The sequence below is a fragment of the Pseudorca crassidens genome, chromosome 3 (assembly GCF_039906515.1).
Source record: "Pseudorca crassidens isolate mPseCra1 chromosome 3, mPseCra1.hap1, whole genome shotgun sequence".
Lineage (NCBI taxonomy): Eukaryota > Metazoa > Chordata > Mammalia > Artiodactyla > Delphinidae > Pseudorca > Pseudorca crassidens.
Genome location: NC_090298.1, coordinates 39067656 through 39139744, shown reverse-complemented (window position 1 = coordinate 39139744; position 72089 = coordinate 39067656). Strand labels below are relative to the sequence as shown.

At 36.9% G+C, this 72089-nt stretch overlaps 1 non-coding gene across 1 annotated transcript; it reads left to right on the top strand.

Annotated features, from left to right (window-relative positions):
* The first annotated feature begins 764 nt into the window (after positions 1 to 764).
* On the top strand, positions 765 to 871 carry LOC137222842 (U6 spliceosomal RNA). The gene has a single exon (XR_010942630.1). It is a non-coding gene; the product is annotated as a U6 spliceosomal RNA (small nuclear RNA).
* The last annotated feature ends 71218 nt before the right edge of the window (positions 872 to 72089 follow it).

Sequence of the window (72089 nt, the reverse complement as noted above, 5' to 3'; positions counted from 1 at the left end):
GCGGCACGTGGGATCCTCCCGGACCGGGGCACGAACCCGCGTCCCCTGCATCAGCAGGCGGACTCTCAACCACTGCGCCACCAGGGAAGCCCTGTCTGACAATCTTGATATGCCCTCTATTAATCTTTTTCCCAGAATATCTTCTTCCTCTAAAACATGGGAAGAGGAAAAGGAGAGAGAGATCAGTGAGCAGAAACATGCTTTCCTTGATTAAAATATGAATTTAGACTTTGACTTTGGCTTGTCTGGATTCTTTGCTAAAATACAAAATTTTCTAAAATGTCAAAAGTTTTCCTCTAAGCATGGAGAGGAAGATTGGACACTAGATCCACAGTGCAGACACCTATTTCCTCATGAGCTACAATTCTGAATACCCAACTCTAACACTCTAGTGATTTGCAAAAATAGAAAAGGGAAACTTTACCGACATTGTTGTCACTGCCTTCTAACTGGTCTTTCTGTTTCAAATTTTATCCTCTTCCAGGCCTCTCTTTTTTCCTGGAATTAATTTTTTTTAAATACGAATTTTACTTCCCTGTTCCGGTCTCACTGTATGTAAGTGCAGGCTCTTAAAAGGGGCTTACAAAGCCCTTTGGCATCTGGTTCCTTCCTGTCTCTTTAACCTCATCTCTTTCAGCCTCCCTCCACACCTCAGTCTTCAGCAGCACAGAAAACAATTTTAGACCACTCTGCCTTCATACGGGAGCTGTTACCCCCATTTTAAGTCTGATGAGTTCCTGTTCTCCCCTCAAAAACCAGCTAAAGTGCTCACTTCAGCAGCACATAGACTAAAATCAGAACCACGCAGAGAAGATTAGCATGGACCCCGGGCAGAGATGGCATGCAAATTTGTGAAGCGTTCCATGTTTTCAAACTGTATGATTCCACTTTCAGGAGGAACATGGAGTAGTCAGATTCATAGGGACAGAAAGTAGAATGGTGGTTAGGCTGGAGGGGGGATGGGTAGTTATTGTTTAATAGAGTATCAGTTTTGCAAGATGAAGCATCCTGTGAAGGGATGGTGGTAATGGTAGCATCACAATGTGAATATACTTAATGCCACTAAACTGTATACTTTATATTGGTTAAGAAGGTAAATTTTATCTTAACTTTATATTGGTTAAGAAGGTAAATTTTATCTTATCTTATTTGGTTAAGAAGGTAAATTTGCCACAATTTTTATAAAACAGCTAAAATTCCAGGCTCCTTTTCTCTGCACCCATCCCATTCCCAGGGGGAGTTAGGCATTTTCATTATTTAACCAGTAGACTGAAATAGCTGCACCTAAGTGATTGTCAAGAACACTAACCTTGAACTCACTGCTGCTTAATACTCATCAAATACATGGTTGAACAACATAAATTTGCAAAGGATTGCCTTTGTGAAATACAGTGCACATATTTCTACAGACACAAAAAAATTCATCCTTGGAATAAACCGCACAAGCCGGTCTCTACACATCTGGACCATACAGTCTATTCTCTTGTAAAACTGCTTTTATGAAACATAATTTGGTATTATGTCATCATTGGCCTATGTTTAGAGTCACTGTAGGAAACAGTCAGCCCATGAAATCCATTTAGTGTATAGGTGTGTTTAGGGTGGTATACTGTTCTTTTTCTTTTATTTTTCTTTCTTTCTTTTTTTTTTTTTTTACTATCTATGAGGAAAAACTCTTTAGTTTTGGCACCAGAAATAGGTTTTCTTTGTAGGTAATACGAATAGAGTGATTGATTTTCTCATTTTTGTCTCCTTTCCAGAAAGTCTAGAGGCCAACCCGTGGCTTGTTCTAGCATTTTCTAGACCTTAACTATGCTATTCTGTGTAGCGATTTGCTGTAGACTTCAAATTATCCATTAAAATTTATTTTTTTCTCTGAATCCACTTCATTATTCGTGTTGCCTTTTATCTCATGTTGTTTTGAACTTTAAATCCATTCTTAAATAAATGAGGAATAAATGAACAATTAATAAATTCACCCTCTCCTCTAATTCCTACTGGATATTGCATATATTTTTATTATTGCTTGCATATATTCTATTATTTATTTGTATTTCATGTCTGCCATTTACAGTGGACAGTACACTCTTTTAATGCATGATACATATCTTAATATTATTTCAACACAATTAGAATATCTAGCTAATAATATGTGTATAAATAAGTCTACCAGATTAACTGAAAAGAAATGAGAAATTCAATAACTTTGGAAAACAGACTAATTTATTAATCTTTTTAACACACAACATGTCCTTTTTTTGTAAGCAAATTATAGTTTGGGGGAGTGCTAATAGTAAAAGCTAAAAACTCAGATAAATGGCTGAAAGAATTCCCAGTCTTAAATGAATTCTTGTTTATTTCTTGTGACTATTAACATTCAGCCAAGTATTCAACTCAGTTCTTTCTCTTTTGTCTGTGCATGCGTGTGTGTGCGCGCGTGCGCGCGTGTGTGTGTGTGTGTGTGTGTGTGTGTGGTGTAGCAGACTACAGGTATAGTAAGACTTATTGTTGGGTAAACATCTCTCTCTCTATATAGAGAGAGAGACATAACTAATAGCAATATATATTCATTATATGTGTATATACATATATATGTATATGTATTACATGCATGTGATACACAATAATAAATATATATACAATTTTGTTCTGTATAAATATATAGGCATATATACTAGTTTTATATATGCACATAATATAAAACCATAGAATATATACAAAACATAAGTCTATATATACAAACATGCATAGGTGAATACAAAAACATATGATGGATATGTGTATATATATATATATATATAGTCACAGTTATTTATGTAGATTCACAGGTATATTTAACCCCAAAACAGGTCTTACTAGTTCTATTTACTGAAATCAAATTCTCTACTCTTTTTCCACGACACAACGTTCTTTTGTTTTCTGACTTTTTGTAGTCCTATTTGTTCCTAATAGTGCTCCTTTCTTTTTTTTTTTTTTTTTTTTTTGCGGTACGCGGGCCTCTCACTGTTGTGGCCTCTCCCGTTGCGGAGCACAGGCTCCGGACGCGCAGGCCCAGCTGCCATGGCTCACGGGCCCGGCCGCTCCGCGGCATGTGGGATTTTCCCGTACCGGGGCACGAACCCGTGTCCCCTGCATCGGCAGGCGGACTCTCAACCACTTGCGCCACCAAGGAAGCCCTCCTTTCTTGACCTCCATAGTAAATGTGTTCCTGTGATCACTTTTCTGCTTACTCCACAGTCTACCTCTGATCAGTTGTATCCCTGTTGATGGTTTTATCTACAAAATTCCAGCATCAGGCACATATCCAACTCACCCTTGGACATGTCCACACAGGCAGCATGATTTCTCCACCTGAACTCATCATTTTCCACCCTTGGCACTCCATGGGATTGCTCCTCCTCTTAAGCCCCTGCTCTTCATGGTTGACATCTCCAGGTTCCTGTCACCCAAGCCTGACCACTGGAAGTGACTACTGTCTCATTCTCCTCTCTGACTGTTCTTCCCCACAACTAGCCTATCACCAGCTCCTTTTCATTTCACCTCCTAAAGATATCTCAAATCCTCTCTTCCAAGTCATTCCACCAATCTCATCTCCTGCAGAATTTTAGGTGAGAAACAGGATTATTTCAATAACCTCCGAAAATTCATCCTTTTTATTTTGACTGCTGAGATTTAAAAGGCAAATATTACCCTGCATCCTATCTGCTTAAATGTTTTCTTGACTCTGTACTGCTCACCGATTCATGGTTTCCTGTAGTTGCTGCCTGAGGGGTAAACCTCCAACTCTGCGTTAGCCATTTGCGTTTCTTCGCACACACTACAATGCTTCAAGTCTTCAAAACTTTGCTAGCACCATTCTCGTTACCTGAGGGATCACTTCTTTCCTTCTTCAACCTTCCAGGTAATAGAAAGAATATAGGTTTTAAGATCAAACAAATCCAGGTTTAGGTTTCAGCTCCACTACAGACGTTCCTGAAACTTAAATGACAGAGAACAAGTCAAAACACTACTGATACTTCTTTGCATGAGAATCATTCCCAAGCCAACTTGTTTAATTAATTTGTAAAAAATTTTTTTTTTCTTTAGCAGGAATTTTAAACTCCACTAAGTACCTGCTTATGGTTTTGAAACTTCATCGACTAATCTTTTACAGACAGTAACAGATTTATATTCTGAATGAATTGAAGGACTTGCAAAGTTTGTTAACATCAGCTATTACAGAAAATTCCACATAAATTATAAAGGATTAGACTTTTCTTTCATATTTTTAATAAACGTGATCAAAATAAACATTCTATCTTGGGTATTAAGTAAGCAAATATTTTTACCATTTGTCACATAGGTTAAAGTGCTGGCTCTCTGTGTGTGAGTGTGTGTGTATTTAGTTGAGTCTGATGGCAGATTTCCAAATTTATATCATGCTTGTAAATGTTTTCATTAGGGAATAGAAAAAGCAGTTTTATTCTTATTGGCAGGTGTATTCCACATATATGTTTATTCTAGAATTTGCAAACTGTGTTGCTGTCCTTTCAATCTGAAAATCGCAACCATATGTTTTAAAGGAATTCTGGCACTAGAGTGATCACTTCTAGTGAAATTTAGTAGGTAGAAAAACAGTGTAGATATCACTATGGCAATACAGGAATTGTTATCACAGACAATGCTACACAGATATGGAGGACCAGAAGAAGCAGTATAGCACAGTCCAAGAGATACTCATTACCCACCTGTTGCAGGAGCCCAGACTCTGAGAATTCTCCACCCATTTCAGTTGGAAAACTTGAACCTTATGAAGAGTAGCAGTTCTCTTGAAATCTACTTTTGAAATTCTTGTCTCCTCTCAGAACCAAGAAGAGAATGAGATAGACCCAGAAGGAGTTCTCATAGGTCAAAAGCAACCTTTGATAACACAAAGGTCATAGTCAACTAAAGTCTGGTGTTAACTCAAAGGGTTTGAACTGCGTGGGTTCACTTATATGCTAATTTTTTTCACTAAGTACGTACCGCAGTACTACATAATCTGTAGTTGGTTGAATCCAGGGCTGTGGAACCACATATAATGAGGGCCGACTGTAAAACCTAACTTGGATTTCCGACTGTGCAGAAGGTGGGCACCCCTAACCCCCTTGTTCAGAGGTCAACAATATAGCAAAAGTCTCTACACAAAGTAAAAATATTTTCTGTCACTTTTGACTATATATTGCTAGTGATTTTTACTTATTTATTTATTTGTTTTGGGGGGTAGATTTGATTTGTTTATCATTGAAGTATAACTGACCTACAACACCTGTGTTAGTTCCAGATGCACAACAAAGTGATTCAGTAGTTCTATACATTAAAAATGATCACTACAATAAGTGTAGTTGCCATGTGTCAGCATACAAAGTCATTACAGTGTCACTGACTACATTCCCCACACTGTACATTTCATCCCCACGACTCTTTATTTGTAATTGGAAGTTTGAACCTCTTAATCTCCCTCACCTATTTCACTCATTCCCCTACCTACCTTCCCTCTGTATCTATGAGTCTCTTCCTGTTTTGTTATGTTTGTTCATTTTTTTTTGTTTTTTAGATTCCACATATAAGTGAAATCACACAGTTTTTATCTTTTTCTGTGACTTATTTCACTTCACATAATACCCTCTAGGTCCATCCACGTTGTCGGAATGGCAAGATTTCATTCTTTTTCATGGCTGAGTGATATTTTATTGTACGTATGTGTGTGTGTGTGTGTGTGTGTGTGTGTGTGTGTGTGTGTGTACCACATCTTCCTTGTCCATTCATCTATCAGCAGACACTTAGGTTGCTTCCACGTCTTGGTGGTTGTAAATAATGCTGTAATGAACATGAACAACCTTAGGGATGTATTCAGAAAAAAATGTGTATACCATTTCACATTTCAAAAAAGGAACATGTTATCCTTAGTATATTATATTATATTATATCTAAAGTTGGAGCAATTACTCCACTTTTACTTGTAAGCAATTTTTCTCAAATTCCCCAGAAACATTTTACATAGATATAAAATAGTATCTTCTAAGCCACAAAACTAAGTTGACTTCAAGTTACAAAGATTTGAGGTACTCAGTAATTTTTGTTTTGGGGAAAGAAAGGGTAGTAAGAGCAAGTGGGGTGTTTTGGAAAGTACAAAATCAAAATATAAAATATAAATTCCTTATGTGACCTCTCACATCTTAACCTCCATGTTCTTTTGGTTTCTTTAAAGAAAAAAGGAGGGAGTGAATAGAGAGAGAGAGAGAGAAAGAGGGGGGCAGGAAGAAGAGGTGGATGAAGATGGAGAGGGAAAGAAAGAGAAAAAGAAGAGAGGAGAGAGAGAGAGAGAGAGAGAGAGAGAGAGAGAGACTGGACTAAAGCAAGAATTGTAGTGGCCTAGGGGCACCTCCAAATAGAAAAACTTCTTCTGTATGCAGCCTTTCAGGGTTTCATAAGTTTTTGTTTTGCTCTGCTGACCTCCCCTGGCCACGTGAAAATACACTTTCAAGTTCCACCTTATCCAGCCTCATTGCCCCCAGAACTCCTTGGCTGCAGCTCTGCCTCTGTGTCCTCAAGCACTTCCTCCAAGAAAACACTTGAGACTCTTAGAGCCAGGTGTTGACTGGCAGCACTGCTGGAACCTGACACCGCGATTTGACTTCCCCTTAAGAGGGCAGGTAAATTACCATTTTTTTTCTTTTTTTACATCTTTATTGGAGTATAATTGCTTTACAATGGTGTGTCAGTTTCTGCTTTATAACAAAGTGAATCAGTTATACATATGTTCCTATATCTCTTCCCTCTTGCGTTTCCCACCCTCCCACCCTCCCTATCCCACCCCTCTAGGTGGTGACAAAGCACTGAGCTGATCACCCTGTGCTATGCGGCTGCTTCCCACTAGCTATCTACCTTACGTTTGGTAGTGTATATATGTCCATGCCACTCTCTCGTTTTGTCACAGCTTACCCTTCTCCCTCCCTGTATCCTCAAGTCCATTCTCTAGTAGGTCTGTGTCTTTATTCCCGTCTTACCCCTAGGTTCTTCATGACATTTTTTTTTTCTTAGATTCCATATGTATGTGTTAGCATACGGTATTTGTCTTTCTCTTTCTGACTTACTTCACTCTGTATGACAGCCTCTAGGTCCATCCACCTCACTACAAATAACTCAATTTCATTTCTGGCTGAGTAATATTCCATTGTATATATGTGCCACATCTTCTTTATCCATGCATCCGATGATGGACACTTAGGTTGCTTCCATCTCCTGGCTATTGTAAATAGAGCTTCAATGAACATTTTGGTACATGACTCTTTTTGAATGATGGTTTTCTCAGGGTATATGCCCAGGAGTGGGATTGCTGGGTCATATGGTAGTTCTATTTGTAGTTTTTTAAGGAACGTCCATACTGTTCTCCATAGTGACTGTACCAATTCACATTCCCACCAGCAGTGCAAGAGTGTTCCCTTTTCTCCACACCCTCTCAGCATTTATTGTTTCTAGATTTTTTTGATGATTGCCATTCTGACCAGTGTGAGGTGATACCTCATCGTAGATTTGATTTGCATTTCTCTAATGATTAATGATGTTGATTTACCATTGCAACAAAAAGAATAAAATATCTAGGAATAAACCTACCTAAATTACCATTCTTGATGCATAATGTTTTGCAGGTTGCTTCTTAGGATTCTAATACCTCTGGCAGTCCTTTGGCCCCAAATTATCAGAATTCAGCATTGGAGTCGCAGTTGGGTTTTTCTTTTTTTAACATTACAAAGTAGAAAAATGTAAAATTTGATGTAAAAACACTGTCACTCAATATTGCAAATGTTAATTTTTGTCACTTTAAACTCTGATTATGGAGGCAGACACACACACACAGATGCATACACATGCACCCATATATACACTGAATGTTCTATTTTATATAAAACAATATAGTATAAATGAAGGTCCTCTTTGCTGCTTTCCTTAAATCCATTACTTACTCCTTCCCTCCCCTAACCAATGCCAAGATATTGATTAGATTTCTTGAGTCAATCTATGTTCTAATGTTTTTACAAACATATGTATCTCCACCATCAATATATTGTATTGTTTTGTGTGTTTTTAAGCTCTTTTTTTACATGAAAGTCTTTGTATAATTCAGCAAATTGCCTGATGGTATATACTTTTGTAACTCCCTTGATATATACAGATTAAGTTACCACTGCTGGGCATGATATGAATATATCACAATTTATTTAACCCATTTTCCTATTGACAGTCATTTATGTTGTCATTGTTCCTCCATTACAAACAATTTTGCACAGAATGTTCTGGTACACGGGATTAAGAGTATGTTTACTGGCTGGGCCATAGGATATGCACATACTCAGCTTCAATAGATAGTGTCAAGATATTTTCTAAAGTGGCTGTACCAATGTATAACCCATAGGCAGAGTATGCCTATTTCCATTGTTCCATACCCTTATCAGTGCTTGACTTTGTCAGGCTTAACTTTTCTTTTCACCAATATGATTGCTATGGAATGATATTGCAGTATAGTTTTACATTATTTATTTATTTATTTTTGGCTGTGTTGGGTCTTCGTTGCTGAGCACGGGCTTTCTCTAGTTGCAGCAAGGGGGGCTACTGTTCATTGCGGTGTGCGTGCTTCTCATTGCGGTGGCTTCTCTGATTGTGGAGCATGGGCTCTAGATGTGCAGGCTTCAGTAGTTGTGGCACGAGAGCTCAGTGGATGTGGCTCACAGGCTCTAGAGCACAGGCTCAGTAGTTGTGGCACATGGGCTTAGTTGCTCTGCGGCATGTGGGATCTTCCAGGACCAGGGCTTGAACCTGTGTCTCCTGCACTGACAAGCAGATTCTTAACAACTGTGCCACCAGAGAAGTCGCATAGTTTTATTATTTTTTTAATTATATTGAAGTATAGTTGATTTTCAATGTTGTGGTAATTTCTTCTGTACAGCAAAGTGACTCAGTCATATATATATATACGTATTATTTTTCATATTCTGTTTAATTTTAATTTGCAGTTCCCTGATTGTCATTAGTTAGATCCAGTGTCCTTCATTTCTTTTTTGCTCATTCAAATTTTTCTCCCTTAAATTAGAGGGTACTGTTCATGACCCTTGCTCATTCTTCTCTTAGGATGCTTTCTTTTTTTCATCCTTCCTCTCTCCCTACCCTCCCTCCCTTTTTCCTTTCTTTCTCCTTTTCCTTCCTTTCCTCCCTCTCTCCATCCCTCTGCCCCTTTCTCCCACACCCTCCTCTCTTTCTTTCTTTTTAATCATCAGGGATTTGTCATAATAGCCCTTATAAATTCTTCTCTCAGTATGAGACCTGTTTTAAATTTTATTTATAGTTTTATTTGTCATATAGAAGTTCAAATTTTGATATGAGCAAATATAATAACCTACTTATTTAGGAGTCATCCTCCTGTGTATTTCTTAAGAAATCCTTTCTTATCCCAAGTTTCAGAACATGTTCTTCCAAATATTTATCTAATATATTTTTAAGATTCTTTTCACATTTTGAAATTTAGTCCATCTGGAATTTATTTTATTTTATAATTTTATGTAAGGATCATATTTACTTCTTCTCATGTAGAAAGCCAGTTTTTCCAGCATTATTTATTGAGTCCATCTTTTCCCCACAGAGTTGTGTTTCTATTGTACTTCTATGGTATAAAATTTTGTATATATGTTTGAGTCTGTCCCTCAACTCTTTATTTTTTATATAGATCTTCTTATCTATCCCAGCATAAAACTCACATTGTTTTAATTAAGTATTTATTTATAACAGGCCTTAATATCTATATGACAGATCCCCTGTCTTTATTCCCTTTTTTTAGACTTTTCTTGGTTATCTTAGCTGTTTACCCTTTAATAGGAATATTAGACTCTGTTTGTTCAGTTTCAGTAAAAACCACATTGAAGTTTTGATTAAAATTGTATTGAACATTTGTAATAATGTTGGGAACTTCATCTATGAAAATAGTTTGTCTTTGTCTATTTATTCAGATCTATTTTATTTCCTTCAATAACATTTTGCCATTTTTTCAGTACAGGTCTTGGGCCTCTTTTCTTGTATTTATTCCAAGGGACCATACAGGTTTTGTTGCTATTCTGAATAGAAAGCCCTTTTTTATTGCATTTTTCTATTGGTTATCGCTTTATATAAGAACATTTTGGGTTCCCTTGATCTATGGTGATCTTGTTTTATTAGCTTATAGATTATTTTAGATGTTCTATGGTAGGAAATTATAACGCCAGCAAGTAATAACAGCTTTGTTTCTTCCTATTCAAATCTTACATATGTTATTTCTTTATCTTCTCTTCATCTTTGCTTAGAACCCTGTTTTAACAGTGAAGAGCAGCCATTTTGTAGCCATTCCCTTCTTGTTTCTGACTTTAATAGAGATATTTCCAATATTTTGCCAAACTTGGAAGTCAGATGAAGAATTTTTGTTAAATACCTTTTATCTAGTTAAAGACGTACTTCTGTTACTAATTTGATAGTAGATTAGTAATATTCTACAAAATCAATGTTGGATTTTATTAATTTCTTTGTTGGTGTCTAGCAAGAAGGTTTTATGATTTTTCTCCAATTTCTTCTTATGAAAATTTTCAAAGATACAGAAAAGGTGAAAGAATCTGTAGCATCTTCTATCAGAGCCTGCCTGTTTCCCTTTACCAGGCTGGAGCAACTGTACTCAACTTTTGAAATTCTCATAGATCAAGCCCTCACCCAGAAACCTGGGAAAATTTCTCTACTGCTCAGGAGATTGGTATTAACTCCACAATATGAACAAGTACTGAGTAAAATGGTAGTGGGTTTTTATTTTTCTTGTAAAATGGATCTAATACCTATTCATGAGTGTGTTGAGAGGATTAAATAAGACAATGCATATAAAGTTGGTACCATGCCTCTAGCATGAAGTAAAGTTTCAACAGGTAGCAGCCATTTTTTGCTGTTACTGTATTAATGTCCTTCAGAAGCTGCTGCCCCACCCTCAAGGTCACCTCACGACTAGATACTGGTTTGGAAAGCAAGTGTGAAACTTAAAATTTTAAATGTACATAGCAAGATTTTGTATTTACAAACAAGAAAATTATAAGAAGTAGTCAACAAATACAATTCAACTAGGAATGTTCCCCAATGGTAAAAGACAAGCATTATTAATGACCCTTTATATACTATCATCAGGCAGATGGAATGTTTAATATAAATGAATTTTCCAAATACAAAAATCCTACTGCTTAAATAACCATTTTGATGGATATATTTCTCAAATATATTTCAGTTTCCCTCCTTCCTAATCAGTATACCATATCTAAATCCTTTTTACTTGAATGATACCAAATTATCAGTAATTAGATTAGCCATTGTCCTCGATTTGTAGGTTTGTCCATAGGAATATAAAGGGTTTGGGAGCTATTTCCATTCACAAGATGACTTCTTGTTTTTTAAGACAATCTGTTAAAACTGTTTTGGGAAGTGGGGTGACAATAGAAATGAAATGTGTTGGAAAAATGTCCACTAGAGAGAGCATAATCACATTGCTTAAGATTGAGCATAATTAAATCTGACAAGTGTTCCATCTTGAAAACTGGACAACTCCTGGAATTTTCCAGTATTTCTTTCTTCTGGGTGCAATAACTAGGTCCCATTCCCAGAGATTTAGTATCAGTAGCTGCATCTGTAACAAGAAACCTAGGTGACTGATGTAGACGGTGTGACATTCTAAGCAGCACTCTCCATGATTTCTGGAAGAGTCACTGAAATGATCCAAGGCTGGCATCCTTCCTGTGATGCTATATTTAGGGAGGACCTTGTATCTATGGAGTGTGGCAGAACCAAGGGAGAAAGTGAGGCACTGTGGGAAGAACAATAGATAGGGAAACATGTTCTAATCCTGGTTCAGCTGGTAACTGATTGGATAACCTTAGGTATATTATTTCACAACTGGGACTTAACGTCTTCATCTGTAACACAAAGGAATTAAAGAAAGTGCTAGAGAGTCCTTAAAACCTCTTTCATCAAAATTCTAAACAGGCTACCAATAATTGAGCTTTTATGCATCTTGTAACCAGTAGTACTTAGTAATATGATCAAATTACATTATTTATTCTTCACACAGTATCCAGAAGATTTTGTAACATAGAAATCAGATCCTATTTCTGATTAACCCACAATGACTAACCATCAGTCTAAACTCTTCACCGTGGTCTGCAAGCCACCTGCCTAAGTTCCAGACTCACCTTGTTCCATTCTCCCTGGCCTTCACTTGCTATCCTGATCTTCAGCTACAACGGACCTTCCTTTCATGTTCTACTTTTCCACTTTAAGAAGGTGGAATTTGCTGAACTCTTAGAATACCATACTCTCAGTCTTCCCCATGGCTCTGTTTCATGCCAGTCAAGTCTCATCTCAAACGTCAAGCTGTCAAGAGGGTCTTCCTGACCCAGCTGACTACAGTAATGCAACCTGCCCCCTGGCACTCTACCACGTTTGTCAGCATTGCTTTTCTTAAGGCACTTGTCACTTATCACAATATGGCACTGTGCAGTTATTTATTTACTTCTGTCCCATCAGACTCCCTTGTTCAGATGTAAGCTCCATGACAAATCACTTTGCTGTACACCTGAAACTAACACAATATTGTAAATCAACTATACTCCAATATTAAAAAAAAATTAAAAATAAAAAAAGGAGTAAACTCCATGAGAGCAGTGGCTTTGTCCCCTTGGCCCAAAAGACAAGCTGAGTGAAGGCACCAAAACAGTGTTTTGTTTGAAGTGTGACACTTTCTAGGTCTCCTTTACCTTAAATCTTTATTTATTTTTAAATAAATAAAATTATTTAGCCCTTGATTTCTCAAACTTCTTTTGAGCAAAAACAATAACAATGATTCTGAGGTGGATATGAAATATAGCTACCAAGTATTTCTGTGCTTAATTCTGAGCAATGATCAAAAATGCAAAGATGACTGCTAGTAACTGGAAACATCAGCATCTATTCCTTCAAATATCCTTCAATAATCAACATTGCCTCATGGTATGTTTTAATAGAATTATCTCTTTTCCTGAGGAGAAATGCAGGTCTTAAAAATATCGGTCGTACTCATTTTAATCTGAACTTCCTGAAATCTAAAGGAAAGTTATCCTTCTAGTGATGAAGTTTGGGTACTAAGTCTAACACTCACTCTGGCATCTGGACCTTTCCAACCTCCCACTTGAGGTATGTTTCTCTTTCATCCTCACACTCTCCCTTGCCACCAATTTCTTTGCTGTCTCTTAATTTGAAAAACTTTCACTTGACTCTGCTGCCCCCTCTAGATATTACGTATTTCTCTCTTATCTTTCTTTGTCAAAGTGAGTGGTCTGCTTTTATAGCCTACAGTTACTTTTTAAGTCCTTGCAATCTGGCTTTGACCTTCACACCCTTATAGAACCACACTCTAGAAGGGCTGCTGTGATTGATCCTCTTCTGGCCACTCATTATTTTTTCTCAATCCTGATTCTCCGCCAAACTCTCTAGCATTCAACATTATCAAACTATAAAACTATATGTTATACAGTTGTCATTTCTTATAATCCTCACAATAACCTTTTTTTTCACAATAACCTTTTAAAGTTTGTGTTATTAATCCTGTTTATTCACTTCTGAAAAGTGTAGTTCAGAGGATTTAAATGACAGCCCAAAAGAAGCAGAGCCACATTTGAATTCAGCTTTTTCTACTAGGTCACATTAATTTTCAAAAGCAAAGAAGCATAGCTTCTCTACAAAAGCAAAGAGTAGGGGAGATTTGGTGTGTATATTACATTCTGATTATTTTATTTTTATACAGGTAGAAGTCAACCTAAACACGCACTGGATATAAGTACTGATGATAATCTTTGTTAACATGTATTAGACATATTAAATTATCTATGCTAGAAAACGATTGAAAAAAATATATACTAATAAATTTTTGAGTGGATAGATTTGGAGAAGGTAGGTCTATGGGTAGCCTTCTTTCAGACTTTCTACGTTTTCTAATTTTTATATCCTATTATTTTTAATAAGCACTTTATACTAATAAGGAAATGAGAAAATAAGACTCATTCTTTCATTCAAATATATTATTGAAATTTCACTTAAAAACTAGATTCTAGACTCTGGGGATACAATGATGAATAAGACACACCTAATCACAATCTTCATGGAGCTAGTGAAGGATCCAAAGTACTGTGGCACAGCAAGAGGAGAACCAAATCCAGCCTTCATTTATGTAGGAAGGCTTCCTGGAAGAAGTGCTATCTAAATTTAGACTTAACAACTTGGGGGAAGTTAACCAGGCAAAAGGAATACCTTAGGCATAGGAAACAAAAATAAGGCCAGGTCATATGGTGTTAAAAGTTTTGTTAAGAACTTGACTATTATTTTGAAGATTGATTTAATTGGGCATAGGGTTAGGGATGATTAAGGGTCATGATCAGATTTGATTTTAGAAAGATCACTCAGGTGCACAGAATTGACACTAACCTCAGTTGTACAAAGACTTGTGGAAGTCTTATATACGTCAGTATTGAGAGCTAAACTGATTCAATTCTCGAAACAAGGTCTGTGCATTTTGTGTGTGTTTATATACATACACATATATATATGTAAATACTGGATTATTTTAGTATGCACTCAGAATGGAGAAACACTTGATTAGAAAGAGTTCTGTGCTGGAATCAACTCATAAACTCAAGAGACTCAAAGATTAGTGTCACTTCTCAACTCAATATTCACTGGTATCACGTTGGTTGCTTAAAATTAGTCGTGCTGTGACTATTTACCTCATGGAAATTGACAAATACTTCAAATCAGGGATTTTATTCTTTCTTCAGAGAAGTGATTGCAAAACATTTACCTGCACACCACTGGTAGAAAATGGAGGAAAGACAAATGTAAAAAACCAGTTGGATCTGATGGTAAAAATTCAGACAAGAGATAGATTTGTGAAATATTTAGGTTGCAGAAACACAGAATTTGGTGATTGATGGGATATTGGATTAAGGGAATGGAAGAAGTTAAGAATTACTCTCACACTTCTGACTTGGATAACTGGATCCATGGTGTTATCATCATCACGATGGCAAACACATGAATGAAGTTTGTTTAGCTGGAAATAGAGGGACTAGAAAGAGAAATTTTAGCATATTATGTCCAAGGTGCCTGTGAGGTATCTACTTGGAAATGTTCACTAGCCAGTTCAGGAAAGAGAGATTGGGGCTAGAGGTCATGATCTGAGCCTCATCTTCTTACAAATTATGCTTGATGTGATGGCAGTATAAGAAATCACCTAGGAAGAATGCACAGAGTAAGAGAAAGAAGTGGCCCAGAAAGCCTTGGAGAACCAGCGTTAAAGGCCAATCATAGGAAGAGGAGGCAACAGAGACGATTAAGAGAGGTGGTTAGAAAGAGAGGAGGGAAGGCAGAATGGAGCAGTGTCACAAAAACTAGGGAAACAGTAATCCAAGAAGGAAGTGGGAGGTCTATAAATGCTGCTGCGATGCAAAGTAAGTTAAGGACTAGATGCTAGATTGCAGTGGGTTAGGAGTTGAAGGAATGATCAATTCTTTCAAGTCTAACTAAATGGAAATAGCACTGTACTGTAATAGGTTTATAATACTTTTCACACAACACATAAAAAACAAACACAAAAAATAAATAAAACATTTTTAATCTTACAGTACAGTGCCTTGAAAAGTACAGTACAACAGCTGGCATACAGGGGTTGGCATCGAGTGAACAGGCAAGAAGAGTTACTGACTGGAGGAGGGAGAGGAGGTGGGAGATGGTAGAGCTGAAGGACCGTCAGCAATAGGAGACAGAGGGTGAGCTGCAATTTCACTCCTTCCTGACGTTGATGGCACAGGTTCTGGTTCCTTGCTGTAACACAATTCTGTAAAATTAGCCTCACCTCTTACCTAAATTTTAACCTTCCATTTTGATTCAGGGTGCCAGTCCCTCAGCTTGAATACATTCTGGTGAGAGAAGAAAACCATGTTAGAAGAGTAACAAACTAGTCCTAGGGAGCAGATGAGACTAAAAAGTGACACAAGACTTAATTAAAGCAAGGGGATATGAGGTAGTATAATTGGGGTTAGGGGCGAATGAAGGTATCATGAAGGTGCTGTCAGGAGAAAGATAATACCAACACTGGGAGAAAAAGATGAAATAGGTTTTAAGTTAACTTAATAGTAGATTGGGAATAAATGTATCAACTAACAGCATAATTGTGTTCAAATTCTATGATCTAATCTTGTCTGATTTTTAAAACATAATAATGTTTATTTTTTTCATCTTTGGATACCTGTTCCTTTCTTCTGCTATTGAAATATCTTAGAGATTATACACTGTGGCTCTGATATTACATTTGCAGTTTACTTTATCACTCTAGATGTAAGGGTTTCAGTTTGCTTTTCAGAAAGAATTTAAGGGGGATGATTGCAATATATCTGAGAATTAACAATAATTTTAAAGGACTGGACATCCTCTTACTGCCTCATTATGTAGCTTAGACTTGACTCCATTTGTTCCAAAATATCTGTTCTATATTCACATCAATACATCATGGACAGGATTGGCTGTAGCACCCTACCTACTTTGTGATTTGAATAAATGTTCCCCTGAGTGCCATCAACAAACAATGTCTATAAAATATAATAAATATAAAATACTTTATAATTTGGTGAATTATATTGTGCCATGAAGAAAGAGATGCAGGCAAAGTAATGTTTCCAGGGACGAGGAATCCAGAAATGAAAGTGTTAGGGAGCACAAACGGTACATGTGAAAAATGATCTCAGATCTTAGGTTGAGTCATTTAAATAGCAAAATCCCCATAGTAAAGAAGGGCAGCAGATCACTGTGGCTTTATAAAAATTGACATTGAGATGACCCAACTTTCTTTGCCCTAATTCCAAATTCACAAACATGGCCAGAAACTATGACGTAGATTGTGGCATACACTCTGGCACAAGGAGGGATGCTCATTTTCTGAAAATAAGATAACTTTGGCCCCACTTGTAAATTAATACATTGGCACTGTGGTTTTATACGTTAACCTTCTATTATATTGGCTAATATACACTGTTGGTAAGAGCTGGAGTTAAAAAAAGAAGCAGATGGTTCTAATGAAAAGACTTAAATGGAGAAAAGTGAGCAGAGATTGTGAGCAGAGATTAGGGAAGACAAGAAACAGCAAGGTGCCCCAACTAACAACTATGTGAAACCCTCACCAGATCTAGTGTTGAAGGGGCCAGGAGAGGAGAGAGCATTGCAGGCCGTAGGGCCACTAGCAGGAGTTGTGCTCATTATGGCACCAGTTATTGCCAGCCCAGGGCACTGAAGCAGGGAGGAATGGGGAAGAAATGCCCCAACCTCAGTTTCCCCCACTCCTCCACTGCCTTTCCAAGGTGGAGCCAGCTGGGAAAGGAGGCTGTGGGAACAGGCTGTAGAGATGGATTACATTAAAAAAAAATCATTTGGACAGTGACTGGAAGGTGCCTCAGCACTCAAGCAGATTTTTGTGTGGACATAAGTTTTCAACTTATTTGAGTAAATACCAACAAGTGCAATTGCTGAATTGTATGGCCAATCTATAGTGAGAAGCCAGAATATAACCAAAACACTGCTAAGGAAGCTCGGAATCTAATAAGAGAAAATAGGTAAGCTGAGGAAGTGTCCTTGAACCATAAGCCGTGTGGCTGACAAGGTCTTGGTGCTCGGGCCGGGTGTGAGACATGAGCCTCTGAGGTGGGAGAGCTGAGTTCAGGACACTGGACCACCAGAGACCTCCAGGCCCCACATAATATCAATCGGTGAGCACTTTCCCAGAGATTTCTGTCTCAACAATAAGACCCAGTTCCACTCAATGACCAGCAAGCTCCAGGGCTGGACACCCTATGCCAAACAACTAGCAAGACAGTAACATGACTCCACCTATTAACAGAGACGCTGCCTAAGACCATACTAAGTTCACAGACACCCCAAAACACACCAATGGATGCAGTCCTGCCCACCAGAAAGACAAGATCCAGCCTCATCCACCGGAACACAGGCACCAGTACCTTCCACCAGGAAGCCTACACAAACAACTGAACCAAACTTACCCACTGGGTGCAGATACCAAAAACAACTGGAACTATGAACCTCCAGCCAGTGAAAAGGAGACCCCAAACACGGTAAGTTAAGCAAAACGAGAAGACAGAGAAAAACACAGCAGATGAAGGAGCAAGGCAAAAACCCACCAGACCAAATAAATGAAGAGGAAATATGCAGTCTACCTGAAAAAGAATTCAGAGTAATGATAGTAAAGGTGATCCAAAATCTTGGAAATAGAATGGAAACGTTTAACAAGGACCTAGAAGAACTAAACAGCAAACAAACAATGATGAACAACACAATAAATGAAATTAAAAATTCTCTAGAAGGAATCAGTACAAGAAAGACTGAGGCAAAAGAACGGATAAGTCACTGGGAAGATAAAATAGTGGAAATAACTACCGCAGAGCAGAATAAAGAAAAAAGAATGAAAAGAATTGAGGACTGGCTCAGAGACTTCTGGGACAACATTAAAGGCACAAACATTCGAATTATAGGGGTCCCAGAAGAAGAAAAGAAAAAGAAAGGGACTGAGAAAATATTTGAAGAGATTATAGTTGAAAAGTTCCCTAATATGGGAAAGGAAATAGTCAATCAAGTCCAGGAAGTGCAGAGAATCCCATACAGGGTAAATCCAAGGAGAAACATGCCAAGACACATATTTTTTTTTAATTTATTTATTCTTGGCTGCATTGGGTCTTCATTGCTACACGCAGGGGCTACTCTTAGTTGCAGTGAACAGGCTTCTCATTGCAGTGGTCTCTCCTGCTGTGGAGCATGGGCTCTAGGCACGCAGGCCTCAGCAGTTGTAGCATGTGGGCTCAGCAGTTGTGGCACACAGGCTCAGCTGCTCCGTGGCATGTGGGATCTTCCTGGACCAGGGCTTGAACCCATGTCCCCTGCATTGGCAGGTGGATTCCCAACCACTGTGCCACCAGGGAAGCCCCCAAGACACATATGAATCAAACTATCAAAACTTAAATACAAAGAAAAAATATTAAAAGCAGCAAGGGAAAAACAACAAATAACATACAAGGGAATCCCCATAAGATTAACAGCTGACCTTTCAGCAGAAACTCTGCAAGCCAGAAGGGAGAGGCAGGACATGTTTAAAGTGATGAAAGGGAAAAATCTACAATCAAGATTACTCTACACAGCATGGATCTCATTCAGATTTGACAGAGAAATTAAAACCTTTACAGGCAAGCAAAAGCTAAGAGAATTCAGCACCACTAAACCAGCTTTACAACAAATGTTAAAGGAACTTCTTTAGGCAGAAAACACAAGAGAAGGAACAGTACAATAACAACAGTACAATAACAAACCCAAAACAATTAAGAAAATGGTAATAGGAACATACACATCGATAATTACCTTAAATATAAATGGATTAAATGCTCCAACCAAAAGACATAGACTGGCTAAATGGATACAAAAACAAGACCCATATATATGCTGTCTACAAGAGACCCACTTCAGACATAGGGACACATACAGACTGAAAGTGAGGAGATGGAAAAAGATATTTCATGCAAATGGAAATCAAAAGAAAGCTGGAGTAGCAATTCTCATATCAGAAAAAATAGACTTTAAAATAAAGACTATTACAAGAGACAAAGAAGGACACTACATAATGATCAAGGGATCAATCCAAGAAGAAGATATAACAATTGTAAATATTTATGCACACAAAATAGGGGCACCTCAATACATAAGGCAAATGGTAACAGCCATAAAAAGGGAAATCAACAGTAAAACAATAATACTAGAGGACTTTAACACCCCACTTTCACCAATGAACAGGTCAACCAAAATTAAAATAAACAAGGAAACACAAGCTTTAAATAATACTTCAAACAAGATGAACTTAATTGACATTTATAGGACACCCCACCCCAAAACAACAGAATACACTTTCTTCGCAAGTGCTCATGGAACATTCCCTAGGATAGATCATATCTTGCATCACAAATCAAGCCTTGGTAAATTTAAGAAAACTGAAACCGTATCAAGTACCTTTTCTGACCACAATGCTATAAGACTAGATATCAATTACAGGAAAAAATCTGTAAAAATACAAACACATGGAGGCTAAACAATACGCTACTAAATAAGCAAGAGATCACTGAAGAAATCAAAGAGGAAAGCAAAAAATACCTAGAAACAAATGACAGTGAAAACATGACAGCCCAAAACGTATGGGATGCAGCAAAAGTAGTTCTAAGAGGGAAGTTTATAGCAATATCCTCCTACCTCAAGAAACATCACAAATAAACAACCTAACCTTACACCTAAAGCAATTAGAGAAAGAAGAACAAGAAAACCCAAAAGTTAGCAGAAGGAAAGAAATCATAAAGATCAGAGCAGAAATAAATGAAAAAGAAACGAAAGAAACAATAGCAAAGATCAATAAAACTAAAAGCTGGCTCTTTGAGAAGATAAACAAAACTGATAAACCATTAGCCAGACTCATCAAAAAAAAAAGGGAGAAAACTCAAATCAACTGAATTAGAAATGAAAAAGAAGTAACAACTGACACTACAGAAATACAAAGGATCATGAGCGATTACTACAAGCAATTATATGCCAGTAAAATGGACAACCAGGTAGAAATGGACAAATTCTTAGAAAAGCACAACCTTCTGAGACTGAACCAGGAAGAAATATAAACAGACAAATCACAAGCACTGAAATTGAAACTGTGAAAAAAATCTTCCAACACACAAAAGCCCAGGACCAGATGGCTTCACAGGCGAATTCTATCAAACATTTAGAAAAGAGCTAACACCTATCCTTCTCAAACTCTTCCAAAATATAGCAGAAGGAGGAACACTCCCAAAATCATTCTACGAGGTCACCATCACGCTGATAAGAAAACCCAAGAAAGATGTTACAAAAAAAGAAAACTACAGGTCAATATCACTGATAAACATAGATGCAAAAATCCTCAACAAAATACTAGCAAACAGAATCCAACAGCATATTAAAAGGATCATTGGGCTTCCCTGGTGGCTCAGTGGTTGAGAGTCTGCCTTCCGATAAAGGGGACACGGGTTTGTGCCCCAGTCCAGGAAGATCCCACATGCTGCAGAGCAGCTTGGCCCGTGAGCCATGGCTGCTGAGCCTGCGCGTCCAGAGCCTGTGCTCTGCAACGGGAGAGGCCACAACAATGAAGGGCCCACATACCGCAAAAAAAAAAAAAAAGGATCATACACCATGATCAAATGGGGTTTATCCCAAGAATGCAAGGATTCTTCAATATACGCAAATCAATCAGTGTGATACACCATATTACTAAACTGAAGGATAAAAACCGTATGATAATCTCCATAGATGCAGAAAAAACTTTCAACAAAATTCAACAACGATCTATGATAAAAGCTCTCCATAAAGTAGGCATAGAGGGAAGTTACCTCAACATAATAAAGGCCATATATGACAAACCCCCAGCCAACATCATTCTCAATGGTGAAAAATGAAACCATTTCCACTAAGATCAGGAACAAGACAAAGTTGCCCACTCTCACCACTATTATTCAACATAGTTTTGGAAGTTTTAGCCACAGCAATCAGAGAAGAAAAAGAAATAAAAGGAATCCAAATTGGAAAAGAAGAAGTAAAACTGTCACTGTTTTCAGATGACATGATAGTATACATAGAGAATCCTAAATATGCTACCAGAAAACTACTAGAGATAATCGATGAATCTGGTAAAGTAGCAGGATACAAAATTAATGCACAGAAATCTCTTGCATTCCTATACACTAATGATGAGAAATCTGAAAGAGAAATTAAGGAAACACTCTCATTTACCACTACAACAAAAAGAATGAAATACCTAGGAATAAACCTACCTAAGGAGAAAAAATACGTGTATGCAGAAAACTATAAGACACTGGTGAAAGAAATTAAAGATGATAAAAACAGATGGAGAGATATACCATGTTTTTAGATTGGAAGAATCAACATTGTGAAAATGACTATACTACCCAAAGCAATCTACAGATTCAATGCAATCCCTATCAAACTACAATGGCATTTTTCATGGAACTAACTAGAACAAAAAATTTCACAATTTGTATGGAAATACAAAAGACCCTGAATAGCCAAAGCAATCTTGAGAACGAAAAACAGAGCTAGAGGAATCAGGCTCCCTGACTTCAGACTATACTACAAAGCTACAGTAATCAAGACAGTATGGTACTGGCACAAAAACAGAAATATAGATCAATGGAACAGGATAGAAAGCCCAGAGATAAACCCACGCACATATGGTCACCTTATCTTTGATAACGGGGGCAAGAATATACAATGGAGAAAGAAAGCCTCTTCAATAAGTGGTGCTGGGAAAACTGGACAGCTACATGTTAAAGAATGAAATTAGAACCCTCCCTAACACCATACACAAAAATAAACTCAAAATGGATTAAAAACTTAAATGTAAGGTCAGACACTATAAAACTCTTAGAGGAAAACATAGGCAGAACACTCTATGCATAAATCACAGCAAGATCCTTTTTGACCCACCTCCTAGAGAAATGGAAATAAAAACTACAAAAAAATGGGACCTAATGAAACTTAAATGTTTTTGCACAGCAAAGGAAACCATAAGCAAGATGAAAAGGCAATCTTCAGAATGGGAGAAAATATTTGCAAATGAAGCAACTGACAAAGGGTTAATCTCCAAAATATACATGTAGCTCAATATCAAAAAAAAAACAAACAATCCAATCCAAAAATGGGCAGAAGACCTAAATAGACATTTCTTCAAAGAAGATATACAGATGGCCAACAAACACATGAAAGGATGCTCAATATCACTAATCATTAGAGAAATGCAAATCAGAACTAAAATGAGGTATCACCTCACACTGGTCAGAATGGCCATCATCAAAAATATCTACAAACAAGAAATGCTGGAGAGAGTGTGGAGAAAAGGAAACCCTCTTACACTGGTGGTGGGAATGTAAATTGATACAGCCACTATGGAGAACAGTATGGACGTTCCTTAAAAATCTAAAAATAGAACTACGATTCAACCTAGCAATCCCACTACTGGGCATATACCCTGAGAAAACCATAATTCAAAACGAGTCATGTACCAAAATGTTTATTGCAGCTCTATTTACAATAGCCAGGAGATGGAAGCCACCTAAGTGTCCATTGACAGATGAATGGATAAAGAAGGTGTGGTACACATATACAATGGAATATTACTCAGCCATAAAAAGAAACGAAATTGAGTTATTTGTAGTGAGTTGGATGTACCTAGAGTCTGTCTTACAGAGTGAAATAAGTCAGAAAGAGAAAAACAAATACCATATGCTAACACATATATATGGAATCTAAAAAAAAAAAAAAAAAAGGTTCTGAAGAACCTAGCAATAGGACAGGAATAGAGACGCAGACATAGAGAATGGATTTTAGGACACTGGGAGGGGAAGGGTAAGCTGGGATGAAGTGAGAGAGTGGCATGGACATATATACACTACCAAATGTAAAATAAATAGCTAGTGGGAAGCAGCCGCATAGCACAGGGAGATCAGCTCAGTGCTCTGTGACCACCTAGAGTGGTGGGACAGGGAGAGTGGGAGGGAGATGCAAGAGGGAAGGGATATGGGGATATAAGGATACGTATAGCTGATTCACTTTGTTATACAGCAGCAACTAACACAACAATGTAAAGCAATTATACTCCAATAAAGATGTTAAAAGAAAAATGCAAAAATAAATGAAGCGAAATCCAATCTTCTTTCCCCTATACCAGACTTCTTTTTTGAACATTTTTCTGGATGAAAGAACATTTTGATTATATAATTTACTCTAAAATTTTATTTTTAGAAAAGTTTAAGTTTATGGATTTAGCACATTAATTTAACAATCAACATACAACACAAAGCATTAGTAATCAAATATTCTATTAAAAATGCTCTTACTTTAGAATAGCTAAAAATTATTGCTTCAAAATTAATGTTCCAAAAGAGTAGTACCTATACTTATGAAAACTATTCCTTTAATAAATAACGTTGTACCTTGTAACTTAAGACATAATTTCAAACATAACAAATAAAAACCTTCACTAATATTGCACGGTATTTTAAAATACTCTGCAATCTATTATGCACAGGGTCAAAACAATGAAAAAGATTAATTTTTAATCAGGGAAAAATGAAGATTGAATCTGTTAATGAAAATAAAGCAATATATCACTCTTTGCTAAATATAGTTATAATGTTTTCTTGTGTTTCTATTCTCCTTTGTATAGTAGAATTCATTTTTTAGGAGACCAGAAAAAGAGAAATAATATTTTCTAAAATTATGATATACTTAATGTCTTTTTCAATTTTAGTTATCTTTTAATATAAAGACATTTAATGGAAAAATGACTTTGAAAAAAAGTTTCTAAATAAATAGGGATACTTTTGCCCTTTCATGAATGTGACTAAACCAACACCAAAGAAATGATGACAGATACATTACTCATGTCTTTTCTTTAGACATCGATTTTCGAAAATCTGTTTTGGACTTTAGCTATCAAATATGCTACTGAATTGTCAATTAAATATATTCCTAGTCAATATTGAAATTTAAATGAATGCTTTTCCAAGTGAAAATTAGCTACTTTGACAGTATCAAATTCATCTCCAATTTTTTACCTCCTCTTTTATTTTAACCCCACCCTCCTTTATATTGGTGGAAAGTTTTCTCAAATATAAATCTTTTCTCTATCTGAGTACCAAATCATATTTCTATACTTTTATTAATAAATGGGATATGGTAGAGCATGACTCACCTCCAACTTCTTACCAGTGTGACTGCATCATTGTCATTCTTGATGAAGTGCCAACCAGTGCTCCAAACCTGTGGGCATGGCAGTTGCCAGCCACACTTGTCCTAATACCCAGCCCTTTCTTGCAAATGTAACTGTGGTCTTGTCTTGTGTCACTCTTAGGAAGTGTGCCAGAAATGTCTGCTCTGTTTCGAGAAATTTGTTTTGAATTCCAAAATGGTCTTAATTTTCATTTGGATTCTTTAATCCTAAAGCTAACAATGTTTTTTTTTAAAGCCTCAAAAGTCGTGATTGTGTTCATTTTGCAATTATCATTGCCTGTAGTATTTTCAGGAAACATTGCTACAGCCTTATTCACCTCAATATTCGATTTTTCTAGGGACTTCCCTGATTGTCCAGTGGCTAATGCTCTGCGTTTCCAAGGCAGGGGGCCTGGGTTTGATCCCTGATCAGGGAACTAGATCCTGCATGCTGCAACTGAAAGATCCCACATGCCGCAGCTAAAAGATCCTGCATGCCTCAACAAAGATCCCTACATGCGGCAACAAAGATTCCACATGCCACAATTAAGACTTGGTGCAGCCAGACAAATAAATAAATAATACTTTAAAATATATATTTGGTTGTTCTACCAATCAAATTTCTTGAGTCTATGAATTTTCTTCTCCTCTAATGTATTTCAACGAAGTTTCAGTTTATCTATTCTAGATTTGTGATAGCTCACAGTTGTGAATCAGAGTATCCAAGGTTTCTTTTTTATTCTCTTTGTTTGCTAAGAAACTTTCATCATCTAATTATATCAGTTTAGTGTCCTGATATGTATTATTCTGAACTACGAATGCTGCACTGAAAGCAAGAAAAAATATGATGAATGTAGGCAAGTCCTGAATTCTTAATCTTGCTCCAGGTTTTTCCCTCCATTTCTGTGAGAAAGTTCCTCATGCATATCTTCATGATAGTGTACCTATTTGATTCACACTTCAGCTGTCTAAACCCACAAATAATTTCTTCTTTCTTATTTGAGCACTCTTATCAATAGCCCCCAAACTCCCAGTCCTTTGGGCTCACTATGTAGAATGAGATTTGACTGCAGTCTTTTTTTTTGCCCTCAGAGTCATCAGATGTTTCTAAATCTTCTGAGTCCAAAATTCTCTGAGATTCAGCTGATTCACCATTTCCTCAACTACTGCTCTAATCCAAGAGTGTGTCCTTGTGCATCTGCAACAAGAGCTGCTAAGCCACTCTTCTTTTTCTTATTTTGCCTCAGTTATAAACACAACTTGAAATAGATTTGACTTTGTTAGTCTCAGCACTAGCTATGAAACCTTCTCTCATAAAACTGCAGGAGTTCAGCCAGTTTCTTGTATTTTCCAACACAGCACACTCATTCTCATCCAATGGTCATGTAATTCTTCTATGGTTTCTTTCTATTGTCTCTTTTCTCTATGCTGTTAGTCATCAATTTCAATCCCAACTCATCTCTTCCTAAGTGTTACCATGACATGATGATCTTGATTTATCTTTAATTTCCTCATTATTCTATAGAATTGGGGCTATATCATTAGGTACTCATTTTCTTCTCAACCTATCTATCAGGGACTAAAATTTAATTTATTTCCTTTATTAGAGTCTTCCTTAGAGGAGAAATATGGGCTGAGGATGAATTATAGAAGTTATTAGGATGAAGATACATTTAAATTCATGAAAATGGGTAAAATCTCCAAGAAAAATATGTAGAAAAAAATAATAAGAAAGCTCAATAGTGAGCACTAAGGAATTCAAGCATTTAGAAGAAAAAAGAAAAAGAAGAGAAAGAAAGAGGGAAAAGGGGAGTAGCTTCTGAGTTGAGGAAAACCAGGAAAGCATTGTCATGAAAGTTCAAAGAGGGCAGTATTTCAAGAAGGAGGGAGTGGTTGACTCTGGTGAAGATTGTTGAAAGTTTAAGTAATATAAATCAGAAAGTGGTTTATTAAAATAGGTCATTGGATGTCATTGTGATCTTGATAAGGACAGTTTCAGTGGAATTATAGGGTGAAAAATCACTCTGTAGTGGGTTGAGGTATGGGAGGTGAAGACACGTAAACAACTAATGTATACAACATTTATAAAAGTTTAACTTTGAAGGGGTACAGAGAAATGGGATGATAGGTGAGGAAAAGGGATGCATTTTTATTTATGATGGGAGATTCTAGACTATGTTTATATGCTGATGGGAATGATCTAGTAGAAGGGATGAAAAGAGATAACTAAAAAAGCAAGAGTCATGAGTACTATGAGAAGAGGGACTGGGGTTCAGAGGAGGAGTGTGGGAGTTTGCATTTGATGCTGGGGGAAGGGGAGGGAGATCTTCCTCCACTGAAATAAGAGGGAAACAAAAGAAGATAGATTTCAGTATAGTTGGGATTTTAGATCTGGTGGAGAAAACATGAGATATTACCTATCACATGCCTTCTGTTTTCTCAATAAAATATGAAATGAAGTCATAAGCTTATCATGAGTAGAATAGGGATGAGGAATGTTTGAAGAGAGGGGAGAATATATAAAGTAGTCTTTCAGGATGTAGGTAAAGTATGCCTTTTGTAGAAACATGATAAGATGGCTGGACATTATTAAATGTCAATTTGATCTTTGAGTTTTAATGTGAAACCAGCCAGCTTCAATGGGGTGGTTTCCTCCAGCAATATATAGCTACTCCTCTAAGGCACAGAGAAGGGTGATGGTAGGCGTTTTTCAAAATTGAGGTTTTGTGAGACAAGCACAATCATGGGAGAGAAATCAAGAAAGTAGAGGTATTTCCAAGGTTGTGTTAAAATGATAAATCTTAGACTTTGTGCTAAATAAAGGTGAATCTGGAGCTGGGAGAAGCAGAGGTTGATAAGAAAGTGGTGAGAAAGCACTAGAAACCTCATGAGGTAGAAGAATGGTAGTGGTGACAGTGCTTGAGCAAATGGCCTAGAAATTGAGTGTTTGAAACATAGATTTGGGAAGTTAAGTATCTGTTGATGACAAAGTACAGGATACAAATCTGGGAAAAGAATTGCTTAGGCAGAATGAAGCAACAGGTAAATAGAGTAGAGGAAGCTAAGGAAAGTGTCGGTGTATTCATCTCTGTGGATTTTCAAGTCATCAAGAACAATAGCAGGCTTTTGGGAATAGTATTAGACAGTGAGGTGAGAGAGAAAATATTTGATGGTTAATGAAGTGTGTGCAAGATTATAGTAGGGAAGAAGGTGCTACAGACATATATAGGGTAGTTGTCTCAAGTACCCAAGCAGAAATAGTAATGGTAGTAACAGTCTGGAAGTCATTAGAAAAGCAAAGAGACCAACAACTCAAATATTTTGTCTTGACCTACATGTGGAATGAGAGAAAAATGTTGGTTCTCCCTTAAGAAACCAGCAAGGAAATTTGTGCCTCTTCAGGAAAGCCAAATTTCAGTTAAGGTTGTTGTCCAACATTCAGATTATTTGTCCTTCCTAAAATGAGAAAGAAAAAGACTCATAATGTAATTGTAATGGAAGTCTTTGAAGATGTGTGTTCAAAGTCTGCCTGCACTTATTCTGATGAAATGGAGGTTGTCAACTGAGTTAAGGAAGATTGTATTAGTTGTCTGCTGCTGTGTAACAAATTATCACAACTTCAATGCCTTAAAGTAATATCCATGTATTGGCTCACAATTTTATAGATCAGGATGTGGCATGGGATTACTGGGTTTTCCACAGGGGTTGAGATTTCATGTAGAGGTTCTGATAAAGAACCTACTTACAAACCAATCCTTGTTATTGACCAAATTCAGTTCTTTATTTTTGTGGGACTAAACTTTCTGTTTCTTTGCTGTCTGTCAGCCAGAGATTACTTTCAAATGGTAGAAGCCAACTGCCTTCTTTGGCACATGGCCCTATCCATTTTCAGGCCAGAAACAGGGTGTCAAATCCTTCTTATGCTTAATCTCTCTGACTTCCTCTCCTGCTCCCAACCAGAGAAAACTCTACTTTTAAAGTATTCATGTGGATTTCCCTGGTGGCGCAGTGGTTAAGAATTTGCCTGCAAATGCAGGAGACACAGGTTCGAGCCCTGGTCTGGGAAGATCCCACATACTGCGGAGCAACTAAGCCCATGTGCCACAACTAATGAAGCCCTCACCTAGAAGCCATGCTCCACAACAAGAGAAGCCACTACAATAAGAAGCCCGCACACCTAAACGAAGAGTAGCCACCATTCACCACAACTAGAGAAAGCCCTTGTGCAGCAACGAAGACCCAACACATCCAAAAAAATTAATTAATTAAATAAATATTTTTTTTTTAAAAAGAAGGAAAAAGAAAGGCTTTAAAAAATAAATAAATAAGTAAAGTGTTCATGTAATCAGGTTAGGCCCATCTGAATAATCTCTCTGTCTTAATGTTAACTGTGCCATGTAACATAACTTAATCATGGGAGAAAAATTCCCAAGGAATAGGGCAGGAAATCTTGTGAATCTTAGAATTCTTGTTAAGCAGTAAGAAAGTGCACATCCCAGAATACTTCCATTTCCTGAATTATGTCATGTGCTCAGAACAGTTAGCAAAAGAACACATTTTAAAAGGCACCATTGAATTCCTTAGGACCAATTTCTTAGTGATTTTTATTCAGACATGCAAATATATTCTGAAAGGACTCACCTCTTTTTTTTTTTTCAATTAAATGATTAAGTTTTGGTTGGGCTTTGTGGAGTGGCTTGAAAGGGCTGATGGCTTCAAACATTATGGTCTTACATTACTTGGTACTTCCAGCATGGAGCTTGCTAGTAAAATGGAAGTTCTGGTATCTTAGAGAGGAAGTATGATGAAATAAAGTAGTTACTCTAGGTTATGGAGCCTTATAAAATGACTCTGAATCCCAGCTTTACACTAAGTGTATGATCATGGACAAGACAGGAAACTCTGCTTCAGTTTCCTCATCTGCAAGTAGTGGTAAATGATCACCCCACTGATGGTTGTGGAATTGAAGATAATGTCTTTAAAGTGTCTGGAACATTGTAGGTTCTCAATAATGTAAATAATAAATGTGTGAATGGGAAAATAATGCTGTTAATCTAGTATTTCCAGTGTGTATCCTCAGCTTCTGTTTGTGTAAAATGAAGAGATTGAGCTGAAGGATCTATAATGCTTCTTTAATCTTTATTATCTAAATGCTATATCAGACTTCCCTGGTGGCACAGTGTTCAAGAATCTGCCTGCCAATGCAGGGGACATGGGTTCGAGCCCTGGTCCAGGAAGATCCCACATGCTGCGGAGCAACTAAGCCCATGTGCCATAACTACTGAACCTGCGATCTAGAGCCTGTGAGCCACAACTACTGAAGCTCGCGTGCCTAGAGACCGTGCTCTCCAACAAGAGAAGCCACTGCAATGAGAAGCCTGCGCACTGCAACGAAGAATAGCCCCCGCTCACCACAACTAGAGAAAGCCCGCGCACAGTAACAAAGACCCAATGCAGCAAAAAACTTTAAAAAATTAAATTTAAAAAAATGCTATAGCGTTTAGCACTTGTTAGTCACTATAGAATGCTTAAAACTTTGGAGGTCACAATACCTGCCTACAGAACCCTAAAATGTAAAGAGTATAAGATTCAATCTCATAAAAATGAATTACAAGATATTATGCACATCAGAAAATGCATAGTATTAATAGAATAAGAATAATAAGAATAAATGTATAAGAATCTTAGTGTCATTACGTAAGTGCTAGAACAAAGAAGTGTAGAGTTCTACATAAACACACACAAAGAATAAGAGTTTGTAAAGACACCAACAAATAAACTTACTTCTGGAAGCAGGGATAATGAGAGAAATAGTACACATATCAAGAAGGATGAAATAATAACACTTTGGTATAGAAAACCATTTGGGCAAAGTGAACCTTTACCTTAGCTTGGTGGTAGAAATAAGAAAAGTGCACATAAAAGACAGTGGCATCTTCATTTCTTTCAAATATGTAAGGAGATTCTTCAAAGTGTAACCGGAGGAGAATGTCAGGAAGTTGATTATTTCCAGAGTCAAACTCAAAAATTTGGCAAGATGGTAAATTTGTGTTAGACCATAAATAGAATGTGTCACTTAGAGAGGTACCAAGATCGACTTGGTGAAATTGAATGCCATCTGTAGGGAAATGGAACATAAAACTAGGAAATGATTTAGATCACAAAGAGGTAGAAGCTGTGACTATTCATTATTCAATATGGAGTAGTAGTTCAGGAAGAAAAGAACCAATTATTTTGAAGTTAGAAAAGTGTATTGGCTTTTTTTCATTCATTTTATTGAATGTTTTAATATATTATGAACAAATATTTGGAGAGGCTGCATAGTGGCTGAATGAGTGGGCTCTGGAGACTTTAACCTCTTGGAACCTCAGTTTCCATATCTGTAAAATTAAAGTAGAAATAATACATATTTCATAGGGTTGTGAGAAAATTCAAGGAGATGAAACAGGAAACACTCAGTAGAATACTTGGTGTTCAAGAGCATTGCTACCTTTCTCTTTGTATTATTAGCCATGCGGTCATGATGTAGCTTGCAAGCAGAATGGAATTTTAGGGGCATCCTGAGAGTTTTCACATTTATTTCAGAATCCCTTCTTTACCCGAAGCTCTTAGGAATGAGTGAAATGAGTTTTAGAGAAACCGAGTCCCATATCTACCATCACAGAGCAGTTCAGAGGGAGTCAGGGCTCCTGTGAGTACAGCTGGTGTCTGATAGTGAGACCTAAAGAGTTAAAGATGAGCAGGGAATCACAGGGCAGAAACCTAACAGATTAATAAGTGAAAAAAAAATTAGCCAATCAGATCAAGGACTAAACAGAAAGAAGAGAACGTCAATCAACATTATTCCTCAAAAAAGTGTTGCTGCACCTGAAAACAGTAATGAAATGCTCATTGAAAGAAAAAGCAGAAGTACATAAACAAAAACTCAGAATTTGCTTCCTTCTTCAAGTTTTATTTTCATCTTTGAATTTGATCTCAACAAATTCATTATGTAGGTTTGCAAGTAGGTTTGCAAATATGACTCTTCTCTCAAAAGATTTATTTAGTGCAAAATTTCAACAAACTTTCATGCCAGGTTCCTCCTGCAAACACAGATTACCAAGAAAATAGTAAAGAAAATAAGAAACAAAGCACCACACAGAATTTAGACTTGCTACTGTTTTAACTTAGACCACATTCCAAGTTTTTACAAACTAGCTGAAGTTCTGGGTATGTGGAAAATATACATTTCTCATTTGCATACATCCCAAGTCTTACTAATTTACTCATCCTATAACATAGTTCTATTGAAGTTCAATCAGATTGGCTGTTATTTTTCTTGGAAATAATAATAGGTCATGGAAGATATATGAGTTATCACTACAATCACTAATCAAATGTTTCCCTGGACCTAATTAATAACAAACCAGGCAAGGAGCACCCATATATAATTGGCTTGGTGTCGGCATAACTTAGTGAAGGATCACATGAAGAGCTGACTCTTCTCAATAACCGTTGAAATAACATATTGATTCTTTTTTAAAGGAACTTGGCAAAGAAAAGGAAATTGTGCGTGATTATTGTCTCTAGTTGAAAATCACATAAAATAGCCTTCAATGGGTCAAAACAAATTTTAATTTACACTATTTGATAAATAGCCTTGTAATAATTTTGAATGATACAATTGACTTTGCAGACCTAAGAAGCCAATTCCTTTGAAGAGCAGTTCAAATTATTGAAGACACTTTTATCCTCTCTCTACTTGGATATTGATTCATTTCTATGTAATGGGGGGAAAAGAAAATTGTAATTATAGCAGCGCTGTTTGTTCTATTATAAGTATAGGACTACCAACATTTCTATTATTAACCCCTATTGTCACTGGTTTATGATCTCAGCAGTAAACTTGGCATGGATGATACCTCCTTAGGAGTACATTTTTCTTGCCGCGTTTCATAAGCCGTTTGTCTATATGAATTATACAATTGCCAGAAAGAATGTGCACTCAAATAGGCTTTTGATTTCCAATCATTCTGTATAAACGTTTATGTTTTAAAATGAAAACACTGGCTTCAAAATATTCTAGATTCCTTTTGGCATTTTTGGTTTGCCCTTTTTATTTTAATTCTCCAATCTGTTTAAGGCTAAATTTTAATATAAATTAATATAACCTGGTCTCAAGCAAGTGGCTCACTTCACCCACGTTAACAATTGGCACAGATTGCTAGGTGGAAAAGTCAGCTGCAGTGATTGGTATCAATTGCAAGGCTGACTGAAATAACGCTGTTAGCTTTGTGACAGTTCACTTAGCCCATCAGGTGTGGGCAGAGACCTGGAGAATTTATACGCATTTTAAAACTTCTGATTCACATGCGGACCAACTAATATAGGACTGTTTCTTAGATAAAAAGTGTTACATCATTAAGAAAAATTATGAACCCTGTTGCACATGTATAAAGATATGTATATTATGTACTGTTATATAGATTATAGATTATATATACATTATATACAATACATGTATATAGTGCATAGTTAAAGAAAGATAAAATAAATGCCATCATTCCACCTCAGGTTAAAGGTAAAATGTAACCAAAACCTTTACATTCCCTAGAAACCTCTCCATTATGGAATCTCCCTCCTTCCTCCAAGAGGTAACCAGTAGCTAATTTTAAAAAATAATTTCCATACTTTTCCTCATAGATTTATCTGTAAATAACATTTACTATATTCTTATTTCAGATGTTGAAGTAACTGGAATGATGCTGAGTTTATTCTTTAATCATTTCTTAAAATTTCATTCAGTTAAATGTTTGGGGGGTTCATCCAGTTTTTTTACAAGTAATACTAGCGCATTTCCATTGCTTACGGCATCCCTTTTCTTAGCCCACCACAAGTTATTTAACCATTCTACTGGTGGTGGACTTTGAGTTGTCTCCAGTATTTTCTACACATGTTTATTTCACTAGTATATTCCCAGAGCCTAATTAAGAGCTAAACGTTATTTAAGATAATTGTATGAATATGAATTTATACCATTTCAGCGTTAGATACTTGGACATAATCTTTGTCTGAATTACCTTAGCCAAACTAGTTTCTGAATTACAAAGCCTAACAGACTTGCAATACAAACTGAGGCATTAATATTCTTATTATAAAAGTATTATTTTTTAAAAAATCAGGACAAATATCTCTAACACATGTTATGTGCACACATAATAGCACATGTTACGTGCGCACATAGCTTTTCTCTCATTTGTGTGCTGGCAATGAGACCGTGGTGGCATTGTCCAATAGACTTCCTTGAGAAACTCAATTATTCCCTCTATGCTGCCAATTGTTCCTAGGGACAGTACTACAATAGAAATGCTTATATGAAGCCAGGTTCCAGTTTGGTTTTTAATCTTTCTCTTCTACTGCTGCTGGTTGCTCGTTCCTTAAAGCTCTTATTAGTGTTGTCCCTTTTGTCTGAACAGTCCCTCTATCTCTACCTCTCTATGGTCTGGTCATCATTGAATCTGATTTAATCCCCATATCCCATCCCTGTCCTGGTCTGGATTTCTCTCCTACATAAATACCTTTTGCGTTTTGTCATAAGTATTGCCTTATATACAATGCTATACTCTAAACATTTCTACCTTTCAAGTAATTACCTGGATATTTGTTATCTTATTTGTAAATTGCTTTCCTTATGTATGTTTTTATTCATCAATAAAATGAGGGCTATGAATGCCTTGGTACCATCACTCTTATTTACTGCATGGCTTTAGTGGCTACTGTTATTATTTCTGGCTTCTCAGGATTCCTGAATATTTTCCTTCTCCTTTGCCTGCCCCCTGCTCTATATTTCAGAACTTCCTTGATGCCTAGATTTTGGATCTTTAAAATGTCACTAACTCATTCATTCATTCATTCATTTAACAAACATGCCTTGCATACCTAATATGGACCAAGCACTGTTCTAGACAGTGAGTAGACAGAACAAAGGCAAATATGGCCCTTGCTCTCAAGCAGTTCCCAGTAGGAGTAAAAGAGTCACAAAAAGATTATTACAATCTAATACAGCAAATTAGAGTGGCAGAGATAAGCGTTAGGCATTATAGGAGCTTATGAAATTGATATGCGTTTAATAGGTCAGGGGAAATGGAGAGATCACAGAAGTCTTCCTGGATAAAAGTATTATAGAATGAAGATCTATCAGGCAGGTGAAGGGGCAGGGGTGACCTCCTTGGCAGTGGGCACAGCAATACGTGATAAACAGTGGAACAGGTTAGCTACTATTATGAATGCAGCAAGAGCAAAGACGTGGACACAAAACATCTCTGACCATCTATGGTAGGAACTGCAAGAAACTGCTAGAAAATTACACTTGGGACAGAGAGGCAGAGGCTGAAACAAAGAAGCTAGAAATAAAGGCAGTTGGCAAGATCTCGGAAAGCCAGTATGTTATGGAAAGGGGCTAAGGCTTTTTCTTAAAGGTGACAGAACACTGAAAAATTTAAGGAGGAAATTGAAAAGGTCTAACTACTGTTTCAGACAGACTACTTAAACATCAACCAGGGCAGATATGATGAAGTAAGACGACTGTTGCTGCCCTGCTCTGAGAGAGGATGAGGAACTCTGAACCAAGGGAGAATGAGAATGGGATGAAGTCCTATAGCTTTCTATTTCTTTTTGTATTTTTTTTTCTTCAGAGTATCTCTCTCCACTGAACACCTGGCATACCTATTTGTTTATTTTGTCTTCTCCTATTAGAATGCCAGCTCTGTGAGAATAGAGGCAATGTCTGTTTGGGTCACTGCTCCAAACCCGTCACCTGGAGCCGTGCCTAGCACAAGCAGCACTCAGTAAATATTTGTGGGTCCAACGAATGAATCATGTGAGAAGTGAGAACTGGATGTGACAGGGATGATTTCCAGGTTTCTACCTTGAAAGGCTCCTATGTGGACAACGATGACTCCAGCTGAGAGACTATAAAAGATAAAACACATTTAGGAAGAAATATGGTAAGTCAAGTCATAAAATCAATATCTTGTGAGCTGGGTTGGGTGAATAATTTTCTAATCTCTTGAGGTAGTTGAATTGAAATGTTACCGTCATAAGATGGTATTTGAGTGAGACCAAAATGCCAAAGAAGCTAGTGATTATTTTCCTGTTTTTAATTTTAAACACCCAGGAAACACCACAAAGAAACAATATTTGGAGACCCATCTAATCATCCCTAATGACACTGTAGCTCCTCCTCCACAAATATGTTATTCATTTATTTGATTCATTCATTTATCTTTGTGTGTGTGTGTGTGTGTGCTTGCTATGAATGTGGCTCTCATATAGTATAAAAAGAAGAGCATTCTGACTCACCTTCACTGGGGAATTACATGACCCGGTATGCCAAGGTCAACTGCCAAGGTCAATCTGCTTAAGGCATCCTTCTGACCTTAAAGGTTCTAAGAATGTCTGATTGATGGAAATCAACTTGCTGACCCAATGCAGAAAGAAAATTACCTAGAGGAAAATTATTAATAAAATACTCAACAAATAAACATGAAAAAGCATTTCAATTATCATTTTAAATCTTTCACTCCAATATGGCATCTTGCAATCTAACTTGATTACTGTGATGCATTATGAATGCTTTAATCCACTTTCATATGATTCTCACAAGACAAGGCCAAAAGATTGCATGAGTTTCTCTTTTTCAGGATTTGAGTAAAATTGATGTGTTTAAGAGAAGTACTGGGGAAGAAAGTTGTTTCAGTTTGTTAACAACAGGTATACCGAACTTTACCTAAATAGAGTCAATTTGATTCAATAGAGCCTAAAGATGTTACACACTACAGAGTCTTTAATAATTTGATTAAATGTAAGAATGTATCCAAAATTTTCAGCAGGTGATTTATTTCCGTAATAACAAAAAAAATTTTTGACTGTGTAGTTTAAACCACAGATAGAGGGAAAAAATGTTATAGTAACTTTGGATTCTATTTGGCACACCTCTTGACAGCTTTGCCTCAGCTGAGATTCCTGATTTATTTATGAGTCTCTTGCCTTTTATTTAGTATTTTAATGTACATCTGTGAATTTGCATAAATATTTGCAAAAATGGCAAGGTCCAGAAGAATAAACATTTATGTCACATATAGAAATTTACTTAGAAGGGCATCACCTCCACTCCCAAATAACACGGACTTGAGAAAAAAATAGTCTTAGTATACATTCCCTAAAAGTGTTGGTATACATTATTCATTAAGGGTAATTCTATCTAAGTTCATGTGTCAGAGTTTCAGCCACTTAATTCAGGGCTCTAAAATGAACTTCCACTACTATAACACTCTTGCTCCCTTATCCAAAATCTTAGTAGAAGCCCCAATGGTTTAAACCAAAATTAAGCATTTTTTTCATTGATTTTCAAGTTTAACCTATTGTCATCTTAAACTTATTTTAGTTCAGAATAAAAATTAAAATGAGCTCAGGGTTTAGCCTCCTCCCTTTTTCAACACTTCATCAAAATGCTAGCAAGAAATTCAAAGAGGGATATATCCAGGAAAATAGACAAATGGGGTAGGAGTCATTGTTAGAGCAGAGAAGTACTGGCAAGTTTCCTCCAGAAGAATCCAATGAATGAAAATGGCTTACTGAATAAAACAAGTTGGTGGAATCGGAAGGCCAGAATATGCAAAAGATAAATCTTGCTCCATCACATGGAAATACATATTTCCAGCAGGACCTCTGAGAAGATCCACAGTTTTCCTTAGCAAATATGTAGATCATGAATGGGTAGTGGGGCAGAAAGCAGCGATTCATTGAAAGACTATTTTCAGAGCATCTGCTCTGGTCAGCTCCCTATCTTTCTTCCCCCTCCTTTGACCCAAACCAAATGGCTGTCCTGTGTGTACCCCCAGGCAGGAACTGGACAACTGTTTTCTAAAGAAATTCAACCATCTGTCTGGGAAAATCTGGTACTTGTGGTGAGGGTGTTAGAACCCCAGAGAGGAAACTCATTCTAGCATTAAAAGGACTTTATCTGTATCAGCGCTCCATAAACATAAGTTTCTGAAGTGACATTGTCTATTCACAAACGGAGTCCAAGGCAGCCACTCGCCTTCAGAGAAAGGCCTAGTGAAAACACAGAGCTACTTATGTAATAGGAAGGAGAGCTCATACCATTTACCTTTATGAATTAGCCTATGCCTTCACTCTATATATGACAGATAACTAATAGTTGCTGAACAAAAATCCTTAACAAAAAAAGAGAACTAAGATGAACAAAATTTGAGGAAACTCAATATCATGAAAAAGAAAGTTCAAAATGAATAAATATGGCAACTAATTCCAAAGATAACAGATAATTTAGAAAAGATATTTTCAAGTTTGAATTAATATCTGCAGAGATTCAAGATATATTATAGCCATAAAACAAGATAATGTTATTAAAAGAACAAAATGTCAGAAACAATATAAGATCTTAGGAAATAAAAACATGATTGACCATATAAGAAGTTCAGTAAAGAGTCTGGAAGACAAAGTTAAAGGAATTTCCCAGAACTTAGAACTAAATAGGTGAGAAAAAAAATAAGAGAAAATGTAACAAATTGAATCAATGCATAAACTAAGATATTAAGATAAATGGGACGGGATTTTAGGAAAAAAATAAAGAAAATGATGGGCAAAAATTGTAAAAAATAGTAATGGAAGAGTTTGCATCAAGAAAATTTCATAGTCTCTCTGAATCTTAGATTCCTCCTCTGTAAAATGGAAATAATAATACTTTCCACACAGTTCTGTGGTTGCGTTTTAAATGAAACATGGATAACAGTATCTACTACAATGCCTGCTTAGTAAATGCTAGTTATGAACATAATATATCTAAGTCTCATTTGTGAAAACGGAGACAGTAATACCTCATAGTGTTGCTGCTAGAATTAAGTTATATCTGTATTATCTATCTATCCATCTATCTATCATCTATATAAAACACACTTGACATAAAACAGACTCTTAGGAAACAGTATTCCTCTTCCCTTTATACCTACTCCATCTTCAAGGTTTTAGTTTTTCTACTGCCTCTCCATAGTAAAACATTTGAATCTCAATGCACAGTGTAAAAGCAAACATATCCCTTTAATGGTAGAATGAGTCTCAGTTGTTTCATTAAACAGCTATATAACCTAGAGGAAGTGACTCCCTCTTAATCTCAAGTATCTTTGTTATTAAATGGGGATAACAATACCTGCTCTTTTTAGATGACAGAGCTCTACATATCAAGTCAGCTTCCTCTATAAGTAAATGATACCTACTGGTAGGAGAGCAGCTTAACCCTTGGACATGGAGAAAGAGAGAGTTGCTGCTGACAGTACAGAATTTAAAGCAGGATGGTCTTGAGGTGGATGAGGACGAAGAGAGTGAGAAACTAGTGCATCAAGAAATGGCAAAGGCTCATTCAGGGTATCCATCGGCCAGTCAAAGGATGAGGAAACAAATCATTTAGCAGCAGGAATCAATGCTCAAGAAAGGAAATGAGCAGTGTGAAGCAGGTAAATTTGGGAATTATTCCTCCATCTGATGACCTCAGAGATGTCTGCTACCAGTGTATTGAGCACACCTTTTATCTCTGATCCCACAAGACTTCTCCATTGAAGGGGATTGCTGCCTGGGAGCTCTGTGTGGTTGTCTAACCCTCCCAGTAATTGATTTGGAAAGACTTACGGTACTCATAACTCTCTAACTTGTTTTATGCATGGGTGATTTTTCTCAAATATTTGTACTTAAGGATGGTTATCAGATCATAAGCTCTAAAAGACAAAATCTGTACCTGACTTATCTTTGCTTTCCTTTCAGTCCTTAACATAACATCTTTAAGTAGTACATGGTTGAAGGTAATTGACTAAAATTATGAATGAAAAGACAAGCACAATGAAACATGAAATGCTAATAAAGCTGTATTTGTTAAAGGAGAGAAGAAGGATGAATAAAACTTAAGATTGCTAATATAAAACTCTCATTAAAAACATTCTGAATGGGTCTTATTGAAAGATTTAAAAGAACACAAACAGCTATAGTAAACCAGAATGTTAAATTGCAGTAAAAGGAGTATAAAACAGGCACTGTTTGATAGACTGAAAAGAAATCTTGAGATATGGACATATCTCACCAGAGGTGAGGGGGTGTCTATTACATGTTTCTAAAGAAAAGGCTTTTGATTGGCCAACTGCGATTATTTCCCTCTGAGATAGCTGAAATACATAAGGACCATATATGAATATGACCAGTATCCTTACCCTCAATGAGTGGTCGAGAAGACAAATTTATATGCCAGGAGAAGCAAGGCATATTGACTATTTATGTAGTTCTTTATTTAGCTGTGGTCAAAAAACATGCCAATCTTAAAATAACTCACTTCTTATCTTAGAGAAAAAGGAGATTCTTATCAAAGTATGGTGATTTGTATGCTTAGTTCAGGCACAGTTTCTACAGATGGCATTATACTTGATAAGAAAAACTATGAATTTGGAAGATATGACAGGTATAGTGGAAGACCCAGGGCAAAATTGAAAAAAAATATAAAAACATACAAATAGGTGGTAAGGAGAGAGAATATAATATTGATAATAGAGAAGAGATGGATGATCCAGTAAGGAATGGTATATATTTAGAGAAGAAGACAATATAGCCATAATCAGGAATGACAATAAGAGTAGAATCAAAAGCAAACCTATGGGAAATTTATGTCACCATTTGAAGACAAAGCAAGATTGATGAAACAGGTTCTGTGCTAGATTTTTTCCCTTTTATTAATGATATATGGCTTTCATATATTTTGAAGACCTTTGACAAAGGTATTCTCGCCTTGAAAAAATTTTTGAAAAATGAAAGGCAATCAATGAGAGGAAATAGTGAAGAAGATGATAAAATATAGGGTAAAACTTGGCAGCCAATGGAAAGAAAACAGTAAAAGAAATAGTGATAAGCTGTAGAAAATAGAATTAGGACACCATCGTCTTATTTGACAAACTTCTGGTTAAAACCAAATACAATATTAAGAGAGAAGAGCCTGCACTGTAGAAGCAAGGATGTGGGTACAAAGGGACAGGTTAACAGAGGGTCTGAATGTGCCAGAACAACACAAACAAAGTGAGATTCCCTTTAGGAGAAAGGAAAGGGGTGAAAAATATTATGTTCTTGGGAAAGGGATACTTACGTTAGAAAAACTGGGGAAACTATTAAATATATGAGTGTCAGAGAAAGAATTGGCCCTATGGAAAAGAGACATTCCAAAAAAAAAAAAAAAAAAAAGAATGAAACCCAAATTAAAAACAAGGAAATTTTGAGACTATGGAGTTTTAAAGTATTCTTACTGATTTTGCTTAATAAATATAACTGGTTGCATAGAATTGAAACCAGAAAGGCCAAAGTTTAGCACGAGAACTTTTAGGAGAGCACAAACACGTGCAAGGACTTGAAACTTTTTGTTACATTTAGTATATTCTAATGGGGAGGGGGATGAAACTAAAAGATATCTGAATACATTAATCCTTTAATTTTAAAGCAAGAATCGTACTTAAAGGACAAATTATGGCATGGAAAAAGCCAGTCATTTCACGCATACCTATCTATATATGCATATGTGTGTACATTTGCATATATATTCATATACATGATATACATACATTTACGTTTATACAGATATAGTTGTATCAGTGTAGAGTTATAGATATTATTCTTTAATTTTTGAGTATGGGGCAACTGATATATGTGATAGTTAATCTATAGACACCAGCATGGAAACAGAAATTCTTTAGACAAAGTGCAGCATAAATCATGCCTTTTCCTTTGTGACTGTCAGAAACACCTGTAGACCTTGTTGTGACCTGAAGTTTCAGTTTGTTAAAATCTTTGCCCACAGTAATCCCTAACAGCCATGTTGATAGTGCAGGTTTCTTCCCAGATCAAGAAAAACGGGCATGGACTTCAATAAACAGTTTTGGAGTCAAAACTAATTATTTATTTGCACAGCTCTTAACAAATATTTTGTTGCCCAATTATACTTCCTTTTTCCCCTTTGAACCTGGGATATAATAAAGTAAGCGAAGGATTCAGGAAGACCAAGAATTTATTTCTATCCCAGCAAAATAGCTAGTCACTAAATCAGTGACAAAAGACAATCGTGTCTGAGACTCCAAATCAACTCCATAACCTTCTGACTTGAACCCTTTAGGCAATCCAACGGCCCCATGGTACATTAAGAACCACAAGTAAGTACAAAGCTGGCTCTGAATCCATTCACAGGACAAGCCCCGGATCCTGATGTGTTTGCTAGAAGAGCAGCCTATATTTCAGTCTCTGACAAGTTTATGGAACGGCTGTCATGTGTGATGGCAGATATGAGAGAAAGTGCTCAAAGACACAGAAACAGAACAGGATCAGAGGGAACCATGCCAGTGAGACACAGGAAGAGAATTAAGCACTCAAGGAGCCTGTGCACGGGAGTATCTTTAGTAGCTATGCAATGGGTGGGGAGGAGAAGAGGTGTATTCACATGAGAAACAGAAAGGCAGATTTCCATTTGCCATTAGTGAAAAGATGCCGTTGTAAATAACATAAAAGCATTAACAGTGATATAAACAAGATGGAAGATATTTATCTCTATCAGTTAAGAATCTAGATGTAATATTCTCAGGATGATGTACTGCACCCTGGTGTGATGGGCTCTGCATCTTCACCTTGTTGCTCTCCTGCATGTCTTTCCGTACTCACAATTACTTCATGGTCCAACATGGGCTCCGACACTACATTGCCATTCTACCTCGCATGAAGAAGAAAGCTGAAGGAGGATACTCCCCTCTTAGAGATATTCACCTCTTCTTACAGACCATTGTTTGCAAGTTGGTCATGTGGCCATGCATAGCTGCATCAGTGGCCACGAAATGTAATTTTTAATCTTAACTGCCATGTGCCTACCAGGATGAGAGAGAAGAGGATAATTCCATTGCTGGGGATAATTATCAGTCTCTGCTAGGCCAGCTAACAACTTCAGTTACGTCACTTTGTCTCTGTATCCCCCATACACAAGAAAGTGCCTGGACAGAGCAGAGGTGCTGAGAAACTTCTTGGATGAATAATTGAATGTGGCAGTGAGCTTCTCTGTGCCCCAATGCTCTTCTCTCTAAAGCAGCTGGCTTAAATTTCCACAGTTATGGAAAAAAGACGTTAAAATAGAAAACATTATACATAAGCAGAATATTGGAATTGTTATGGCTAAAAGGAACTTTATGAGGAAGACCAACCCCATGATTGAACAGTTAAGAATCTGAGGCTGGGAGAAGTATTAGAATCCAAGGTCACAAGGCCATAGTAGAAGGATAAACAAAGTAGGACCCATGTCTTCAGACTTGTACTCTATACTCGTTTCCTAGGGCTACCATAATAAATTACTACAGGCTTGGTGGCTTAAAATAACAGAAGTTTATTCTGACACAGCTCTGGAGCCCAGAAATCCAAAATATAGATGTCAGCACATCTGAGCTCTCTCCAAAAGATCTAGAGGAATTTCTGTTCCTTGACTGTTCCAGCTTGTGCTGGTTTCAGGCATCCTTTGGCTTGTGGCTGCGTGGCTCCAACCCCTGCCTCTGCTTCATGTGGCCTTTTCTTTGTCTGATGTTTCTCCCCTGCTTGTCTCTTATGAGGACACCAGTCACTGGATTTAGAAGTCACCTAAAATGATCTTGACTCAATTACATCTGCGAAGAGCCTTTCCCCAAATAAGGTCACATTCACAGGTCCCAGGCGTTAGGATACAGACGTATCTTCTGCGGCAGGGCCACAGTTAGACTCACTACACGCTCCAGGTACTTTTTTCTGGCACATCATACTGTTCCCTAGCTTTTGTTACTATTACTATTATTATTATGACAACATTATCTTCTTTTAATCTGTTAGGTAATCTATCACATTTTTCTCAGAGGTAACCAAAATATATCTGTAACATAACAGATCTTTCCATATGAATGAAAAAATCTAAATACTGAAAGTACGAAGTATGGTGGTATTAATTTAAAAGCTGATGAAAAATCCTCTGTTTCTGACATTCCCTTCATTAGCTAACAAGGTACCTTACGGTCCCATGTAATTTGTCTTCTTCATTAAGTTTTTGAAGGTTCCGCAGGGACAGGTAGCATATTAAAAAATGATCAGTCCTTAACAACTTACTGTAAATAAGCTTGGAAAACAGTTTCCCAAGGTCTGATGGAATGTAGATTGTATTAGATGTGGAGGAGAAGGAATAGGTGGCTGAGAAGATTATCAAAGGAGAAGGACAATCACAAAAGAAGGGTGATGAAAATAGATTCTCCCAAATCATAACTGCTTAGACCAGGCTCCTTTTACTGTCACATTTAAGTTTTTGTGTATTATACATCTGAGGAATGGAAGGGACCTACTTGTAATCATCTCTATTCTTACTTTTTCTGCAAAAATGAGATATTTTGCCCTTTCCTTTCTCCCTCTACTCTATCTCCACTTTATGTCCCATTTGGGTCCTTTACATAGGGAATAATTTGAAGAGTAAGATATTTGTAGGCTGTGACCATGTTAAATGTTTTTTCTGTATCTCAAGTGTCAGGGGTTGGCACAATGTTAAGGACCCTGCAGAGGCTTAAGAAAATACTTGGCTGACACATTGATTGACTGATAAGCTCATTTCAGTACTTTAAGTCTGATAGAGTAACTTTCTCAGGGTCAAAAGACCACAGTCTACTTCTGGCTTTTCACTAACTAGTTTGGGTGACTTGAATCTAATCACTTAACAGAGAACACCTTTTTATTAAAAGCAAGAATTCAATGACTTCTGTATCTGGACTTACAAATCAGTACCCCACAAACCTGTTTTAAGGATCAAGTAAGATAATTTAGGTAAAAGAATGCTTTAAAAAACAATAATCATAATGTAAATGTTAGGCTGAAACATAATGAATGTAGCACATGAAGAAGTCATCAGTGTAAACACTGTAGTGAAGTAAGACATGTGTCCTTTCAAAAAGTTATTTCTAAATCTCTTGCCTTATACACAAATTCAGTGGTGTCAAGAGACTCAGAGTAGTCTTGCTAAAGGGAAAGATCATCCTTGTCATCTAACTTTGAAAGGTAAAGAATAAGGAAGATGACATATTTTCCTCTCCAACATCTAATTAGAGAGTGCTGATGGTAGATGGCTTGGCAATTATTTGACCATTTTGTCCCCATTTTTTAAGGTAGAGAGGAATCACAGACATGAGATAAGCTAGGTTAAAAATAGATTTATGGGGTTTCTCTGGTGGCGCAGTGGTTGAGAGACCGCCTGCCGATGCAGGGGGCACGGGTTTGTGCCCCGGTCCGGGAACATCCCACAGGCCGCGGAGCGGCTGGGCCCGTGAGCCATGGCCGCTGAGCCTGCGCATCCGGAGCCTGTGCTCCGCAACGGGAGAGGCCACAACAGTGAGAGGCCCGAGTACCGCAAAAAAAAAAAAAAGAAAAAAAAAAAAAGATTTATGGATATACCGATTCCAACAATACTCCCCTTTATTCCAAACCCGTGGAGTTTTCCATCAGTGACAGGTAACTGGCATAGTACTAGTCCTTGTACTTATAAAAGTTATCCTACACAGAGTAATAGTTAACAACTTCCTTCTTTACTAACACCAGAACAAGGAAACAAGAGCTTAAGCAAATGTACCCGCCAAGGTTCTTAGTAAAGAGTAACAGAAAAAAAATCTCTGGCTCATTTAAGCAGTTAAGGAATTTCTTGAAAAAGTACTGGGAAGTTTTCCATCAATGGGAAGGCCGAAGAACCAGAGGCCAGAGGGATGAAGACGGGAGGAACAGCCAGTGGTAGAGCCAAACAATACCACAAAACTGGTACCACAAGGACACATCTGCCTCAGCTGCTGCCCTGGAACACACAGTGTGCTCTGCCAGCATTACTGGCCGCCACCCTAACAACCTCCACTGCTGCTCCTAGGAAAGGGATGTCACTGCTGCCACTGCTACCACTTCTCACCCCCAGAACAGATTCTCTACTATTCCTCCTTCTTCGTGTCACTAATTCTTGACTCAAAATTTGGGGCAGGGGCAGCTTATTGGTTGCATTTGTGTCACATATCTGAGCCCTCACTGCAGAGGAAGCTGGGAAAATGAGGATGGATACTGGCAGCTTATGTAATGGGAGGTGAGCAAGTAACTCTGATACAAAATAGAAAGGATAAAAGTCGTTAGATAGGTGCAAAGGAGGAGGGGACTCTGGAGGGGAAAGAGTTCCTGTCAAAGTGAGGATTGGGGCCAGACTTATTAGAAGACCTGATATTTGAGCTGCATGGGATACATTTCAACAGATGGAGGTGGGGAGAGAGCATCCCAGCATGGTAGAGACTGGAGCATAGGCATGGGACCATAGGGAAGAGGGCTTGTATTTGATTTTTTGCTTCCATCCTACGCAACTAGCTTCCGTTATTTATCTCTGTCACTTTTGAGAAATATGGGAAATACATCCTTAGAAAACGAATCCTGAGATGTCCAGGGTCTTCTGGTGCCAATCTATTTCAAACATTATTTATCAGATTTCTTAGACATTGCTTATTCTGACATTGAAGAAGGGAGTCACTTTAGTTAATGTGTCTGGATGCCTCCTCTTAGGCACATTCATTCAAAGATGAAGTATGGGCATCTTCCTCATGTGGACATCCTACTGTAAATCATTTTGTAAGATAATGCATTTAGCTGTATAACACATCACTTGGTATTGTTATTAACTCTTTCCTGTTTAAATACTCTATCTCCCTGATTACACTGAGAATTTTTAAGGGCAAGTCTACATGTGTACAGATGTTTAAATTTGTCAATCTCACATTGTCCTCCCTATCCCTGAAGAACTGGAGGCCAGAGCGCCTCCAGTTCAATCCAATTCCTAAGAAATTGCACAGAGATAAACTCTCCCTTAGGATATGGAACTGAGGTTATTTACCAACTTTTGTCTACGTTGCATTCCTGTAGGGTCAGGAAAGTGGCTATAAGACCCTGGGAAAATTATTCAGTTTCACTGTGTCTCAGTTTCATCATCTGTAATATGGGTAAAATAATACTATTTATCAGAGAGAGCAACTGTGAAAGTCAAGTGACACAGTACCAAATTAGTTCAGTGCTTGGAGGACAATAAATGCTCAATAAATATTTGTGATTGCTATTATTAATATTATTATTATTGATTTCATAGTATGTGATCATCAGAATTTTTCCCATCCATGCCTATGATTATTGGGTAGCCTTAAAGAAGAGGGTTTTCAATGAATAAAAACAATACTTGGGCACAGGCTAGTGAGACAAAATCCAGAAAACTCTAAGGGGCATTTTTACTAGCAAGGTCCAGACTTCAGCAGGTATGAGGGACCCAGTCCAGCCTTTGGCCACTACTGAGGGTTACAGGCATGGCATGTGTCAAAGCAGGCCAGAGAAGTAACCTCTCTAAAAAGAGACTACAATGCAGTGTTTCTCCACGGATTAGCAGTTTCATGACACAAGTCATGTGACACTGGCTCAAGTCACATTGAAACTGGGTTAAAAATCATTGGACTGGAGGGATGTCCATAGTGGTAGCATGCAGGAGGGCCAGCAGCAGAGTGACTTAATGAAGAGTACCTGAAGCTTGGTGAGCACCCCTGGTTACCACTGTGTAGGCAATATTGTGCCTCTCCTGAACCTAGCACCATATGGGAGAAAGGGTGATGGGATGTTGTTATCTACACCATCGCTAGGATCTTCCCCATGTTGATTGCAGAGCCCTTACCTTCTCTTCACCCCTGCACTGTAAACTCAGTGTTTGCAGAAATATGTCTGACAAATAATCACTCTCCCACCAGGGCTATAATATCTTATGCCCTCAGCAAAGATTTGTTGAATAATTGTGTTACCAAAAAAAAAGACAGTGTTTGTTCATCGGAATATAAAATGCTCATTTATGGTCTTACGTGAAGAAGCATGTAAGCATATGGTAGCTGCCAAGTTTGCCTGAAGACAAAACAGAAGCAGGTAATGCTGGTCTTGCAATTCTGCCCTTCTCTCCATTTGCTCTTTTATATCTCAGAGGTGAAAGGCTTTGCTCTCTAGCTTTCCCTGTTAAAATGTTAGCTCTTAATAGTGCCAGTTTATCAGATATTGGGGGGAAGGGTAGCAGGCTGGATTTTCATACTAAAGAAGAGGGGTTTAAACCTTAAAGTTTTCAGGAGATTTTTCTCTCTTCGTAGACACTGGGCATTGAGATGGGCAGCAGAATTAAGAGAAACGAGTGAGATTACCATGGATTTTACGGCTTGAATTTTGTGCACCTTCGCATCAGTTAGGATATTTTCAACTGCAAGGCATAAACTGACTAAAATAGTTCGAACAACAAGAAAACGTATTATCTCACGTGAACAGTAAATCCAGTTGGGCTGATGGTGGAGCCAGCAGCTTGAGGATTTCATCCAAGAGTAGGTCTTTTTCATCTCTGCTCTCTGCCATCTTTGGTTTTGTTTTTATCGTTAGGCAGATATCAAGAGCAATGGTACAGGGATATCATACATTTGTGAAAATGTCCCGAGGAAGAATAAAGATGTTTTCTGGCTTTCTTTTTCCTGAAGTGAAGAATCTTCTCACACACTCCTTTGCAGAGTCTCCCTCCATCACACCAAAATGTGCTCACATTCTCATTTCTCAGCCAGCCTTAGCAGAAGAGATAACCTTAAAACCCATTAGACCTGCCTCTGCCCTGGGGGATGGAGACACGGGGCTTTGGAGGAGAGGAGTAAGAACTTGAAAAATATCAGAATTCTTTTTAGAAGGAAGAAGCATGGAAGGTAGTCTGGAGACAACTGAGGGAGTTTTCTATATACTTTATATGATCTTCTTATTCAGAAAAACCAACAATGATATTTTAAAATAAAATAAATACCAGGAGAAAAAAAATTCTTGGAGAGAGACTTTGTTTCCAAAAATGAGAGACAAAGCTTTTAAAATAGCACAGGGGGAGAAATGGTTGGGAGGTAGAATGAATATTTATCTAGACTAGGAAATTGGCCCAAGGAAAAGAAGGAAAAAGAGAAAGCACATATTAATGTGGCCAGTTCATCCTGCTGAGTCAGGCTTAGTGTGTAGCCATGGTTGTCATTCCATTTGAACCTGCTGTCTGCTGTGCAATGTACTGGGAAAGGCTGTGGGGTTTGATTTAGCTAAGATTCATGGTAGTAGACAAAGTAGCACATTGCCATAAGCTTTGGGTAGTATAAAGTTCCATTGACTGGAGAGTAAGGTGTTGCAGCTCTGCGATCAGGTGGTTCATTATGCTTAGTTTCTGGAAACAGTTTTTCATTGAGAAATTCTAACCCTTTTAAAAAAAGAAAAATAACTACACAAGACATAAACTAAGTGAATTTCTTTTCCTGCAGCAATTCATATGCTTTTCACCTAGACAAAATAAGCACTATAGGCACGTGTTCAAAAGAAAAGAGAAACCCAAATGAATTAAATTTTTAAACAGCCTTAATCCTATTTGGTCAGGAACAAGTTTCCCTAAAAACTCAAGTGCTGGCTTCTGGTGCCTGTCATCAAATTACTGCAGAACATTCTACCATGCCTTGACTTCTGCTATAAGTAGAATCCAGGAAAGATTAAGTCTTTGTGGAGATGGTATCTAGGAACTTAAAAACAACAACAACAATGACGAAAAGCAGTTGCCAAGTTGCTGAGAGAGTGAATCATAAAAGTTCTTCCTCATCACAAGAAAAAAAAATTTCAACTATGTATGGTGATGGATGTTAACTAGATTTACTGTGGTGATCATTTTTCAATGCATATAAATACTGAATTATTATATTTATACCTAAAATGAATATAATGTTATATTTCAATTACACTTCAATTAAAAAAATAACAAAACAAAAAAACCCCTAGTATGTAGGTGTATTTTCCTTCAGCAAATGTTTTCTTAGAAACCAAAGAAAAGCAAGAAGCCAGAGAAGATTGGTGGGAAGGAATCAACAGATCCTAGGGAAATATAGGCTACACATTTAGGTGAAATTTAGTGTGATTGACAAGAAAAGAAAAAGGACAATATAACAACTGATTATATCACGAGTACGCCCCTCCTACCATCTCGTTGTGGTTTCTTCTTTATGTCTTTGGATGTCGAATATTTTTTTGATAGGTTCCAGTCTTTTTTTAATCAATGGTTTTTCAGCAGTTAGCTGTGACTTTGCTGTGCTGGTGAGAGGAGGTGAGCTCAAGGGCCTTCTACTCCACCATCCTTGGCCAAATTCCAGACATAACAACTGAAGGAGTACAATTGGACTCAACAGGACGAGGTGGAGATGCTGTGTTATGGAGATGACTTGGGGAGAGAAAGAATTATGACAAATAGAGGATTCAGCTTGCTTTCTCAGATATGTTTCGCTCACAGTTTTCTTCTTTCTCAGACTTCATGCTTGCAAAAGAACAATACAATTAAGCAAATATTTTTGATGACTACACTATGTAATGCAAAATAAGGAATGACTTAGGGAGAGAGATACATTTAATATTAGTTACAACATAAGGCGGAATGTTCTATAAGAAAGGAAAAGAATAGTTCTATCTTTGGTATTTTTTAAGTCTCAGAAAGGAGTTAATAGATGAACTGAACTTGGAAAACGTGTAGGCCATTGACAGTTGATTATGTGGATATAGAGCATTGCAAGCAAGACGGTGGGGTGTTTCAGATATAGGAAGCATCCTTTTGGGGCTATGCCTTAAGTATTAGAGCTAAAGGTGGACATTCACATAAGGAGTATGGATAATAAAGTAGGATGGGATCATATAACAAAGAGCTATGAAAACTTCATTCTTTGTCACATGATTAGTCATTAAAGGTTTTTTAAGTAGAAAAATAATAAGATTAAATAAGATTAGTAAAATAGTCCTTTTGTCAGTGTGGAAGACTGTTCTTCCACAGTAGGAGATTGTTGAAATACTCACAGTTGCTGGTAAGGAGAACACGAACAAAAACAGTTCATAGGATAGAGAAGCAGAAAAAGAAATAAAGAATATGGAAGAGGTAGTAGGAGTAGGATTTGCTCACTGAATAGATAGGAAAGGAAGGAAGAGAGAAGAGTTGATGATGACTCAGATATTTGGAGTCTGAGCAAAGGGAATGGATTGTTTCAGGTTTTGGATGATGGGTTCAGTTAGAGATGTATTGAACTGTGCACATGTGCTTAGAAACTTGATTCTGAATTTTTAGAAACATGGATATACAAGGCACTTGCATTGAAGTTATCTTTAGAATTGAAAGAGTATGGAATCCAAAGAAGAACAGGAACAAGAGAGAAGAAAAAAGGACAGGAACTAAATCAATAAGGAGAAAGGGAAGCAAATAGAGACAGGTGATGTGGAAGCCACATCTTTACATATGTAATTTTTGATAGGGTTTTCCACATTTACCTTTCTCAGCAAAGCTTCAACCTTGAAATTGTGAAATGTCAGTAAACCAAATTTTGTCCTTTCAAGTTCTTCCAGGGCACTGTAAAGATTAGTTGACCTCACAGATGTGCATCAATTAATCTCAATGAATGCTTTTTTACACTGCAGTAATGCTCTATAATTTGACATTGTGTTCAAGAAAACTGCAAACTATAGGTAGAATTGTGACTTTAAAGAATGTAGTTGCAATGGATAAGGCTGTTGATCTAAGGAGAAAAAAAATTTTTCTAAGTGATGAATTCCAGATTCTAAAATAGAAATCAGTCCTAATCACATATTTATGTGATGTGCTGCTTAAGTATGGGAAATATTTGTTGAAAAAAAATGTACTCAGTACTTCTTGATGCAGTCATATACATACATTTTCATGGTAATTAAGAGGGAGGTGGAACATGAATAAACCCACCAAAATAATTCAAACAATTTTTCAATAATTCAACATGTTTTCAGTCAATATTTCTTACCTCTTTTTCCCCTTTCCCCCCTGCCCTCTCTCAAATGCGACATAGCAAGGTGAAGGAGTGGGCCATGCAGGTACGTGAGTCTCTGCGAGTCAAGAGATAAGGACTGACCTCTAGGCTAGACTAGGAGACCCAGGACAATGCACTCTACACTTGCATCTGTCTGTGTGGAGTGAAGAGACTGATCACAACATGCTTCTGATTTTGCCCCTCCTCTTCACAGTAAAAACAAATTAATCAGAATTGCCTGCCATCTTCCTAACGAGGAATTTCAGTAGAGTTTATTATGCTTCGCTTTATCCAGAAATATTTTCTAGCATCTTCATAGACTCTAAAGGACTCCCTCCCAGAAGTATGAGGAGCCAGCAGGAGAATTAACTCAATTTCTCTTAGGACATGTCCCCAGTAGAATCCTGTCCTGCCCTTTTTTCCCAAGGCTTTGTCTCTTCTTTATGCCTCCACTGTGTATGGCAAGACACAGTGCTGTCATACTGAAGCATCATGCCGTACTCCCAGCTAAGACCACCAAGCACTATTACCTATCTCCCTGCTCCACAGCCCACAACCAGGCCTGTTCATATCCCCGGTTAGGCTAACCCACCACGTGCCTCCACCACTGTTTGTGATGGTGACAGAGACTTACATCCCTCCACTAGCTTCCACTCACCTGGCTCATGGAAACAGTTACCTACTGTTCTTGATTTCTTGGGGTGAGGGTGTTTATCATTTGGGTTTTACTCTAGTGAGTGTTACTCCAGCCAAACCAGACTTGCCTAATTTAGAGAGTGGAATAGCTCCAGAAGCATTTTCATGGTTTTGCCTTTCTTGTTTCTGAAGGACTCACTGAAGCTGTAGTCAGGGTAATAATGAATTTGGGGATAGCACTAAACACTGAATTTACTCTTTTGCTACATTATTCCAATTCTCAAAACCATGAAGATAGCAGTTATTCTAGTGCAATTTTTCCCATTTGTAATCACTTTGATAGTTAAAGATATTTTGAAGGGAAAAGATCCAAAATACTGGGTCAAGTAGAATAAATATAAAACCACCATGCAGACATCATTAGCAAATACCTTATAAGCCTTGTAAGCATGCATTTTGTGTCACTTTTCTTCTATTGCTCTTTGGTTTGGCTTTCTTTCCCCACCAATGATAATTTGTTCTTATGGAATATTTTTCATTCCTGGAAATTATGTTATTTCATAGTAGTTACTTGAACATGAGCTTGAAAATCTCTGGCAAGTCTTATTTGTGTCATATTAGTCTCATTCAGTCTTTTTGTAAATGATGTAGTCATCCACCTTAACATTTCAATGTTTTAATTGTATTGAAAACTATAGAATAAAAGAAGATCATGTTTAAAGAGCTACACAGATGACTGCCTTGAGTGATATTTTTCTCTACCTTTACTTGTTTGCACTGGTGAGAACCTTGGAGGAAATGAAGTCGTCAGGAGGCAGGCGATATTTCAAAAAGTAAAAGAAGGTTTTATCTGGAAAAAACAATTGGATAAAATGTTACTAAGTAATCAGGATTTAGTTGTGTAAGGACTTTGGTATTCACATTAATGTTGTGAATAAAGAAATATTTCCCATATTTAACACATTTATTCTTTCAAACCTCAGGCCAGATTTTAATGATTTATTTTTAAGAAAATAATGTTCATATAATACTCAAGTTTTATACATGTATTTTCTTCAGTATGGAGGATATCTGACTCAATTTGAACTTTGAACTTTTATTTAAATAAGGGGAAATACCTCAAAAACCATGTGCAAGTAATGGTTTGTACAGATGGAAAAGTGACATAACAGTCACTTAAAAATCTATTTTAGAAAACAGAGAGATGATCTTCTCTGATCTAAAGTTATCAAGCCACCTCATGGAAATCATCCGGTTTCATTGCATCATGAGGAGTTTAGTCCAACAAGTTGTACAGGGCAAATTAGGACATCCAGACACACAATATCCTCCTGCCCAGGTAAATGATTCCTTTCCTGTGAGCTCAACTTCTATCTAAACTCAGTTACCTGAAGTCCTCATGGGTGAAGTGTGAATTTGCAAGATGAAAACTGCAGGAACCAAAAAGAGACAGATTTGCAAAGGATTATTTTCTAAAAAGAAAATTGTTTATAGGCAAGGTTTAAGTTAGGCAGGACTGCAGGTTTTCCAATCAGCTAAGGCCCAAGACTGAAATAAATAGTATAAGGGCATGACAGTGTATAAGAAAAAAATCTAATCCAAGAACAAGTAATAATTAGCACTGGAGAGAACCATTAAAAAACAAACAAAAAAACCTCAAGTGCAAAGTAGGGGAGAGTGGGGGGTCTGGGAGGAGGATGAACAAACCAGTAACAAAACTGTAGAGATCTTAGTTCATTATGATGGAGATCTTCTCTCTGGATCACAAACAGATATTTTAAAAATTTCTTTATACCCCTCTGTGTTGTCTAACTGTCCTCCTTCAGGTAATTGGATTCCAACATCTAAATTTAAACTTTTGCTCAATGTGAACGGGAATCTCATCCCCTTGACTAATGGTAGAGCAGTTACAGTCACTGTGTGTGTGTGTGTGTGTTGTGTGTGTACATTGGATTGGGGAAGTCAAATTCTAGAAAGACTACAAGATTTGTGTGATTTATTTGGACAGGCAGCCACAGACATCCAAAAAACCCCCAGTTTCTCCTAATTAATTTATTTGTAAGAACTGTGTATATTCCTGAAACAAAAAATGCAGGAAATTTAAAATGTTTGTGTCTTGCAGACACAGCTTTCTAAGAAAACCATTTTTCTTATCTTCATCTATTTGTCTCTTAACTAATTATCTAAACTGAAATAACAGTAAAGATATCATTTATATCTATATTTTTATCCTCCCCAGAGTCTGTACAGCTTAGAAGACATAAACTAAATTATATTAACAATAGTCTTTTTTTAATGCAAATACCATGTATTCCAGAATTGTATTGCCCTGCTATTGTAGAATTCACAAAGGGATTTATACAAGTAATGTCATTACAGCTGTGATTTATCCATATCCTCCAACTCTGTGCCCTATCCGTATATAGAGGCCCATGAATCAGTTTGCCCTGATATCAGCACTGATAAATCAAAAGAACAAAAACTGTTCCCAAGCTGGAATGATTTTGGAGACTATTTGAGTTCCTAATAATGTTTCATTGAAAAAAAGTGAGCGAGGACTTGGAATTATATTGGATAATTTTGCCAACATGTTTATAGAAAGGATTAACTGAAGTAGTATAATGTCTGAATTGAGTCTGTAGAGTTGTTTCATTTGAGAGAACATGGTTTCTGTACTGGAAGGTGATGAAATGCCACATAGGTGGCATACATACTCCCTGGAAAACACTAGAAATCAACTGTGCGTCTGTTTTAGAAGAGAGAAATTTTTTTTTTTGTAGTAAAGGTAAAGTGTTTTCTCAGCCTGGGAACCTCTACTTTTGGACCTAACTTTTCTTTAGTCTAATCTTTACATACTAAGCTCTGAGAAACATTTTCAAGTGCATTTTCATGTCTTTTCTTGTGTTCTGTGGTTGCAAAAACAGGAGACAACAGATACAATTGCAGCACAGTTAATTTTAGAGCATGCGTTTCTTATCTGCTGAATAAAGTGTGAATTAAAGACACATCATTTTGTTGAATTAGTATTTATAATATACATAATTATGTTTTCAAAATAAAATAAAATGAAGTTCTAACAGCTGCATAAACCAGATATGCTTAGATTAAAACTAATAGACCATCAACGTTTAAATTAATGTGTATGTGTTTTTGTTTAAAAACCAAACATTTAGAGAGGCCACATTATGCATGTGGCAAGTGAGATATAATATTGGGATTCCTTATACTACGAATAAGTGTGGAAAATTAGAATACCTGTACCAAAAATGCATGATATTAAAAAGGTAAGATTTCATTATGATAAAGATTTGTAAAGGGAAGATTTATATTTTTATTAGTAATTTTATTTTGCTCTCTGTAACTATTTGAAGTTTACTAATAGTATTAACCTCAGAAATTTAACAGAATGTTCAATATCCTTTACTCAACAGCCTTGGTTAAAATAACTGATGAGCAATCTGAAATATACAGTACCCATGGAATTATATGTTTTATTCTAACAAGTTGCAGAATTTGAAAACTGGCTATATCCGGTTATAACCTGATATGAAAACTGGCCTGGCTTAATTAAACTATATTCAGTAATATATATAGCTGTTTGAGTTGGCCGATTATTTTCCAATTTTTCCCTTTTTATTAGTAGAAAGAAGGATCATTTTATGAGAGGCATTTGAATTTCCTCACCAGCTACATTTCTGTTTTATATCTTTATTAGGCATTTTGGCATGCTATCGATGGTCTTTGTGTGTGCAAGTGTGTATGTGCACATGCGCCCATGCACATGTGTGTGCAAGGATGACTTTTCCAACATTATGTTTTTAAATCTGACAAGGTCAGATAAGCTGGTAAAAAAAAAAGCAAAGGGTCATCAAAAGGGGAAAAAAATAACAGAACTACAGTGAAATGGCTCTCTGTCGGCCTTGGTATTGATTCAGAGTGTGTCAAAAGGGTCTTTTGTCATGCCCTTACCACAGCATACTAATTTGCTAGATCAAGTCTGTCAGAATATCAACTGGAAGTAAAGAACTACAGTGGCAGCTTTTGTGTTTCATACAGCAGGGAGCCTGTGTGTGAAACAGGATTATCAGGGGGTCATGAAGAGAGTCAAAGGATGTCCATCACTTCCCTTCTGGTAATGTAATGGGGCGGGCGCCTGGGTGTGATTAAGATGTAGGAGATGGGAGGCATAGCGGTGAACAAATCAGAAACACACACATGCAAATCAGGTTGGCTGCTGTTAACCACATATTTTTAATGAAAAATTCAGTAGCAGACCCAACACATATCTAAACAGCTGCATTCAGCTAACCTATCAAATGGCCTATTCAACATCTTTTCTTGAAAAGCAAATCTACAAAACATGGAAATGCTTATCGGGTCTGCATTTTTCTTTAAATATCACTTTGCAATCTACAAGTGTTTCTTCTGCATTCTGTGTGCTCCTGGCACAACTATCAGACTATTAAATATCAATTTGGATTTTTTTTGTAAAACAAGATATAGTATTTACCATGTCACAGCTCAGCCTTACCATCACTGTTGGTATTATAGAGTTTTGGCTTGGTTCTTTTCACTGGCTTTGTTGCATTAGCAAAGTAGCTTCCTTGAGTGGAAAAAAAAATGTATGATGGAAAATTCATAGCTTTGTACAAATATTGATGCCTAGGAAGAGGCCTTGCAATTATAATAGTACAGTAAACATATCAATACTTTGTATAGGACATAGATAAAAGATGATGTAAGAATTTTCATAATAGAAGCTAAGATTTTTTTCTATCGTCTTTATTTCTACTTCTTTAGTGCTCTGTACTGGGTATCTATTTACTTACTCATTCAAGAAATGCTGATTTAAGTTCCCACTCTGCCAGGTGCTGGTTACATGCTGGGGCTACAGAAATGAATAAGGCAAGTATTCTGCCTTGAAAGCTAAGCGATAGTGTGGAAGCATAGAGTATTTATATTTGTAATTATGCTGATTTCTATATCACAATGTAGACTAAATATCAGGAAAAGGGCTGGTATGCCTCTGGATACTTTTTGGAAGTTTGTTGATTGGCCCTGCCTTAAATAAACCATCAGCTTGTACAGACTAAGTGTGAACTTGAAAGGTTCTTCTAGGCTGCATTTCCAGCTAGTTCAGCTCACTTTATGGTAGAGGAATAAGGCCTATTGGTAACAAAGACTTATCTCCTATCCAAAACACCTGAACGGAGGGGCCATATATCTGAAGATCTCTGGCTCCTATCTTAATCTTACCATTGTGGGCTGCACATAAAACGGAGTCATTCATTATCTGAAACAACCTCTTTGCCTTGCTAATGCCTGCTGAGAAAAGCTGCTGTCCCAGCTCAGGTTAATGAACTTTGTGGGTATGATTATGGAGAAGAGATGTTTATCTAGTCAATATTGGATAATGCAGGAAGAGAGACATGACTTGATGTGCCCTTCAGAAAGTAGCTATTTCTTTTGTTTGTTTTGTGTTTTTATCCCCCCTCTTAATCCACCTCATCTTGATTTTCCCCCAATCATTCATTCTCAGCTTCCCTGCTAGGGCTTTTCCTCTTTATCCCAATCTTGCAAAGTTGGAGGCCCTGGATTTCTTTTCTTGTCTCTGTCTGAACCGTATCTCCATATGGCCTTCTCCATTGCCGTGCTTTAAAGCGCTTTATAAGCTCAGGACATCCAGTTGTACATATCTGGTCCAGGGCCCTGGCCTCACACGTCATTGGGACCTTTACCTCTTGAATCCAAAATTCATTTCTCTCCCATCCTTCCTTATCACAATAAATATATCACCAAGTATTCTGTTGTTAAAACAAACAAACAAAAATTTGAAGAGGAAAGAGACACTCCTGCTTAATTCTTCAAATTTCCTCACCCTCACCAGACAAAGTCAATCCATTAGCAAATGCTGAAGGACCTACCTCTAATGTAGATCTTCAATATGTCTATTTTCCTCTAACTCCATTGCCCCTGCTTTAGTTGAAATACCAACTCTCATCTGTGTTATTACAACAGCATCCTAACTGGTTTCCCAGTATTCACTCTTGCCCCTCTACAATCCATTCTCCAATTATCTTTTCAAAATATAAATCTAAAAAGTATTTGGATAGATAGTTAGTGAGAAGCAACCGCATAGCCCAGGGAGATCAGCTCAATGCTTTGTGACCACCTAGAGGGGTGGGATAGGGAGGGTGGGAGGGAGACGCAAGAGGGAAGGGATATGGGGATATATGTATACGTATAGCTGATTCACTTTGTTATACAGCAGCAACCAACGCAACATTGTAAAGCAATTATACTCCAATAAAGATGTTAAAAAAAAGAAAGAGTGAAATTCATGGTTGTTAGCAACCTGTTGGATGTGGGGATAAGGGAAAGAATAGAATTAATAACAACTGTAAATTTAATCCTAAGTGACAGAGAAAGATGGCTTTTCTTGGCAAAAAATAGAGAACCCAGATGGAGGTGGAGGAAGAAGAATGAAGTTTGGTGGAAGTTTGACAACCATCTCTACTGGAAATGCAACAAGTGATCATTTGAAACCAAGATAGATATGTATAAAAGTAAGCCAAACAGCTTTGAAAGTTCCCCTGGCAAATGGAAATTGGGGGCCACTGAGGCAAACAACCTAGAGGTTCAGCTGGGATATAAAGGAAAATGGCTAAATATTATAAGATCAAGAGAAAAGAGTATTTTTCATGATTCTTTGATGCTATAGAAGAAGAAATGCAACTCAGTCTTGTGGCGTGAGTCTGGCTCTTTCAGCTCAGACACCTGTGGCTCCTGCCTTCCGTGGTATAGCCTCCCCTCAACAAACTGGAAGATACACACATATGCTTATGTAAGAAAAAGTTTAAATTGTTGGAAAAGTAACATAATAAATTATACTCTATTAAATAAAACTCACTCAGTGTCTATAAACTATTATCAATTTAGACTGCATAACAGTCAGAATCATGCTGGTTTCATGTCATTTATAACCAGTATTTCAATGTGAGCCAAAGTCCAAAGAGATGTTTTCTTTAAGAGGTTCCATTTTTTCCCCTTTTTGTTTTCAATCACAGTGAATAAGATTAGAAAGATTTTTCCTATACATGTCTATGCTTCATCACTTCCTATGATCATGAATCCTAACTATGTTGGAATGTTCACAAAAATCTGGTCCATAATTTCCCAGATGAGAACAGTTTCTAAAAGCTAACTACCAATTTAAAAGGTCCCCTGAGCAGGTTTGTGATGATCATTAACATTTTTACTTATTAATTTTTAAGTATGAAGTTCCTTTGGTCATGCCACATTTCCAAATTGGCTTTCCAAATGTTCATCCATGTTCCCATGAGTTAATGGAAAATATTAGTGGAGAGAAGGAAAATCCAGGCACACACCACACTGAACTTCCATTTGCGAGAGCAAGTTAGTTCTCGAGAATCCAATCCCTTTTAAAAGGAGATCAAAGCCACACAACTCAACACATGTTTGCAATATCTAATTTATATCAGGACAGGATGAATCCAGATGCTCACTGGGTCCAACATCTTGAACTATTTGCCAAATGTTTGGGACTTCATAAAATCTAAACTCCACCTGGCACCTTTAGGTTAATTTTAAAGCAATCATTATTCCTCAGGAAACTGAAAACATGTGCTTCTGATTTGTTCACACAAGTCATAAAAATATTATTTCATGAAATATTATTTGATATCCAAGAAATTTTTGGATGCTCTTTTTCCTGAAAGTAAGAAGTTTGGTTTTGCCTAAGGAATTTGGCTAATTCCTCTGTTTGGGTAGCATTTTGGGGTCATGATGAGGCAGAAAGATGCCTTAAATGATACCTAGCAGTAGCCTGGCTAGTGGCAGGCTGTGTAGCCTTCTGCATTAAACTCTCACCATCACCACCACCACCACACACACCCCGCCCAGACTCCTCTCTCGAACTGAGAAATCTAAGTGCTCCGTCTTCCTCAGTATTCAGAGTCATCCATAAGGGAAGATTTCCAAGTGCTAGTGGAAAGAGATGAGCTTAGCTGTGGTCAGCATTCATCCACTTAGTAGCTCTGAGACTTTTGAGAAGACTCTTAACCTCTTGGGCCTTGTCTGCCTCATATGCAAAATTCTGGTGAGAAATATTATCACTTATTGCAGGAATTAGGCTAAAGACTTTCCCAGAAAATTTTTTCTAGAAAAATTTATTTAAAAACTCAAAGTTTTCTAAAGCACAATTCCAGATGTAGTAGGATGAAGCAGAAGGGACAGTGGACATACCTGTTTTTAATTAAAATAAAATTATCAGAACAGAGGAAAACTTATTTTTAAAAACCTCCAGTAAATCAATCAGAAAACTGACAGTGCATTTAAAATACAGATTCCAAGGGATTCTGAGTCCTAAAATATTATTGGGTAATAGTCTCGCTAACACTGCATCCATCCTTGCCCTGATCCCTCTGTAGTCTATTTTCCTGACAGCAATCTATAAAAAAAGGAATCACATTATATTACTCTCATAGGTAAACATCCCAGTGGCTTCTCATTATACCCAGAAAAAGTTGATGTCTTTAACACTGCCTAGGATAAGATCCTATCAGATCTGGGTCCTGGCCACCTGCCCACCCTCATCTCCTGCCACTGTGCCCTGCACACTTGATACATGAACTTCCTGGTCCCAAACACACTCAGGGTCTTCGTTCTTGCTCCCTTTGCCTGCAATACTCTCCTTCCAGATGGCCCCATAGCTCACTCCTTCCCTTCGTTCAATTCTGTGTTCAAATGGTACCTATCCCAATGGGGCACTCCCTAACTTCCATAAGTCAGAGAGCATCCCAAGGTACTATCTATTCCCTTATTCTGTTTTACTTTTCTTCAAACATTTCTCACTCCTTCCATGACTTATATCTATTTGATAGTTTATAGTTTGTTTGTTCTTTATCCTCAGTACCCACAAACAATGCCTGATGATCAAGAAATATTTGTTGAATAAATGAATAAAAAGGTACAATTTAAAAATCCACGTTAACAAATTATTTCAAGTAAATTCTATCAATCTGTACATCCTGCAGTGGCATATACAATAATCATTTTTACTGCACCCTCAGCAGTACTAGGTTATTAATATGTATAATCTGACAAGAGGTATTTATATATAATTTTTGATATAAAGCAAATGTTCATGTTTGTCTAAATGAATATCTTTTGGATATTCTTTATGAATATCTTTGGATATTCATTACTCATTCACCATTTATTAGACCAGTTCTCATGTCATTTGCCCATTTTTAAGTTAGGGTGTATATTTTTAAAAAATTAATTTGAAATAACTTTTTTACAAAAGAAATTGTAATAACATATTTGACTATTTGTCATATATGTTGCATTATTTTCCAGTTTGTTTTTGTAGGTACACTGATATGCTATTTTAAAATTTATTTGCTGAAATTTAGCAATTTTATTCTTATGACTCTTCCTTTTATAGTAAATGAGTGTTCTTCTGGTTCTTTATAACTTCATTCAAAGGCAAATATTTCAAAGCAACAGATGGCTTTTTCTTCTAGTTTAACTTTGCAACTGAATTATAACTGATACTTCTGTATACCAGAAATAACTATGGTGGATGGTTATGAAGTAACTTAAGAGTAAATTATTTCTAATGTAATGGGTTTATCTCAAGGGTATTTTAACAAATAAAAGAGTATTTCTCAAACCTTGCAATATATTCTACTCTAGAGATTCTGAAAATGTTTCTACCTTTCCAGCTCAATCATCTTTAGATTACAGGAGGGTACTTTGACCTTCTTAAACTCATATTTAAAGTTTAGATTCATTCACATTCTTTTACAAGAGATTAACAACTCATTTTAGTATCTACTTAGTTTATACTTTCTGCAGATATTACTACTTCAGATAATAAGTTTATGATCATATTAATTCCTTTTATTTTTCCTAAATTTAGTTTGGTCATTTTCAATATCTTTCACATTCTAAGATTTCCTTCACTTATGTGTTTATTTACTCACTTATGCAGTGAACATTTATGGAAACTCTACCATATGCAAAGTACTGTACTAGGCACTCTAGAGGATTCAAATAGGAACTGGAGGAGGACCTTCAAGATGGCAGAGGAGGAAGATGCGGAGATCACCTTCTTCACCACAAGTACAACAAAAATACATCTACATGTGGAACAACTCCTATAGAACACCTACTGAATGCTGGTAGTAGACCTCAGACTTCACAAAAGGCAAGAAACACCCTACATACCTAGTCGTGTGGGTGACAGGGTCTTCGTGCTCAGCCTGGTGTCAGGCTTGAGCCTCTGAGGTGGGAGAGCTGTGTTCAGGACACTGGACCACCAGAGACCTCCTGGCCCCATGTAATATCAATCAGCAAGAGCTCTCCAAGAGATCTCCATCTCAATGCTAAGACCCAGCTCCACTCAAAGATTAGCAAGCTCCAGGGCTAGACACCCCATGTCAAACAACTAGCAAGGCAGGAACACAACTACACCCATTAGCAGAGAGGTTGACTAAAACCATAAGAAGTTCACAGACACCCCAAAACACACCAATGGAGGTGGTCCTGCTACCAGAAAGACAAAATACAGGCTCATCCACAAGAACACAGGCACCAGTTCTCTCGACCAGGAAGCCTCCACAACTCACTGAACCAACCTTACCCACTGCGGGCAGACACTGAAAATAAAGGGAACTATGAACCTGCAGCCTGCAAAAAAGAGACCCCAAACACAGTAAGTTAAGCAAAATGACAAGACAGAGAAATACCCAGCAGATGAAGGATTAAGGTAAAAACCCACCAGACTAAACAAATGAAGAGGAAATAAGCAGTCTACCTGAAAAAGAATTCAGATTAATGATAGTAAAGATCATCCAAAATCTTGGAAATAGAATGGAGAAAATCCAAGAAATGTTTAACAAGGAGCTAGAAGAACTAAAGTGCAAACAAACAATGATGAACAACACAATAAATGAAATTAAAAATTCTCTAGAAGGAATCAGTAGCAGAAAAACTGAGGCAGAAGAATGGAAAAGTGACCTGGAAGATAAAATAGTGGAAATAACTACCACAGAGCAGAATAAAGAAAAAAGAATGAAAAGAACTGAGGACAGTCTCAGACACCTCTGGGACAACATTAAAGGCAACAACATTTGAATTAAAGGGGTCCCAGAAGAAGAAGAGAAAAAGAAAGGGACTGAGAAAATATTTGAAGAGATTATAGTTGAAAACTTCCCTAATATGGGAAAGGAAATAGTCAAGGAGAATAGTCAAGGAGAATCCAAGGAGAAACATGCCAAGGCACATATTAATCAAACTATGAAAAATTAAATACAAAGAAAAAGTATAGAAAGCAGCAAGCGAAAAGCAACAAATAACATACAAGGGAATCCCCATAATGTTAACAGCTGACCTTTCAGCAGAAACTCTGCAAGCCAGAAGGGAGTGGCAGGACATATTTAAAGTGGTGAAAGGGGAAAAACTACAACCAAGATTACTTTACCAAGCACGGATCTCAATTCAGATTCGATGGAGAAATCAAAAGCTTTGCACAAGCAAAAGCTAAGAGAATTCAGCACCACCAAACCAGCTCTACAACAAATGTTAAAGGAACTTCTTTGGGCAGGAAACACAAGAGAAGGAACAGACCTACAATAACAAAGCCAAAACAATTAAGAAAATGGTAATAGGAACATACACATTGATAATTACCTTAAATATAAATGGACTAAATGCTCCAACCAAAATACACAGACTGGCTAAACGGATACAAAAACAAGACCCATATATATGCTGTCTACAAGAGACCCACTTCAGACATAGGGACATATACAGACTGAAAGTGAGGGGGTGGAAAAAGTTATTCCATGCAAATGGAAATCAAAAGAAAGCTGGAGTAGCGATTCTCATAACAGACAAAATAGACTTTAAAACAAAGACTATTACAGGAGACAAAGAAGGACACTACATAATGATCAAGGGATCAATCCAAGAAGAAGATATAACAATTGTGAATATTTATGCACGCAAAAGAGGAGCACCTCAATACATAAGGCAAATGCTAACAGCCATAATAGGGGAAATCAACAGTAACACGATAATACTAGAGGACTTTAACACCCCACTTTCACCAATGAACAGATCAACCAAAATGAAAGTAAACAGGGAAACACAAGCTTTAAATGATACATTAAACAAGATGGACTTAATTGACATTTATAGGACATCCCATCCCCAAATAACAGAATACACTTTCTTCACAAGTGCTCATGGAACATTCCCCAGGATAGATCATATCTTGGGTCACAAATCAAGCCTTGGTAAATTTACGAAAATTGAAACCATATCAACTATCTTTTCAGACCACAACACTATGAGACTAAATATCAATTACAGGGAAAAAACTGTAAAAAAAAATACAAACACATGGAGGCTAAACACTGCACTACTAAATAAACAAGAGATCACTGAATAAATCAAAGAGGAAATCAAAAAATACCCAGAAACAAGTGACAATGAAAACACGATGACCCAAAACCTATGGGATGGAGCAAAAGCAGTTCTAAGACGGAAGTTTATAGCAATACAATCCTAGCTCAAGAAAGAAGAAACATCTCAAATAAACAACCTAACCTACACCTAAAGTAATTAGAGAAAAAAGAATTTTAAAAAAGCCAAACTTAGCAGAAGGAATAAAATCATAAAGATCAGTTCAGAAATAAATGAAAAAGAAATCAAGGAAATGATAGCAAAGATCAATAAAACTAAAAGCTGGTTCTTTGAGAAGGTAAACAAAATTGATAAAACATTACCCAGACTCATCAAGAAAATAAGAGGAAAGACTCAAATCAATAAAATTAAGAAATAAAAAGGAGAAGTAACAACTGACAGTGCAGAAATATATATGCCAATAAAATGGACATCCGGGAAGAAATGGACAAATTCTAAGAAAAGCACAACCTTCCGAGACTGAACCAGGAAGAAATAGAAAATATAAACAGGCAAATCACAAGCACCAAAATTGAAACTGTGATTAAAAATCTTCCAACACACAAAAGCCCAGGACCAGATGGTTTCACAGGAGAATTCTATAAAACATTTAGAGAAGAGCTAACACCTAACCTTCAAAAACTCTTCCAAAATATAGCAGAGGGAGGAACACTCCCAAACTCATTCTATGAGGCCAGCATCACCCTGATATCAAAACCAGACAACGATGTCACAAAAAAAGAAAACTACAGGTCAATATCACTGATGAACATAGATGCTAAAATCCTCAACATACTAGCAAACAGAATCTAGCAGCACATTAAAAGGATCATACACCATGATCAAGTGGGGTGTATCCCAGTAATACAAGGATTCTTCAACATACGCAAATCAATCAGTGTGATAACACCATATTAACAAATTGAAGGATAAAAACCATATGATAATCTCAATAGATGCAGAAAAGCTTGTGACAAAATTCAATACCCATTTATGATAAAAACTCTCCAGAAAGTAGGCATACAGGGAACTTTCCTCAAAATAATAAAGGCCTGTATGACAAACCCACAGCCAACATCATTCTCAATGGTGAAAAACTGAAACCATTTTCACTAAGGTCAGGAACAAGACAAGGTTGTCCACCCTCACCACTATTATTCAACATAGTTTGGGAAGTTTTAGCTACAGCAATCAGAGAAGAAAAGGAAATAAAAGGAATCCAAGTCGGAAAAGAAGTAAAACTCTCACTGTTTGCAGATGACATGATGCTATGCATAGAGAATCCTAAAGATGCTGCCAGAAAACTACTAGAGTTAATCAGTGAATTTGATAAAGTAGCAGGATACAAAGTTAAGTCACAGAAATCTCTTGCATTCTTATACACTAATGATGAAAAATCTGAAAGAGAAACTAAGGAAACACTCCCATTTACCACTACAACAAAAAGAATAAAATACCTAGGAATAAACCTACCTAAGGGGACAAAAGACCTGTATGCAGAAAACTATAAGACACTGATGAAAGAAATTAAAGATGATACAAACAGATGGAGAGATATACCATGTTCTTGGATTGGAAGAATCAACATTGTGAAAATAACTATACTACCCAAAGCAATCTACAGATTCAATGGAATCCCTATCAAACTACCACTGGCATTTTTCACAGAACTAGAACAAAAATTTCACAATTTGTATGGAAACACAAAAGACCCCGAATAGCCAAAGCAATCTTGAAAAAGAAAAACAGAGCTGGAGGAATCAGGCTCCCTGACTTCAGACTATACTACAAAGCTACAGTAATCAAGACAGTATGGTACTGGCACAAAAACAGAAATATAGATCAATGGAATAAGATAGAAAGCCCAGAGATAAACCCATGCACATATGGTCACCTTATCTTTATTAAAGGAGGGAAGAATATATAATGGAGAAAATACAGCCTCTTCAATAAGTGGTGCTGGGAAATCTGGACAGCTACCTGTAAAAGAATGAAATTAGAACACTCCCTGACACCATACAGTAAAATAAACTCAAAATGGATTAAAGACCTAAATGTAAGGCCAGACATTATAAAATTCTTAGAGGAAAACATAAGCAGAACACTCTATGACATAAATCAGAACAAGATCCTTTTTGACCCACCTCCTAGAGAAATGGAAATAAAAACAAAAATAAACAAATGAGACCTAATGAAACTTAAAAGCTTTTGCACAGCAAAGGAAACCATAAACAAGATAAAAAGACAATCCTCAGAATGGGAGAAAATATTTGCAAATGAAGCAACTGTCAAAGGATTAATCTCCAAAACATACAAGCAGCTCATGCAGCTCAATATCAAAAAACCAATAACCCAATCCAAAAATGGGCAGAAGACCTAAATAGACATTTCTCCAAAGAAGGTATACAGATTGCCAACAAACACATGAAAGGATGCTCAATATCACTAATCATTAGGGCAGTGAAAATCAGAACTACAATGAGGTATCACCTCACACTGGTCAGAATGACCATCATCAAAAAAACTACAAACACTAAATGCTGGAGAGAGTGTGGAGAAATGGGAACCCTCTTGCACTGTTGGTGGGAATGTAAACTGATATAGCCACTATGGAGAACAGTATGGAGCTTCCTTAAAAAACTAAAAAAAGAACTACCATAAGACCCAGCAATCCCACTGCTGGGCATATACCTTGAGAAAACCATAATTCAAAAAGAGTCATGTACCACAATTTTCACTGCAGCTCTATTTACAATAGCCAGGTCATGGAAGCAACCTAAGTGTTCATCGACAGATGAATGGATAAAGAAGATGTAGCACACATATACAATAGAATATTACTCAGCCATAAAAAAGAACAAAATTGGGTCATTTGTAGAGACCTGGATGAATCTAGAGACTGTCATACAGAGTGAAGTAAGTCAGAAAGAGTAAAACAAATATCGCATATTAATGCATATATGTGGAACCTAGAAAAATGCTACAGGTGAACCGGTTTGCAAGGCAGAAATTGAGACACAGATGTAGAGAACAAATGTATGGACACCAAGGGGGAAAAGCAGCGGCGGGGGGGGGGGCAGTGGTGGTGGGATGAATTGGGGGATTGGGATTGACATGTATACACTAATATGTATAAAATGGATAACTAATAAGAACCTGCTGTATAAAAAAAATTAAATAAAATTTAAAAAAAAAGTCATGTACCACAATGTTCATTGCAGCACTGTTTACAATAGTCAGGACATGAAAGCAACCTAAGTGTCCATCAACACATGAATGGATAAAGAAGATGTGGCACATATATGCAATGGAATATTACTCAGCCATAAAAAGAAGCAAAATTGAGTTATTTGTAGTGAGGAGGATGGAACTAGAGTCTGTCATACAGAGTGAAGTAAGTCAGAAAGAGAAAGACAAATACCGTATGACAACACATATATATGGAATCTAAAAAAAAAAAAAAAGGTTCTGAAGAATCTAGGGGCAGTACAGGAATAGAGACACAGACATAGAGAATGGACTTGAGGACATGGGGAGGGGGAAGGGTAAGGTGGCACGAAGTGAGAGAGTGGCATAGACATATATACACTACCAAATGTAAAATAGATACCTAGTGGGAAGCAGCCACATAGCACAGGGAGATCAGCTCTGTGTTTTGTGACCACCTAGAGGGGTGGGATAGGGAGGGTGAGAGGGAGACGCATGAGAGAGGGGATATGGGGATATATGGATACCTATAACTGATTCACTTTTTTATACAGCAGAAACTAGCACAACAATGTAAAGCAATTATACTCCAATATAGATGTTAAAAAAAAAGGGCCATACCATAAACAAAATAAATAAAAGAAACTGGATGTTGTTTTTGTCCACACAAAATTTACAATAGGTATTATCTTTTTTCATCCTGACAACACTATGAGATAGGTACCATTATTATCCTCATTTTACAGATGAGAAAACAAAAGCACAGAAAGATTAATTTTCCCAAGTTCACTCAGCTAGTAAGTGGTTGAACTAGAATTCACATTCAGGGAAACTGATTTCAAAGACCATGTCCTTAATAATTATACTAAAACTGCCTCAGTGGAGATGGATAAGAAGTGAAGAAAGCATCAAAAATAGTTTAATAATATTGACCAAAACTGGGGGATAAGAAATTCATTCAAAAGTACTATTTAGGAAGGTTTAAAAGGGGGAAGAGATTAAAGCATAGAAGCCAGTTCAAAGGCTTTTCAAGCAGGAGGGTGAAAAAGTCATAAAGACCTCAACTTAGATCATGGCCAAAGAACTGAGAGCAGCTTGGAACCAGTTTAAAGGTTGAAATTGAGCTGGGACGAAGTGAGAAAGTGGCATGGACATAGATATACTCCCAAATGTAAAATAGATAGCTAGTCGGAAGCAGCCACATAGCACAGGGAGATCAGCTCGGTGCTCTGTGATCCCTAGAGGGGTGGGATAGGGAGGGTGGGAGGGAGACACAAGAGGGAGGGGATATGGGGATGTATGTATACATATAGCTGATTTATTTTGTTATACAGCAGCAACTAATGCAACATTGTAAAGCAATTATACTCCAATAAAGATGTTAAAAAAGAAAGAGTGAAATTGATGGTTGTTAGCAACCTGTTGGATGTGGGGATAAGGGAAAGAATAGAATTAATAACGCTATAAATTTAATCCTAAGTGACAGAGAAAGATGGCTTTTCTTGGCAAAAAATAGAGAACCCAGATGGAGGTGGAGGAAGAAGAATGAAGTTTGGTGGAAGTTTGACAACCATCTCTACTGGAAATGCAACATAGTCATTTGGAAATGTAGGATGGGGACTATGGAAAGCACATGATGGGATAAAAGTATTTGGGAGCAATCCTCAAAGGCTTGAAAGCTCAAGCCTTGGATTGAATGCTCTTGCCAATGGATAAAATGTAAAAGAAAAAAACAAAATGGTCAAAGAAGCACATGGACTGCCACCTTTAGAGGAAAGCAGAAGACAGTCAGAGAGGTTTGTTTGAAGGGTACCAAGAAAACTGTCAAGAAAACCAAGGGAAGAGGTGAAAGATCAACAGGAATGCTTGAAATGCCATGAAAAGTTTGCACAGCGCTAAGGAATTGTCATTTTATTTAGTGACTACATTGAGCCTTTAGCAAGTGTTTATGGGACAATTTTAGCAGAATAATGCAGACAAAAGTTAGATGGCCAAGGATAAAGGGCAGAGTGGTAGTTAAAGGAAGTAGCCATGTAGAAGGCAACCTAGACTCAAGGTGTGGTAGCAGAGGGAAAATGAGAGGATAATAGATGGAGGGTGTGGCAAGGTCAAAGGGATAAGCACTTTAATGATGGAGAGCCTGGAGAGCTGTAGGATGTGGAGAGGAAAAATAGAAAAGAATGGCCTGAATATGGGGATAATCACCACCTCTAATGAGCACTTACTATGTCCTAGATATCATTGTGATATGCATGGATTTTCCCTTTTCCACAACAACATTAATAGGTTCCATTAAACGTAAGACAAAACAGAGGCACCATGAAATTAGGTAAGTTGACCAGAGTCACATTGTCAGGGCTGCAATGACTCCAGAACAAGTGCCCCTACCCACAATGCATCCCCCTCCTTAGGGACCGTGGGAAGCCCAGGCAAGAGCAAGGAGAGATGGACAGAGAGCTGGAAGACAGGGTACCAAAATATTAATGATGATTGCTTCTAGGTAATGGCATCTAGACACACTGGGGAGAAAGAAGGCATCATTTCAATTTTGATGTTATTTTTATTTTACACAATGAACAGAGTAATAAAAAATATCAAGGCTAAAAGTGACAGCCTGAATTTAAATGATGGGATTTCTGTTTTAGTTCAAACTGCAACCCATCAGCTATATAAATAAATTTCTTTTAACTATGAAAGTAACGTAGCAAAAAATTTAAACCATAATACTAAGAGGTAGCCTATGAAAAGTAAAATATTTTGGCACTTCCAGTTTAACTTCTAAAAAGTAATCTCTGGTAATAATTTTTATGTATTCTTTAGAATTCTATGCATGTGTAAGTGATATGTGTGTGTATTTGTACATATTTACATACCTTGATTTTAAAAAAATAAATAAAGCCACAAATATTTTGGACAGTATTCCACATACCACTTACTTTTCTGAGCAGCTTCATACTAGGCTCTTATATGTATGACAATAAGATATTTAGTTAATCCCTTACAACCGGACATTTACTTTTTGATACTTTTTTAAAATTACTTTTGCAAACCATGACAATGAACCTAATAGTATGTATTTTTGTATTTTTGTGAGAAAATCCTAGACTTATAGTTGCATTTTAAATTTGCATAGATATTACCAAATTTTTATCCACAGAGATTGTACTGATTTCCAGTCTCACTGAGACAGCCTGTTGACCCATCCCTTATCAAATTTTTGTGTTGCCAAACTTTTTAAGTTTTGATGATCTGATAGGCATGAACTTGTATCACTTTACTTTGTACTTATAATTATATGGAATCTAAGAAAAAAATGATACAAATGAACCTATATATAAAACAGAAACAGATGCACAGAGATAGAAAACAAACTTGTGGTTACCAAAGGGGAAAGTGGGGGAGGGATAAATTGGGAGTTTGGGATTAACATATATTTTTTACTATATATAAAATCGATAACCAACAAGACCTACTGTATAGCACAGGGAATTCTACTTAGTATTTTGTAATAACCTGTAAGGGAAAAGAAACTAAATAGATCTATATGTATGTATAACTGAATCACTTTGCTGTGTACCTGAAACTAACACAACATTGCAAATCAACTATACTGCAATAAAAATAAATAAATAAATTTTATTAAATAATAAAAATAAAATTATGAGGACAGTTGGACATTTTTCATGAATTTCCAGGGCTATTGGATTTTATTTTTAATTATAGTAACAAAGATCTAAATGTACTGGCCAAAAAAGAGAAGGGGGAAAGTAATTTTTATGAGTTAAAAAAAGCCTGATATAAAAAGAGTGGCATAAGGATGACAGAGGAGGTCAATGAACA